Source organism: Talpa europaea (genome assembly GCF_964194135.1).
Source record: "Talpa europaea genome assembly, chromosome: 6".
Classification (NCBI taxonomy): domain Eukaryota; kingdom Metazoa; phylum Chordata; class Mammalia; order Eulipotyphla; family Talpidae; genus Talpa; species Talpa europaea.
The window spans coordinates 138,217,552-138,285,844 of NC_140072.1; the positions used below are offsets into that span (position 1 = coordinate 138,217,552).

The 68,293-nt window shown below is 66.8% G+C and overlaps 1 protein-coding gene across 1 annotated transcript; it reads left to right on the plus strand.

The window, feature by feature from the left end:
• Positions 1 to 27,881: 27,881 nt before the first annotated feature.
• SOX1 (SRY-box transcription factor 1) lies at positions 27,882 to 29,009 on the plus strand (the record flags this gene model as incomplete). The annotated part of the gene is made up of 1 exon (XM_084235501.1): positions 27,882 to 29,009. The coding sequence occupies one exon, from the start codon at positions 27,882 to 27,884 to the stop codon at positions 29,007 to 29,009; it is 1,128 nt and encodes a 375-aa protein (XP_084091627.1).
• Positions 29,010 to 68,293: the final 39,284 nt, after the last annotated feature.

The window sequence follows — 68,293 nt, forward strand, 5'->3', positions numbered from 1 at the left end:
GAAATCTCGACCTCCTAGCCCCAGCCCGGCACCAGCCAGGCCCACGAGCCTCAGAACCCAGGAAGGCCAGACGGTGGGGCTCCAGCGACACAGACGGGAGGCTTCTCGTTCGGTTGCCTCGCACCAAGATGGAAGAATCTTCTGTGTTGTGTGAATAGCTCATCTTATAATTCAATTAGAAAAGTAGTAGACTGTGAACTGCTCCGGTTTATAATGTCCTAGATTGAGATACTGTTTCTCAAGTGAAGACCAGAAAGTTGTTTCTATCAAACTGAACTTTTTTAATAACAAGCATAACTTTGATAACTTGACTCAAAATTTAATCATTCCCCACTCTGGAGGTGTCCTCAGCGTTCCATCAGCCAGTACCCTGGCCCTGCAGCAGGGCCAGCTCTGGAGGCCCATCGTGCCCTGAAGTTTCAACCCTGAAGAAAAGGAAAGAGAATAATAGGTTAGAAGGGAAAGAGGAGGAATGGCCACAAATGCCATAGAAATACAGAGGATCTTACGAGATTACCGTGAGCAGCTACACATCAATAAATTTGATAATCTTAAATAAATGAATAAACTCTTAGAGCCATAGCTTGTGAAGACTAATTCAGAAGAAGCAGAAAATGAGGAAACCAGTCACAGGTATAGAAATTAAAACTACAATCAAAAATCTCCCCAAGAAGAAAGATTCACAACCAGGTGGCTTTACTAGTGAATTCTACCAAACCTTCAAAAATGACTTAAGCCTATTTTACTCAAACTCTTTCAAAAAATTGAAGAGGGACTATTTCCTACTACATTCTGGGAGGCTAACGTTACTCTAGTACCAAACCCAGACAGGGACACCACACACAAGAGGAAAGCTACAGACCAGTATCTCTGATGAACGTAGATGCAAAAATTCTCAACAAAATACTAATAAACTGAATTCGACAATGCATTGCAAGGATCAAACATCTCAACCAAGGAGGATATTCCAGGAATGCAAGGATGGTTTAACGAACACAAATCAACTAATGAAATGCACTACACCAACAAGAGGAAGGACAAAAATCATATGATCACATCAAAGATGCATGGAAGCACTTGACAAGATACAACACCCAGCTACCATAAAAACTCTTAACAAAATGCATGGAGAAAGAAGGTCCTCCAAGACAATGTGATACACTACATGCCAAATACTACCACCCCACTAATACCACACTCGGTGGTGAAAACCTTTAAGATAAGTAACAGGATGAGAATATCCATTTTAACCACATCTATTTTAGTATTAGAGGTCTTAGCCAGAGCAATTAGAAAACATGAAAAGGAACACTGATTGGAAAAGAAGCAAGTTATCAAAATTTGTAGTCAATATGATAAGATATAGAGACCCAAAGATACCACACAAAATAAAACTATTAGAAATAATAAGGGAGTATAATAAAGGGTGGGCCACAAAATTAACACAGAAATCTGCTACATTCCTATACGCAAATAACAAATTAGAAAAAAAAAGTCAAGAAGATAGTTCCATTTATAGTTGCAACAATGGCATCACAAAGAATTAAATACCTAGGAATACATTTAGCAAAATGAGGTGAAAGAGCCATATAAGAACCATACAAAAACTGCAGAAGACAGTAATAAAAGATGTAAAACAGGACACAAAGAGATGGAAAGGTAGCACATGTTCCTGAATTAATACACACAAAATGACATTCCAACTAAAAGCAACATACAAATTCAATGCAATTTCTATCAAAATTCCAATGATACAAAAAATACTAAAATTTATATGGAACCACAAAAGACCCTGAATAGTGAAAGCAAATTTGAGAACATAAAAAAGAAAAATGGAGCCATTGTGATAACTGATTTTGAACTATAGTGCAAAGCAATAGCAATTAAAACAGTATGGTATTGGCATTAAAAATAGATACAGCAATCCATGGAATGAAAGCAAGAACCACCTTATTTTGACAAAAAAAAAAAATCCACACCCGTACGATGGGGAAAGGAACATCTCTTCAGCAAACGGCATTGAGGAAGATGGATGGCTGCATGCAGAAGAATGAAAGTGCTCACTCTCTAACTCCACACACAAGAGTGACTTTTTTTTTTTTAGATTTATTTATTTATTTATACAAGCACTGGGTACAGTCAGAAATGCGGGACGGTGAGAGAATTCCCCAGAGCCAGAGCGGGGAGCAGAGCAGGCGGAAGGACCGAAGGACACTGCTGAGGGGAGCAGCGGGCGGCAGGAGAGGTCTGCGCGCCATGTGGGACCCTCCTCCGGTGGCCGGGGAGCAGCCGGGGATCCAACCGGCGCCGCAGAGGCCGCGGGCAGCTTCGCAACCCAGCGCTCAACCGCTGCGCCACCAGGGAGGCCCCCACAAGAGTAACTTTAAAATGGACAGAAGACACAGATGCAAGGAAGACCTGAAGCCATAAGATACAGACAAGAAAACGGGCGCTACATCTCCTGGCATCAGCATCAGATGTGTCTTTGCAAACTGGACCCCAGCAGCAAGGGACGTGAGGCAGAAGTAAACTGGGAACACACCAAGTAAACAGCTTCTGCACGAGAAAGCGGTAACAGACTGGAGGAGAACCTGCCAAGTGGGAGGTGCTCCCTGGCTCAAACCCCTTCTGTCCTCAGGTCATCGTGCACCAGCCGCCGTGGGGGTGGCTCTCGGTCCTGGCCCCTCGCGCCAGGAGCCGTCTCGTCCTTGCTTCTCCCACGCGGAAGAGTCTGAGTCAAGCCGCAAGGCTGAGTCTCCCGATGGCTTGGAGCTCCCCTCCCCGTGGGCCTCCCGAGAGGGGAACCTGGAAGCTTGAGGCATGGGGCCATCGGCACGTCACCCCCACAGAGCCATCCAGCCCAGCAGCCGGCGTGGAGGGAGTTGGCACGGGAGGGATGGACGCTTCTGGGAGGACGGTGGGGCCAGCCCAGGTGGTGGGCAGGGAGAGCAGGGCGGTGCCCCAGGGCCCCTCTGCCCGCAACCTCAGTCAGCCTTAGAAGTGGGCGTTGGGCCCCCAATTTGCAAACGCCCAGACCTGCTACTGGTCCAGCTTTCAAGCCGCCATCTCTGTCTGTCCCGGGCCTTCTGCCTTGCCTTTGGGGCTCTGTGGCAAGCGGGCTCGGGCTGCCCCCTCACGCTGCCCCCCTCAGCTGCCGGCCTGTGAGCACGGGCTGAGCCCTGGCTGGTGCTGAAAGTGGCCGCCAGGTGCACAGACCCCATGTGCTGAGATGCCTGTTGCCGCCTCGCGTGGGCCGTGCGTGCTCTCAAGCCTCAGGCATGGATGGCCCCCCTCGGCCATCACACCCGCACATGTGCCCCCGCACCCGGCTCCCGCTGTCCTGGGCACAGGTCACGCGTTGCGCCTCTTTGGCCGTGCCCGAGACGGCAGGTCACAGCGCAATGCCCATGGGGACCAGCCGTCAGCGGCTTCTCGGCGTCACCACCACGGGCGGCTTGGCCCTGAGCCTCCACAATGGTCTGGCTTCCGCAGGGGTGACACCACACTGGGGGTGCAGGCGAGTCAGGCGGGCGAGTCAGGTGGGCAAGTCAGGAGCGGGTGAGATGTGCCAGCCAGCAGCTGAGCCACTGGGGTGCCCGAGCCCCAGGAACAGCCAGAGCGCAGGCCCCGTGGGGTCCTTGGCCAGGCCGGCGGCCTCCTGCTGGAGGATGCTGCTGGAAGAGCTGGAGGGTCGCCTTGCAGAGGCCCAAGCAGCCTGCCCGGAGCCAGCGGCCGCCAGCCGGCAGGTGAGCAGCGAGCCGACTCAGCGCTGGGGCCACCCGGGCTGCCACCGCTCAGGGTGCTGCGCCCCCGGCTGGGTGCCGTGCCCCTGGCTGCCTGGGAGCCGTGCTCACCGCTTCTAGAAGGGGGCTGGACCGGCCCCGGGGAGAGCAGGGAAGAGCACGTGTCTCTCAGTGAAACTGGGATTGTAGGTGATTTTAATAAAAGCCGATATTCATTTTTTTTAACAATAGGACTGTGACTGCATCCTACAGAGAGCAAAACCATTCCATAAAAATCCTAGGAAGTAAGACAAACGTCACAGTAGCAGAGTAGGTAGAACTGGTGAAACGTTCACCGGCACGAAACCCGCTGTCGGCCCGCAGGCCCGCTTCTGCGCGCGGAGCCCTGGAGGCGGCAGCGGCCGCGCTACAGCCGGGCCTGGGGCTCAGGGCGCGCCCGGCGCTGGTCGCGTGAACTCGGGCCCTGAAAGCTTTTGGCTTCACTTCAGGCAAAGACAAACAAGGCTGAGAATGGTCCGTGTCTGGAGACCTCCCCGCGGCCCCCAGCGCCCGCCTCCCCGCGCCCGCGTCCCCAAGGCTCCGCGTCTGCGCGTCCCTAATACGCTTTTTGGGAGCAGAGCGGGAGAGGCGGAGAAGCAGAGCGTGATGCACGGCTAATGCGTATTGATAGTTTAAGAATATTGATATTTCATAGCTGCTTTCTGCAGAAACTGCAGCGCAGGGTATTTGCAAGGTGTCTCCGTGCTGGGAAGGGCTGTCGATCGTTTTATCACCGTTTAATGAGCCGCTAAGGAGCCCGCGGCACCTGCGACACACTCCTTCACGACCACGCACGCCCGGGCTCCCATCCTGCCCCGAGCCTCCGCGGGCCCTCGCCGTGCCGCAACCAGACGCCGAGCCGGGTCCGCTCCGGGCCGGGCAGCTCCGATGAGCAGGTCCTTTCTCCCGGAGGCCGCTGGGGAGAGGGCCGCAGGCGCAGCCACAGGCACCGCTGGTCCACAGCTGCCCTCGCGCACGTGCGCACGCGGGGTCCTGCAGCTGGGGGCGCAGGCGGGCGGCCGAGCGTCCCCGGCTCCCAGCGTGGCCTCTGCCGTGACCATCTCGGGACAGGCGCCCCCTGCGTGCTCCAGGATGGGGCGATGCGGCCAGCGGTGGGCTCAGGAGCTGCAGGGGCAAGATGACAGCACCGCACAGCACAGGGACCCCCGGGCCGAGGCGCTTCGTCTCAGATCTAAAGGTTTAAGGGCCCCGGCGACCCTAGGAAGCTGTGCTAGTGACGGCCCTGTGGACTCGTGTGGTCAGGAGGATCCCGAGAGTGGCTCGAGCCTCAGCCCCTTCACGCAGAGCCGTGTGACCTTGGGGGGCTCCCTTGCTCTCTCGAGCTCACTCCCCCTCCGGTACAGGGGTGCGGGGTCACACCGCCGGCTCGTGAAGGCGAGCGGAGTGAAAGCCCATGCATAGGGTTGGCCCAGGCAGGCAGCTGTGCTCTGAGGAAGGGCAGGCCACACCGGTGCCCTGTCTTTGTCCAGTCAGGGAGTGTCCAGGGCAACCTGTCCACCACGGCTCCTGGGCAGGGCGCAGCGGGCCAGAACCCCAGGGCATGCACATAGGGACGAGACAGATGGCGGCGCCCCTCGCAGCTCGGGCAGCTCAGACTACAGCCCTGTGGCCTCTGGCCGCTGCAGAGCCCCGGGCCCACAGCCTGATTCTCCATACCCTGCGCCCTAAAGAAAAGTAAAAAGAACCCCAAAATTCTCAAGGAAGACTACAATTAAATCACATCAAACACAGCAGCCACCCGGGCGCAAGCGGTTCGTGCACTTGGACACGCCCCACACGCGTTAGTCCCGGTGTAAACAGCTGTACCCCGAAAACCTGCCTGGCAGCGTGCTGGCGCCACACCCCCCAGGGCCATCCCTGCTGCAGGCCCGGACCCAGCAGCGCCCACGGGAGGTGGCGGCATTGGCACGAGTTCTCGGGGCCCACTCAGGTAAGAAATACAGAGGGTTAAGGCGGGCACCACAGAGCAGGCTGCCCCGCCGGGCATAGAGCGCCGGGCACAGACCCTGGGGTCCTGCGCCAAGCGGAGGGGCTGCCGAGCCCCACCTGAGACCCGCTGGGCTTCCCTGGGCCCCTGCCCGCCGCGCTCCTCGCCGGCATCAAGAGAGCTAGTGACTCACAGGAAGGGCCCCGGGACACGGGACAGGCGGCCGCCCACCCCCGCTGGCCACTCGCTGCTGCTCGCCTGGCCTCACGCCCGCGCTCCTGCAGCCCCAAGAGTGGCCGCCTGCACCGCCCACAGTCAAAGTCCGCACCACGGTCCCGGCATCTCCCGCCCCTGTGGGCGCGTTGGCTGGGTGCCCGGACAGGGCTGGAGGCGGCCCGGGGTCACCAGAGGCCTGGGGGCCACCCGGATGCCCACGTGGTTGAGGAGGGGCCCCTCCCCGGGGACACTGAGCCTGGAGCCAGGGCAACCGCCGGTCAGCAGAACAGGCCGCAGGACGGGCCTTTGCGGCCGCGTCTCTCTCGGCATCTCAGCTCAGGCGGCACCCTGGGGCCACCCCGGGACAGTGTCTCTTGGCACCGGGAGAGCAGCCATCGCCCCGGCTTCCTTCCATGGCGTGAGGCCGCAGACGCCAGCGCCTCCGGGGGCCCCGTGGCGGCTCTCCTCCCCGCCGGGCGCAGGGGAAGCAGAACCAGCATCACGGGGGCGGCAGTGCCAGGGCAGACAAGCCAGCCCACCGGAGGTGCCCCAGAGCCCCTCTCCAGCGCAGGGTCCCCTCTCCAGCCGAGGGGCCCCCTCTCGGCAGTGGCTCATGGCATGGGTGGTTTCTAGCCAGATGACTGCGCAGTAACCCACGGCAGCGCCCGTAGGTAGCGGGCAGGGGAAACTGGAAATCCCGGCAGGCCAAGAGGACGGTGCACCAGCGCCCCGGCCAGGCCCGTGGGGGAGAGCCGCTGGCCCTGGCCCCGGCCGCCCCTGCCAAGACCGAAGCGGCGTCCCGCGCTGCTCATCCACGGATGCCAGTGGGGGGGGGGGCGGGCCCGGGCCTCAGGGAGCCCGCCCAGGTGGAGAGAGGACCCCTCCCGGGCACCCCCACCCTCCCTGTGGGGCACCAGGCCGGCTCAGCCCTGCTCAGCATGAGGCTCCGCGGGGGGGAGGAGCAGCAGGAGCACCTGCGGGCGATCTGCCAGGGTGATTTCCACTCCCCCAGCACCCCAGCTTCCTCGTGTATCGCTTGATGCCAGTGATGCATTAACGGCCTAAATGCGTGTGCGAATTGCGGTTCAAGTAGCTTAACAAAGCGTGGGGGGGGCTGCACAAGGGGGGGCGGCCTTCCCCCAGCACACACGAGCCACCCCGGGCCTGGGCGCCGCTGCGGCTGGTCGTGACAGCGAGGCCCCCCCAAGCCTGGTCCAGAAAGCCTGCCCCGGGCAGCCAGCACGGCCCCAGCAGCAGCAGCAGCTTTCCACGGTTTGCCTCAGCCCGGCCCCTCTCTCAGGGCTCCACGAGACGGTGCTGAAAGCACACGAGCCTGCGGCCGGCTCTGCCGAGGCCTGCGGTGCCCAGGCGGGCTCCTTGTCCACTCGGGCAGCCAGAGAAGGGGAGTCCTGGAGCCCTCAGCCGTTTTCCAGGCTCTGATGCTCTCTCTGCGCCACTAGCTGTGGGCCAAGCCCGCAGGCCGCAGGGCAGGCGGCTGGAGTCTGTGCCAGGCAACACCTGTCCTGCCCGCGGGCCTCCCTGCCAGGCCGCCCGCCCCCGCCCCAGGGCAGGCAACACTTTCTCTGACTGTGTTTATTTACATCTTGCCCAGCTTGGGGGCGCTGCCCTGGGGAGAGCTTGGGGGATTCTCTGCTGCGCTGTCCCTGGAGGAGGCAGTGGGGCTCCCCAGCCCAGAGACATCCGCGCTCTCAAAACCCTCTGCAGTCGTCTGGGCCAGAGACCTTCACGCGCCGTGACGTGCTGAGGGCTCCCCGAGCGATTTGGGGTGTCACGGTTTCTCGCCCACGCGCTGGGGGAGGAAGCGGCGCGGGACTCCGCGGTCAGCGGGCGGCGGGAGAGGCGGCTGGGAGGCTGCTCTCTTCATGTTTGTTGTGTGCCGGGGAGAGCGCTGGAGAGGGCAGCCCTGAGCGCGCCCCGCCCCGCCGACAGGATGTGCTTTCACCGCATATTTTATACAAATGAGCTCAACCATAAAATTTGACAGCTTGTAAATAATGGCTTAAGAAATCGGGGGAGAAGAGAAGTAAAGTCAATTTAGAGGCTGATGGTCCCTCGTCTGCCGCTGTCGCAGACCCTGCAGGGTCTCGGCCCCCCAGGCCAGGCTCTCAGGGTCTCGGCCCCCCAGGCCAGGCTCTCGGGGACAGCACCCCCCCAGCAGGGGCCCGGCCTCGGGGGGGGGGGGGGGGGGGGGGGGCAGCGCGGCTGGGTTGCGTGAACGAGCGTCCAGGATGAGATTCGGTCTAGACTTCCTCCGCCATGGAGACCGGTGTGCCCGCTGGCAGCTGCAGAGCCGCCAGGCACCGAGGAGCAACTCAGGCCCCAGAGTAACTCCCGCCCGCGGGAGCCGCGCCCATGCTCGTCAGCACGGTCAGATGAAACAATCCATCTTTTGGCAACGCCTAAACCTCAGGAAAGGATCAAAAACAGCCACGCAGGCCCCTGCTGCCGCCGCGTGGGGCTGAGGCGAGCGAGGTCGCCCCGCATGGCTCCGCCAGCCTGGAGGCGCCCCGGCCCTCGGAAAGGCCGAGCCTGCGCCCGTGAGTCTGGGGGGGGCCGGGGACGCCGCATTTTCCACGAGCTCCCGGCGGTGCTGGGTGGAGAATTTCGTCTCAGGAGGCAGCCCCTGCGCACCCCGGCAGTGGCGGGAAGCCGCCGGCAGCTCGCCCGCGACGCGTCCGGTCACATTCGGGTCATTGCCCAGCAGAGGACACCGCCGAGCGCACTCGGGGGACGCCCGCCTGCCCAGTGGTGCTCATCTGACAGCATCTGCTGCCGCTGCAGACGGCGGTCAGGCTGCGCGGGGCCCGGTGCCCAGGGCGTGCTGGCACACGGCACCTGCGGGTCTGAGGCACGTCCGGGAGGGCTGAGGGATGCTGAAGAGGAGGCCGGGTGAGGGGTCAGTTGTCAGAAGGGCGTGGGGGCGAGTGAACAGCCCATGGGGACAGTAACACAAAGGCGTGTTTTATATCAGGTGGCAGAGAAGACAGAGCAGGTGGAAACTCGATGCCTCGCGGGCCTGCCGTGTCTCCCCAAGGGGGGGCCTTGCTCCCCAGCACCGAGTCCAGAGTGAGACAGCTGCTTCCGAGGGCCAGACTGTACCTCGCTGTCCTTTTTAAGATTTATTTATTCGTGTATGCAAGAGCTGGGGCGCAGGCCAGAGGTGCGGGGGTGAGAGGACTCCCCAGAGACAGAGCGGGGAGCAGAACAGGCGGATCCACTGACATCCACTGCTGAGGGGAGCCGCGGGGAGACAGGGAGGTCTGCTGTGCCGTGTGGGTCACTCCCTGGGGCCGTCACAGGTGACACTTAATCCCTGCGCCCCTGGGGAGGCCCCTGTACTTCGTTTTTGATGGAGAACTCAACCTACAACCAAAGAGTCTTTCATTACAATTATGCAAAAGAAGTGCAAGGCCAACCCTGAGGGGGAGGGGGACGAAACGGGGGTGGGGAGGAAGGACCTCAAAACTTCAGCCTTCAAATGGGCGTTGGTGACATTTTTAGTCTCTAAAGGAGCACGTCCGTGTGGGGCGCTCTGTGTAGATCGGAGCCAAGTAGCCGGCTGCGCGAACGTCTGCCCGTGACCGTTATGAGGAGAAATGATTTCAGATGCCCGCGGGCAGCGCCAGGACAGAGCCTGCCCAGCCCTCGCGGCAAACAAGCCTGCTTGCGAAAGTGAATGCGAACCTCGCCGCGTGCTACCCGTGTTTGCTGAGACACGGCGCCGGCCATGAGCAGCGGAGAGGCCGCAAGGCGGGGAGGCTGCTGCCTTTGAAGGGGGTTCCTGGCCGAGCTGGCGTCCGGCCGGGAGGTAACGGTAACGGGCCCGCGAGAGGCCTGGTGACGGGGCTGGAGACGCCGGCGGCTCAGGGTCCTGGAAGCGCCCCAGCTCCGAGGCCTGTGCGGGGCGGTGCCCTCCCCGCCTCCGCTCGCCCGAGACAGACGCAGAGCCGGGCTGCGTGTGCCCGGTGCCCCGGCCTGCCCATGGGGCCCCCTCCGGCCCCCAGGCTGCAGACGTCACTTCTGGGACCTGCCACTTTCTCTTAATTGAGTTGTGGAGAGAGTGGACACTCCTGGCGTCTGTCCCCCGCGCCTGCTGCCCTCCCCAGGCGCCCCCAGGCCTGCCTGGTGGGAAAATGCCCTCTCCCACCCTCTTCCGAAGGACACTCTGCTCCGTGTGCAAAAGCCGCTGTTGGGGCTGGTTTTCCTCTGGTCGTGGTGGAGACGGCCTCCCTCCGCGGAGGGCCGGCCGGGCCCTGGACATGCGTCTTTTTTCTGCATCCAGTTTCTAGATTTTCCCCTAATCTTGACGTCCCTGAGCGACTTAACTCGGCGCGCTGAGTGTGGCCGCAGCCATGCCCTGCGTGGAGGTAACTGGGCTGCTGGAATCTGTCACTCGTGTTTTCACAAGTGAGTGAGGATCTGCCCTGAGAAACGCTCGCGCCTCAACACCATGTCACGCCCTCCCTGGCGGTCCCCAGGTACAGCCGTCGGGCGGGCCCGGCCTTCTCTGCGCCTCTGCTCGCTGTTTCCAGGCCGGGTCGTTTCCGCTGAGGCCTTCACATGAACCCACTTTCCTTTCGTCCTGACTTGCACAAAAAGCCGGATTGTTTTATATTTGAAAATGATGATAACAACGGGTCATCATTTCCTCTAAGAAAACGCGAGGGGTTATTTGGGGGCTAGATCACCTTAACTCTTAGTTTAGTATTTAGGGTCCAGTTATTCCTGAATATCTAGCTGCTCTATAATTGCTGAACCCTAAATTAGTTTCAGTTTTTCCAAAAAATCTAGACTCGCTTTTTTTTTAAAGATACTTCTGATGAATTTGTTCCTCGAGTTGCTCTAATTTTCAGATCCAAAACTTGCACTTGGTTCTTTTTTATAGATTCCAATTCTTTGCTGAGATTCCCCTCTGTTCACTTATCAAGGCTGTGTTTTCCTTGAATTCTTTGAACATGTTTGTAAAGCGCCTCTAAAGCCTCTGCTAAGCGCAGCCCGGAGCCGCCTGGGCCTGGCGTTTCCCGACTGTTGCTTCCCAGCATGTCTAGTGACGTCATTTTTGTTTTTGCAGCCACATCCAGGGGTTCAGTGCAGAGTTGACTCTAATTAAGGGGGTGCTGTGGCCACTGAACTGTTAGTGAAGCCTGCTGGAGATGGTGGGGTTTCCAAGGGAGTGGTGGCAGCGACTGGCTGGGATCTAAATTGGGTCACACAAGACAAGCCATGAGGTAAGAGCCGCTGGGACGAGGAGGGGCCCTGTGCACGCCGGGGGGCTCTGCTGTCACCAGCCGGGACCGCGGCCTTTGAGGCACGGTGGGCACAGATCTAGACGGAGGACGCCGGCCACGAGTCCTGGAGTCTGCCGCTGTCCTCTTCAGTACTGGCTCGAGGCCAGGGAGTGGGCGGTCACCGTGGGTGGTCTCGGGCCTTGTGCACCACTGTGGACAGCAAGTGTCTCCCAAGCCCCCACTCGGCCCAATCTGCACGTCTTTCTCTGGGTCTTTCCAGGACTTGGATTTGGTGTTTTTAGGGCAGGCCTCCCCTAGAATGTCACTGGTGTCCCAGCTGCACCTGGGGTCCACGCCCTCTGGCCCGCCCTCCGCCCCCCGGCGTCTCGCAATGGGCCTTGGCTACTCAGGCCCCGTATGGGGGCAGCGTAGTCCTCAACACGCACCCCTGGGGCCCCAGGGACTTCCAGGCCCGCTGACGCTGACCCCAGCCCAGAGACCCACTGCGTCAGCCCCCAGGACTCTCTCCACTCAGAGGTGCAAGCAATCCTCCGGGCCCAGCCCTCTGCCCCAGGCAGGCTGGGGTGTCCGCTCGCCTGATGGCTGCCTTCTGTTGAAGACCAGGGTCCTGCCAGCCCCGCTGCCTCCCATATCTCATCGGACCTTCAGCTGACTGGCGGCCGGAGGCCCACACAGTGGGGTTTCTGCGCTGCAGACCGGTCCGTCCTGGCTTCTGCGGAGCTCGGACCACGTCCTGGGCCCTTCCCTCCGTAAAGCACCTGGCATGCAGGGAAATGGACTTAAACAGCCAGTCACTTTATTTGGCTTAAGCAAGAAGCCAGTTTCTCTGCATGTCCATACTCATTTTAATAAAGATCTGTAGACTTGTGGGGGATGTCATATGTCGAGGCACAACAGGGCAGCCTGACGTCGGCGGGCGTGTGGCCCTGGGAGTGACGGGGCGGCCAGACAGAAGTCCAGGAAGGTGCCTCAGCGGAGAGAGGCGCCCGAGGCCACGCGGGTGGAGGCGGAGCCGGGGACCTGCTATCCCGGGACAGGCCCCGCTGGGAAGGCCCCGCTGGGACCCAGAACAACACCTCAGACCTCAGGGCATGCGGAGAGGAGCAGGTGTGGAAACCGCTCTGCATGGGTGCAGGGCCAGCCAGGGGGCCAGGAATCAGTGCACCCCAAGGCCCGACTTGTTTACAGAGACGGCAGGCTCCCTGTCCACAGAGGATGGCGTCCGGCCTGAGGACTCTTCCGTTCTGTAGGCCGGCAGCTTGTGCTCTGTCAGTGATTGTTGGGGATTGCAGAGGGAGCCGCCGAGCGAGCAGCCGGGCAGCCGTCCGGCCAGGCTGTGGGGCAGGTGCTGGGACGAAGACGGGGAGGTGCTCACGGTCAGCGCGGCAGGCCAGAAGGGAAACTGCTCTGGGACAGCTACTGGGGATATTTCCAGAACCCTCTTTGGGCTCTGAGCCCCCAGCCCTGTGCCATCGAGGTGGCCCTGTGTTCTCAGCCCGAGCGCTTGGCCCCTGGAGAAGACACTGCAGGTGCGGAGCCCCAAGCAGCTCGGCCCATCGCGACTTGCTCGTCAGTTCCATCCCCGCGAACTGGGCAGTTTTTGCCCAACATAGAGAAGTGTCCGGTCAGTTCTGGCCGCAGTCATCTGGTGACTGAATGTTTTCACTTTGGCAAAAAGGCTGCGTGTCCCCCCGTCCCCGCCCCCTGCGGAAAGAGCCACGTCCAGTAAGAGCCTTGCGACCCCACTGCGGCCAGAGCGGCGTCTGCGCGTGCGCTGCTGCCCGGAAAGCCGGGAGGCTGTTTCGGCGCACGTGTGCGTGACGGTGTGCGTGTGCATGAGCGTATGTGCGTGCGACGGTGTGTTGCATGAGTGTGCAACGGTGTGTGTGCACATGGGACAGTGTGCGTTTCTAATGGTGCTGCTGTGTGGGCGGTGTGTGGTCGCACGAGCGTGACCCCGCAGTGTGCGCCTGCGGGTGTGCGCGTGGGCGTGCTGCCTGGGTGTGCGCCGGGGCAGCTGCACGCCCGCGCCTGCGCCTGCCTCCAGGCCGCCTCCGCGTCGCCTTGCGAAGTCCCGGGCCGCGCGGGGAGCGGGGTCTGTCACCACCATATATTGTGTACAGTTTGTATATGAAAAAGGAAGAATGATTAAAAGTCGATGAGAGACTGTTTATAAATCTTGATTGCTTCATAATTTTAACTTTGAGCAACATTTTTATCATAATTACAGGCTTTCTTAAAGCATTTATGCAGATTGTTGTTGCTCAAAGGGGGTTTATTCCATTTTGGTGTAAACTGCACTGTTTTCTTTATGAAATCCCTCGAGCTCCTCACACCCAGAACTCGGGCCCCAGCCCGGCAGCTCCCAGAGGCTTCTCCGGACGCCCGCCCCTGGGGCTGGTGCGTGGCTGGCCCCTCGCGGCCCAGGCTGGCCCCGGGGCCCCAACACGCTCCCGGTCACTCGGCCCTGGAAGCACAGAGCCCGGCCGGGGAGGCCCGCGACCGCTCCTGCTTTCCAGCTGAGGCCGCGGGGGCGGCGCTTGCTGCCTGGAGCCAGCAGCGAGTCCCTGAGCCTTGGAGACCTGCCCGGGGCCCTGGCGTCAGGTGGATTCGAAACCCAGGAAAACGCCATCAGCCCTTCCGGGGAACCTGCACGGCACCGCGGCCGGGGGGCCGGGGCACAGGACATTGCCCGGCGAGAAGGGGAGGCTGAGGGCAGCCCCAGCACAGCCCAGGCCCCACGGGCGCCCCAGTGGAGCCCCCACAAAGCAGGCAGCGGATTCAGTAAATCCTGGGAAGGAAGGAAGTCAGTTCTGCAATAAGATACTGCCCCAAGCAGGGTGCGCCCCAGCCTGTGTTGTGTGAAACGGGGTGCACCCCACGCGCCCATGGAGGCCTGACCCGGACCAGGCGCCCTGCACAGACGCGGTGAGGACGGGCCGTCTCCAAAGCCAGTCGGACTTCCGGATGGCTCGAGGCTCGCGCCAGACGGCTCCGGGGCGGGCGCCAGGGCCCCAGGAGGCAGTGGGTGCCAGCGGTCGCAGGGTGCCGGGCGCCCCGGGGAGGCCAGCTGCTTGGCCGTGCTGGTCTTCAGCTGCCCCAGGAGGGGCGCCCCAAGTGCCCCACACCCCACGCGCCCCCCGCACTACAGGAGGCTGGGCGCCAGCTGGAGGACGCACAGCGTCAAGCAGCAGAACTAGGCCCGCTCCAGCCGGGGCCGCTTGGTGCTGCCCGACCACCTACCACCAGCAGCCACACCCCGCGCCAGGCCCACCTACCCCGTAGCAGCCGGGCAAAGCCGCAAACACTAGCAACTTCACCAAGCAGTTCGGATTTCCAACATGCAGGACACTTGGTGCCCATGCAGGCCGTGTGCACACACGTGCGGGTCCACGCACCCCACCGCGGCTACAGAGCCCCACCCTCAGGGCCCCAGGGAGGCCCAGCAGGGCCACCTGCCCCTGCAGCCATCCACCTGGTCCCGCGATGGCCTTGCCTGAGCCCCTGGGCCCTTCAGGACCAGCCCCCGGGGAGCGTGGCGTCCACATCTCCGGCCTGCACGCACTACCGGCCAGGCAGGCTGAGCGCTCGAGGGAGCGGGCCAGGGGCACTTGTGTCCGTCCACCCTGAGCACAGAAATTCAACCAGTCGGCAAAACCCCTTCCTTTATGGTTCACCCACTGGCTCAGTGCAGATCCTTGGATAAAATGACAGGAAAGTGTCCCCGCGTCGCTGTGAGGGTCACTCAGTGGGAAGGACGGGCCAGGGCCTCCAAGGGGGCTGGGGGGCTGGGAAGTGTGGGACCGTCAGGGACGCCCCCAGCCACGGTCTCCTCCAGGCTCCGGCTGAGTCTTCTCCATCCTTCCAGCCTCTGCCCCTCGCCCAGTTCCGGGCCGCAGCCCTCCTGACAGGCGCAGACCCCACAAAGCCCCTGACGCCGGCCCTACAAGGCCGTCAGCTCCCGGGCCCTTGGCTCCGGCAGATGCTGCCTGGCGTCCAGCTCCACCCGGTGTCCGGCCGGGCCCCAGGCCCCAGCGCCAGCTGGAGGGACAGGGCTCGGGAGGCCGACATGGACCATGGGCTCACGGTGACCCGTCCCCAGCCCCCTCGGGTGTGGATGGGCCGAGAGTCCTTACCACTCTCCCGTTAGCCAGAGGGCAGTGCACGTGGCCACGTGAACGCGGCTTCTCCAGCTCGTCCCCAGGGGGTCCCTCGACGACCTTGTTGAAGCCTGGGCACTCAACTAGGTGCCACATGGGGTCCCAGACCCTTCCAGAGAGGCTGAGACTTTGTAGAAGGACTCAACTGTACCTGGGGTGGGGCTGGCCCTGGGGTGGCCTGAAAGGCCATACTTCTGTCAAGTGACGGCCGGTGCCAGGCAAGGCGGACGCAGGGTTGCACGAGTGGCCTCCCCCCAGGAGGCGAGAGGCCGAGTTTCCCTTTCCTGGCGGCTCGGGGCTGTGGCAGCATGTGTGGGAATCGGCTCGGCTGTCGCTCCAGCAAAACAGAACGAAACGCGGGACACAGCAAGCTTTTGGCTTATTTATTCTAAAAGCGCCAAGTGTTTGTATTGAAGCACAATCTGGATTTTTTTAAAAGATGTATTTATTTATGCACACAAGAGCTGGGGTGCGGGCCAGAGGTGGGGGGTGAGAGGACTCCCCAGAGACAGAGCGGGGAGCAGAACAGGCAGATCCACTGAGATCCACTGCTGAGGGGAGCAGCGGGTGAGACAGGAGAGTCTGCTGCCCCATGCGGGAATCTCCCTGGCCTGGACGAACTCATGCTGCAGAGGCTGCGGCCGCGTCACAGGCTGCGTCTTAAAATGACATTTTGATTCAATCCCGGGAGGCCGGGCGAGGCTGTTGGCACCGGGGAGCACAGTGTGGCTGTTCCTGGGCGAGCCAAGCCGCAGGCAGGCCGGTGGGGGGGGGGAGCTGCGAGCTCCCCTCCCTGGAGCCCGGAGCAGCTTTCTTGAGCTCACACGGGCGCGTTCCTGCTCACACTCTCTGTGGTAGCGTCAGCGCTCCCCCCGCTGACCTTCAGCTTCCAGAGGAAGTTCTGAAGGTGAAGCTGCAGCGGGGAGGGAGGAGGCAGGGCCCGGAGGGCTGTGCAGACCTGGCTGACGGCTGGGAGGGCGGCAGGGGGAGGGGCCTGCACCCTGGCAAGGGGCGTTTCGCAGCCCGTTTCGCAGCCGGAAGTGGGCACTTGGGGGACTTTTCAAGAACAGAAAGGGCTTTGAGGGAGGGAAGCGCTGCTGCGGCCCAGGGAGCCTTGCTGCGAGCAAACAAACATCCAGGCCGGCCTCAGGAAGGGGCGCCCCTTCGCCCCCTCCCCAGGAGAGGGGTCCCGGCCCGGAACTAAGAAGAGCTGTTTGGCACCTCATGCTCCCACCTGGCTGCAGGGAGGACTGGGGGTCCCCAGGCCTCCACACCCACAAAAAGCCCATCTCCCCACGCACACCCCCCACACGCCCGGCACCGCCTCCCCTCCCTGTCTGCTGACCTGGGCCCTGCCCGGGGCTCGCCTGGCCCGTCAAGGGCCTCTGCGGTGGCCAGTCTCACTCCCGGCCTCCGGACAGAGGCTGGCGGCCAGGGCGGCTCGCAGAGCAGAGCCTGGGCGCGGGGGTGCCAGAGGGGGCACAGGCAGGGCAGGCTGGGCTCCAGCTCCGCCAGAACCGGCACCGCCACCGCCTGGGGAGGGAGGAGAGGCCTCGGAGGTGGGTTCGCCGGCAGGGACAGCAGCCTCCGCGCCACCTCCCTGGCTCTGCCCCCCTCTGCGCCGGGCAGCGCCCGCTCTGGCTTCCGAGGTGGCTCCCCGCTCCCGGCCCAGCCTGGGGCTCGCTCCCGGGGCGCCCCACGACCCTGGGGTGGGCGGCCCACGGGCGGGTTCAACTCCGCTCCGCAGCCCCCACCGCGGGGAGATGCGGGTTTGACATCTGTTTGCCAGAGTGTTTCCACTTAGCCTAACACCCACTATTAAGTGACAGAATTGTGGCAGCCTGTCAGAGGCAGCTGACTGGCAGCTGCTCAGTTACGAGCCATTCAGATATTTGCAGGTTTGGAAGCTTTGTGCAGTGTTGTACCCAACCTTTCAGTGATTTAACATGTAAAATATAAGTCAAAGTTTTAAATCTGGATTCCAAAATGTTTCCATTTTCCATACAAAAGGAGCCGCTTTCAGGGAGGCTGCTGGAATCGGTCCAATGCCGGGGAGTCTCGCTCCCGCCACCGGATTCCTGCGGAAACCCGGTTTTTAAAAAATGTCAGGACCAAACTCTCTCCCTGTTTTACTGACAACTCGGATGACAGAACCAAATTACCTGAAACTCCAAGGGAGTTCGGCTCCTCAAAAGTAGATTTGAAAAGCCAGCAGGACCCCGGGAGGGACCGGCCTGGCCTCGGGGACGGCGGGCAGCGCAGGGCAGTGCGGGCGAGGCCGGGCAGGTGCGGGCGAGGCCGGGCAGCCGCACCCCGCCGCCCTGACCGCTCGGCCGATTAAGAAATGATTCGCCAATGACTGACGCGGGGCTTCCCCCGGGAAGCTCCTCTGGGCAGAGCCGGGACTTGGCTCCACAACGGGATCGGCCCAGGCAGGGTCTCCCCAACTCCCGGCTGCAGCAGGAAATCAGATCAGCTCCTGCGGGACGGAGCGGCCGCGGGGGGCCCTCCCGGGGCTGCCCGCCCTCCTTTGCCTGCGCCCGGCGCTGGTGACTCCTCCGTCCCGGGTCCGGGCCTCTGAGCGCCGCGGGGTTCTCGACGGCAGCCCACGGCCCCGACGGCTCCGGGGCCACAGGGCGGTTTTCGGGGAGCCCGCTGGGAGGGCGGCCTGTGGCCGCGGGAGCCGGCGCGGGGAGGGCGGCGGGGCCGGCCTGGGGGCTCCGGTGCGGCGCCAGCCGGGCCGCCCTCCCCGGGGCTGCGGGGCCGGGGGCGGGCGGGGGCGAAGAGCAGGGGCGGGCGAGCCGCGGCGGCGACGGGGCGCGCGGGGCCGCGCCGGGGTCCCCTGGGGCGGGAACAAAGCTCGGGCGCGCCCCTGCGGGCGGGACCCAGGGGCCGGCGAGGGTCGGGGCGCGCGGAGCCGCCCGGGGTGCCGAGCCCCGCCGTCCCGGGAGCGGGCGGGGCGCGGCGGCGCCGGGAGGGGCGCGGGCCCGGGCCCGGACCGAGAACGGAACCGAACCTCGGGGCAGACCCGCCGGGGGTGGGGCGGGGGCGCGGCGGGGGCGCGGCGCGGGGAGGCCGCAGACGCGGCTCCACCTCCCCTCGCCGCGGCGGCGCAGCTGCTCCGAACCAACTGCTCGATTCTATTCACCGCGCGCGGAACAAAAAAGTGGCTATTTATTAGAATACTTGTTTGGCATTGTTCGGCGCCGCACAAAAGGCGTTTCATTATGTGGAGGGATCCCCCTTTTTCCAGAGAGAAACAATAACTTGAAATTGTCTTTAAAGTCTTTTCTATCAATAATAAATTTCATTTCTCGTCTCTCTCGCCGCGGCGTGTGTCGGGAGGGTGCGCGCGAGGCGAGGCGGAGCGGCGCGCGTGCGGCGAGTGTGCAGCGGCTGCGTGAGTGCGCGTGTGGTGCGCGTGTGCTGCGCGTGTGGGTGCGAGCGCGTGGCGCGGCGCCGTGTCTGCGGGGCCGGGCCGGGGCCGAGGGCGGCGGAGCGGGCCGGGCCGGGCCGGGCCGGGGAGGTGCGCGGCGCCCGCTGGAGCCGGAGGACGCGCTGGCCGGTGAGTGTGGACGCGCGCGGGGCCGGGCGGGAGGCCGGGGCGGCCGTCGGGGCCGCTCGGAGGGGCGTCTCCGCCCTGGTCCTCGGCGGGGACGGGCGGGCGCTTGGGGGGCGCGCAGGGCCGCGCGGGGGGCGCTCGTCGCCGCTCACCTGCGTGTCCGCGCCTCCCTGGTCCTGGCGTTGGGACGGGCCGCCGCGCAGCAGGCGGGGGGCTCTCGGGGTGCCCCTCTTCGGGGAGGAGGAGGAGTCGCTTGGGAGAGCGCGGCGGCCCCTCTCCGGGCCCTCCCGGCCGCCCTGCCCGGGCCGCGCGCAGCCGCGGAGAAGGCGCCGCAGCTGGAAATCACGCCGAGAAATTAACACGTCGCGCGCCACGCGGCGAGCCCGCTCGGGGAGGACTCGGTTCCCTCCGACCGGCCGGCGGCGGCCCTGGCGCCCCCAAACCAAACAAACTGAGCAGCTCGCCCCACGCGCGGCGCCTCCGCCCCGGGGACCAGGCCCGGACCCCCGAGCGCCGCGGCCGGAGCCTCCGGCCGGCCGGCGAGGTAGGGGCCCCCCAGGTGGGGCCCGGGAGACCCCAAGACCCGCCCGCTGGGGCCCTCCCTCGAGGAGGCGGCCCGCGCCGCGCCAGTCCCGGTCCTGCGTCCTCCCTGCTCCTGCGAAATCGCAGCCGCGCGGCGGCACCGCGCCCCGCCGCGCCCCGGCGCCCGCAGCCCGGGCCGCCCCGCAGCCCCCGCCCCGCAGCCCCCGCCCCGCGCCCCCGCCCCGCGCCCCCGCCCCGCGCCCGCGCCCGCGCCCGCCGCCGCCCGGGACGCGCCCCGGGAAGTGGACTCCGGCCGGCGGGGCCGCGCGCGGGAACAGGTGTTCGGCCCGGGGGCGGCGCGGGTCGGTCAGCCCCGGGGAGGCCGCGTCGGCGCCTGGCGGTCCCCGGCGCGCGTCTGCGAAGGGCGGGGCCGCGAGGGCCGCGGACACCCGGCGAGGCTGCCCGGGCGCCGGCGGCTTCTCCCGCGCGCTGCCGAGGGGGCTCCTGTCTCCCCAGGGCCGGGCGCCGCCGACTCGCGCCCTCCCCCGGCTCGGCCGGGGCGCCCGCGGCAGAAGGGGGTGCGCGCCGGCCGGCTCCGGCCCCTGGCGCCCGAGGGGGGCTGCCGTGGGCGCCGACAGCCGCGCCCGCGCCGCCCCGCCCCGCGCCCGCTTCCCGGCGGCGGCCCCGCTTGCAGCGACGCGGAGCGAGCGCGGCGGCCCGAGCCCGGCGCGGAGCACGGACGCCCACCAGGGCGCGCGGGGGGACGCGGGGGCGCCGGCGGGCGCGGGGGCCGCAGCCGGGACGGGCCGGGACAGGGGCGTCCCCGCGCGAGCCGCCCGGCCCGGCCCTGCCCGCGAGCCGGGGCCACCCGCGCGGGACGGCGCTGGGCCGAGGGGCGCCGCGGAGCCTACCTGAGCGCGCGCCGGGGGCGCCGGCCGGCGAGCTGCCTCCGCTCCGGGCGACGCCGCGCGCCGAGCGCTGGTTTCCGCCGCCGCGGGGAGGAGACGCGGGTCCCCGCGCCGGCCCCTCCCCGGAGCCTCCGGGGCTCCTTTGTCCTTCGGGTCACTCACTCCCCAGGGCCGGAGGCGCCAGCCCGGAGCAGCCCGTCGGTACCGGAGCTTTGGCACCGCGCGGGTGCGGCCTTTCTGGCTGGTGGGGAGGGGGAGCTGCAGGCGCCCCGCTTCCTCCTCGCTGCCCCAAGTTAAGGTTGGGGCCCAGAGGCCCCGTGAGCGGCACTCTCTGGGGTGCCCGCCCCACCCCGCCTCGGTTTCTTGCTGCTGCTCCCAGGAGGCCGCCTTCCGGGCGGGGGTGCCTGGAGACTCTTCGGGATGGATTTTCAGTCCTTCCTCAGCCCTCCTGTCACCCCAAACACCTAGGACTGACTGACAGGAGCCTCTCCCCGCTCTCCAGGGTGCCCCGACCTCGCCCAACCTGACGTCCCCTGGGCCCGCTGGAGGGCAGATAAAGGGCACCCAGGGGCGGCTGGGCGGGCGGGCCGGGGGTGCCGCTGGCTGGGCTGGACCGGACCAGCCCCGGCCTGAGCATCTCCCTGCGCTGCCCTGTCCGCGCTTTCCTGAGGTGGGGGGCGCGCGCTGAGCACACTTGAAATTGTGTCAAAGTGATGTTTTAATCTCACTGAAAAGTATCAAAGGACGAGCTGGAGCTGCGAGGGGAGGCTGGGGCTGCCGCAGGTGGGCAGAGGCTGGCGGGGAGGTCGGAACCGGAACCGGTGCGCGGGGGGCCTGGCCCAGCCCGCCTGGTTTTCCCACGCGGGGTCCTCCTGGCTGTGTCCTGGGAGCGGCGCCTTTCGTCCAAGGCCAGCGCCAGCGGGCCCGGCAAGGCTGCTGCCCGCCCCAGCTCGCCCCAGCTCCCCGGGCGCCCCCGCCCACCCCAGGCAGCGCCGGGAGCCCCGGGGCTGGGGCTGGTCCTCCCAGCGAGGGTCTCCACCGCCCGCACCCCCACCCCGGGGCCGGCCGCCGGCTCAGAGGCCTCGGCCCCTCCCAGGCCTTGATGGGGAAGCTGCCTCAGCCCCGGGTCCGGCCGCCGCCCGACGTCCCGCCGTTTTAACTTGAAGTCACGAGCTCCCCCCACCCGGGAGGGTCCCGTCTCCCCCGAGTCTCCACACAGTCGTGGGCGACAGGGAGCCCCCGCCGCCGGGCCGCGCCTCAGGACCAGCTCCACGTGCTAGAAAATCACAAGTTTCCTACAACGTAAAAAGGTGTATTCAAGTTGTTAATTATGGGGGTTTGTGCAAATGAAACTTTAGCAGTGACCCATTTAATTTTGTGGTAATTACTGACAAAACAAGACAAGGATGAAGCGCAAGACGGGGTGTTTATCTTGAGGGAGAACATGGCGCTGACGTAGTTCAGCCCGGAGCGGGGACTCGGGGGAGCCGCAGAAGCACCCGCACCCGCGCTGAAGCCGAAGCCACCGGGGCTCGAGCCCCAGGAGGCTCCGCGCAGGCGACTTTCTAAAGAACCACTAGGATTTGGGAGGCGCTGCGGCCCCCCAGATCCAGGGCTCAGAGGCTTCTCCTCCCGCTGCGTCTGGTCTCACAGTCTCCACCCGACCCAGGAGTTTGATTTTTGCGGGTCTCAGAAATCTGGGAGGCAGGAGGCGGCAGCGGGGCCCTGCGGCTGCCCCTGCTCCCGCGGGCAGCAGGGGCCCAGGGGCTGACCTTCGCCGCAGGCCCGGGCGGCGCAGAGAGCGGGCGCCCCCGGCGTTCCCGGGCGCGGTGGGCCCGGGAGGCCTCAAGCCCCCGCCCCGTCCCAGGCAGTGGGCGGGAGGGACCTGGGTTCCTTCCCACTTTCCTGCGCCTTGGCGGGACTTTCCCTGGCCGCCCAGGAGGGGAGGGGTCAGTGGTTCCATCGCCCATCTTTGCCGCCGCCCAGGGCTGGGCAGCCGCGTAGCCAAGTGCAGCCCCGCCAGGCCTCGGGGCACTAGCAGGGGACCCCACTCAGCCGCGCTTCCCCACCACCCCCTAAAGAATCCGAGTGGACAGGGGATGCTGGCACCCGGGCCCCTGCGCCAGGGAGGGCGGAGGGCTGGGGGGGAGCCCCGTGACCCCCGCTGGCCCCGGGCAGGCCGGGTGAGGGGTGGAGGCCGCGTCCTTAAGGCCACCCGGCAGAGCTGCGCCCTGGGGCGGCGCTCGGCCCTGCCCCCGGCGATCGGCCTGGGCGGGCCGGCACCCTCGGGAGGGCCGCGCCCCTCGGCCGCAGGTGGGCCCGGAGCGCCTCCCGAAGCGCGGCGAGGACCCGGCCCGGCCGGCCGGCCAGCCCCGGAGGCCCCGCGCCCGCCGCCCGCCGCCGCCTCCAGCGCGCGCCGCCCCGCCGCCAGGGCGCCGGCCCTCGGGCCAGGGCTCACCTCCTCGCGCTCATTCACAAACCTGGTGGCCGCAGATGCAGCCTGAATACTGACGCGTCTCCCCCAAGCGCTGCGCGTTAACCCAATTACAGAATTCATCAAGAACTGGGTTGAATTATCTCTTTCCATACAGTATCAGCATTAGCCTAATTAAAAGCTATAATGTCTGATATAATGATTAAATCGTTAGCTCTGCTGTAGGGAAGCAGTATTTTGTTTTCCCTTCAATTAGAAGCTGATTGAGGTTTTCAGAGCGGGTCAGCTGTGAAATCTGAATTATATGTGTGAGAGCTGCTCACGGGGTGAGCCCCTACTCGAAAGCTCCCAGAGATGCTCCAAATGCCTTCGCCCGAGAGCTGGCGGCGCCGGCGGCGGGGCTGGCTCTGCGGGGCGGCCTCGCGCTCGGTCCCCGAGGCCGCCGCGCGCTTCCCGGCCCGCGACCTGGCCCTCGGCCCGCGGGCGCCCCGGAGCGCCCGCCCCGCACACGCGGCCGGCGAGGCGCGGCCCGGGCTGGAGAGCGCCGGGCCCTGGCGGCGCGGAGGCCCGCGGAGCCCTCGCTGGCGAGCGCGGGCCCCTCCCCAGCCGGGCGGCCCCTCCCTCGCCGCAGACGGGAAACTTCGGGGCTACTTTGGCGGCTCCTGGCGTCCTTGGAGGGCCGCGGGCCCGCCGGAGCCGCCGAGGGCAGAGGGTGGGCCGGGAGGGCGGGCACGGGGGAGCCCCGCGCCCCGAGAGCCGCCGGGCTGCGAACCCCGCCGCGCAAGCACCCGAGCGCGCACCCCGAGCCCGGCCCGCGGCGTGTGGCCGCGCGGGCGCCCGCGGAAGGCCTCGGACCCGCGTCCGCGAGGCCCGCCCGGGCAGTGGCCGCCAGACGGCGATCGCGGCCCGCGCGGCGGCCGGGCCGGGCCGGGGCCCGGGATGGGAGCGGAAAACCGGTCTCCCCGCCGCCGCCGCCCGGCCCTGTCTCCGGGCGGGGCTCGCCGCCCCTCTCCCGCGCGCTGCTCGCCGGCGGCCGCTTCCTCGCTGGGAGGCCGGCCGAGGAACCGGCGGGCCCCCCGTGATTTGCCTCCTTTGGACTCTGGTGCTAGCTTTTGGGGTGACACCGGGCCCGGGAAGGCTTCGCCCCGCGCGGCCCACCAGGCCTCCACGTGGCCGCGCCCTCCCCGGGCCTCGGGGGCAGCCGGCGGAGCCCGAGCCGGGCGGCTGCACCGAGGCCAGAAGCCTCGGAGTTCAGTCCTCGCGCCCTGCGCCGGCTCAGACTGCCCCGGAGCGCCTCACCTGCCCACCTCTCACCTGCCCACCTCTCACCTGCCCACCTCTCATCTGCCCACCTCTCACCTGCCCGGGGAGCGAAGCTGGCGCTGGCCCAGAAGGCCCCTCTGGAAGCCCGCGGCTGGCGTTCGCCTCAAACCTCGGCCCGCACTCTGTTGCCGGCCACCTCTGTGCTCCGCGGGTGTCTCGGGGCACAGCCAGGGGGAGGGCGAGCCGCAGCGAACCCCACGGGGCAGCGGAAGGTAACCGAGTCAGAGCAAAGTCCAGAACTCAGTTTACTCAGAGGTGCAGGACTCTCGTGCAGTTGCGTGAACACATCACACACATTCTCCACGTGTGTGCCCTGCACAGACACGCGCAGTCTGTATGAGCACATGGAGGTGCACGTGCCACTCCCATCAGCACAGTCGCATGCAGGTGCATGTTGTGTGCACACACGTGCGTGTGCACACGTGCAGTTGCTGTGTAAATGCACAAGGGTATGTACATGTGCCCATAGATTGTGCCTCTGTGTGTATGCACATCGGCGCATTCATGTGCAGCCTGGGTGCACGTGCACGTATGCCCTGCACATATGCGTGTGTATGTGCTTACACGTGTGCTGTGTGTGCACCCATGTACACATGTTCTGGATACACTGTGTGCGTGTGCGTTGTGTGCACATGCGTATGGTTTGTGTGTGCACATTTACACATGCATCCAGTACCTGCTTCTTGGTGCACACGCATGTGTGCCTATCTTAGGGGAGTATAACCATGCCCGTGCGCATAGGCACACCTGTGTGTATCTAAGTTCTTCTAAAGGCAGCTTGGGTCTGAATTTTTTTTTTGAGGATCGTGCCCATGGGTTAAATGAAAGAACAGAAAACATCTTTACTCATCCACAATTCTACGTTGGTGTTTGGCATTTTGGGTAGAGAGAGACAATGAAGTTTCTGAGGTGCCAAGAGAGGGCATCTGGCCAGCCAGACAGTGAAGGCACCGCCCCTCGGCGGGCTCTGCCGTGACTGGGAAACCTTTGGGTCCATCTCCACATCCTCTGGAGCCCAGCGCGGAGAAGGTCCTCTTTCTGCGCAGGAAGGAGATTCCCTGGCACCCTGGTGCGGGGCGGGGGGCGGAGACAGAGAATGGGGGAGAGGGGGTGTTTTCTCCAAAGGGCTTGGAACTGTTTTCTCTCCTTTTAAAAAGTCCCTGGGGAGAGGGGTCAGAAGGAACAAAACACGGACGCCCCCAGGAGCCACTGCCCACAGGAGTGCCATGCACCCGTCTTCGTGCCAGGATGGAGGGCACGGAGAGCTCTGGCAGCGCTGCCCTGCCCTGCCTAACTGGCACCGGCTGCAAGTGTCAATCATCCATCGCTTGGCAACAAGTTACACCTGCAGCCCTGCTGGAAGGCTCACGCACGTGGGCACTGGGGTGGCGCCCACTTGGGCCTGGGGAACACGCGTCACTCGGTGGGGCTGCTGGAGAGCGCGCGGCCCGCAGAGCGCACGCGGGCCGGGGCTCTCACCGCCGCGTGGACGCTCGGAGCACCAGGGCGGCGTATTTGGAAACAATTCTCAGGACCACGGTGGAAAGAAGCTGGAGCGTTTCAGAGTCAGCTACCCAAGTTCCCGAGGCATAAAGCCGTCCTGCGAGGCGCGCCGAGCGCCGGGTGTTTATGAAATAAATTGCTCCATTGATATGGAGAATAATGTGCCAGGCACGACTCAAACAAAGCGTTTTCAGGGGGTCTTAGGCTATTTAGTTTAAAATCTAAATTGAAAAGCAGAGGAAAGAAATCTTTCAATCGCTAAGTGGATAATATAGTTTATAATTTGTAAACCATTTCCTTTATTTCCGTCTTGCTGACTTCCCCGAACGCGCCGGTCCCGCCGCCTCCCGAATGGTCCCCGGGAAGCCGGTCTCCGGCGTCCGAAACAATATTCTTGTTCTTTTTTTGTGCGCGCACAATGTCGCTGATGTTTGCGGGCGGCGCGGAGACAAATCAGAAGGTTTAACAAACTCGACGGGTGAAATAAGAAGGTGGCTGAAAATCGAGTTTATAACCGAGACGGTTTGCAAAAATAAATATGAAATGACGCTTCCTTTCTCACACAATGGCACAGTGTTCGACGAGCCCCCTGTCAGCTCTGGACGGCCCGACGTGCACGCGGTTAAGCGCGGGGACCCGCTGGCGGCGGCGCTCGCGGCCTCGCGGGGACGTGGTTCCGGCCGGTTCTTTAACCGAGAGCGGGAGCGACGGTGTCGCCGGGCCGCGCGCTTTCACCCGAGCGGGGCGGCCGGCCCGGCCCGGCCCAGCCTGGCCCGGCCCGCAGGGGCCCGAGCGCCGCCGCTCGCCGCCGCGCCGCGGCCGCCGGCTCCGCCCGCCAGAAGCCCCGCGCCTCGGCGGGGCCGGGCGGGGCCGGGGGGCCCGGAGCGGGCGGGGCGCGCCGGGGCCGGCCGCGGGGGCGCGAGCGGGAGGGGCGCGGGGCGCGGGGCGAGCGGCCCCGGGGACTCGCCCGGGGAGCGCGGCCGGGTCGTTGCTCTGCGGTTTCCACAAACTTTCCCAACTGTTGTCGGGCAACGGGACGCGCGGCTGTTGGCGAGCGCGCCACGGCCCCGGCAGGGGGGCGCCCACGGGGGAGGCGGCCGTCACCCCCGGCTCGGGAGGGCGCCCCGGCCCGCCCCGCCCCCCGCCCCCGCCCCGTCCCGTCCCCGTCCCCTGCCCCCGTCCCCGTCAGGCGCTCGAGGCCGGCGCGCGGGCGTCGGGTGCGGAGGGGCGAGGCCGGGCCGGGCCCGGAGGCGGCGCTGGGCGGCCCAGGACGCGAGCGGGCGCGCGGGGAGGGCCCGGGCGGCGGCGCTCGGGGGGCCCCGCGCCCCAGGGCCCCGCCTCCCCGGCCCCCAGCGCGCCCGGGCCCCCGCGACCCCTCCCGGCGGGCGGAGGGCGGAGGGGCCGGGTCTGCAGCGCGCCCCCGCCCGCCCCGCCCGCCCCTGCCCGGCCCGCCCGGCCCTGCCCGGCCGCCCGGTCCCGCCGGCGCGCGGGGGGCGGGGGGGGGGGCGGCCGGGCCCGGCGCGGCGCGCGCCCAGGAAGCAGCGTGGCTGCGCCCCCGCCCCCCTCTTCCTGCCCCGCGCCGCCCCCGCCGCCCGCCCCCCGCGCGTCAGCCGCCGGCGCGCCATGCAAATCACCGGCGCCGGCGGCTCCCATTGGCCGCGCCGCGCTCATTTAATGGCAGCCCGGGCCCGGCGTATGGCTGCTGGGCCCCGCGCGCCGCCGGCCCCGCGTGCGCTCCGCTCCAGCGCCGGCCGCAGCCCCGGGCAGCCCGTCCGGGCTCGGCGGCCCCGTCCAGGCCCGCGCGCCCTCCGCGGCCCGGCCCCCGCCCCCGCGCGCGGCCCCCGGCGCCGCCCCCCCGCGCGCCCGCCCGCCGGGGCCGCCCGAGCCGGAGCCGGAGCCGCCGCCCGCGCCGGAGCCCGAGGAAGGCGGCCGCGGCGAGCCCCGGGCCGGGCCCGCGCGCCCCCCACGGTGGAGCCGCCGCGCGGCCGCGACCGCACCTGCTCGCCCCGCCCGGCCGAGCGCGCCCCGGCGGCGGCCACGGCGAAGACGGAGACCCCGGGCGGCGCCCGCGCGGGCGAGCGGCGGCCGCGCCGGGAGGACCTGGGCGCCCCGGAGCCCGCGCCGGACGGCCGCTGAGCGCGCGCCGCTGCCCCGCCGGGCCGCGCCCCGCCCGCGCCCCGCGCCCCGCGCCCCGCCCGCGCCCCGCCGTCTGCGCTCCCGGCCGCGCCGCGCCGCGCCGGCCCCGCCGCCCCGATGTACGGCATGATGATGGAGACCGACCTGCACTCGCCCGGCGGCGCCGCGGCCCCCGCGAGCCTCTCGGGCCCGGCCGGCGCGGGCGGCGGGGGCGCCAAGGCCAGCCAGGACCGCGTCAAGCGGCCCATGAACGCCTTCATGGTGTGGTCCCGCGGGCAGCGGCGCAAGATGGCCCAGGAGAACCCCAAGATGCACAACTCGGAGATCAGCAAGCGCCTGGGCGCCGAGTGGAAGGTCATGTCCGAGGCCGAGAAGCGGCCGTTCATCGACGAGGCCAAGCGGCTGCGCGCGCTGCACATGAAGGAGCACCCGGACTACAAGTACCGGCCGCGCCGCAAGACCAAGACGCTGCTCAAGAAGGACAAGTACTCGCTGGCCGGCGGGCTGCTGGCGGCGGGCGCGGGCGGCGGCGGCGCGGCCGTGGCCATGGGCGTGGGCGTGGGCGTGGGCGCGGCGGCCGTGGGCCAGCGCCTGGAGAGCCCGGGCGGCGCGGCGGGCGGCGGCTACGCGCACGTCAACGGCTGGGCCAACGGCGCCTACCCCGGCTCGGTGGCGGCGGCCGCCGCGGCCGCGGCCATGATGCAGGAGGCGCAGCTGGCCTACGGGCAGCACCCGGGCGCGGGCGGCGCGCACCCGCACGCGCACCCGGCGCACCCGCACCCGCACCACCCGCACGCGCACCCGCACAACCCGCAGCCCATGCCCCGCTACGACATGGGCGCGCTGCAGTACAGCCCCCTCTCCAACTCGCAGGGCTACATGGGCGCGTCGCCCTCGGGCTACGGCGGCCTCCCCTACGGCGCCGCGGCGGCTGCGGCCGCGGCCGCGGGCGGCGCGCACCAGAACTCGGCCGTGGCGGCGGCCGCGGCGGCCGCGGCCGCGTCGTCGGGCGCCCTGGGCGCGCTCGGCTCGCTGGTCAAGTCGGAGCCGAGCGGCAGCCCGCCGGCCCCCGCGCACTCGCGCGCGCCGTGCCCCGGGGACCTGCGCGAGATGATCAGCATGTACTTGCCGGCCGGCGAGGGCGCGGACCCGGCCGCGGCGCAGAGCCGCCTGCACTCGCTGCCGCAGCACTACCAGGGCGCGGGCGCCGGCGTCAACGGCACGGTGCCCCTCACGCACATCTAGGGGCGCGCCCCGCGCCCCGCGCCCCGCGCCCCGGCCCGCGACGGACGCCGGGGACACGCGCCCGCCGGAGGCGCCCTGTACAGTATTTATCGCCCGCGCCGGACACGGACCAGGCCCCGAGCCCCGGCCCGGCCCGCCGGACCCCGCCGGACCCCGCCGGACCCCGCCGGACCCCGCCGGCGTGCGCGCCGCCGCCCCGAAGCCAGGCGACCCGGACGCGCCGCGTGGGGCCGGCCGCCGCGTCGGGCTGCTGCGCTGATTCGCACCGAGACCCGCGCGCGGCCCGGCGTTCGTGAAACTTTCCTGCCCGAGCGGCCCGGCCGGTTCTGTGTGATTCCCTGTTACTGCGCGGCGAGATCTTTACGCTCGCGGCGGCGCGGCCGTGTGCGGAGTCTCCTGGAGGCCCTGGGAGTGCAGAGGCCGCTCCAAAAACGCCCCGGCGCTCCGAGTCCTGCATCGAGAGACAAAGACGAGCCGCCCCGCCCCGCGCGGGCCGCCCGCGGGCTGGTCGGGGCGCGGGGGGCGGGCGGGCCGAGGCGCCGGCGCCGGGCGGCCGGGCGGGGTCGGGGCCGGCGGGGCGGGCGGGCGCGGGAGCCGGGACCTCGCGAGGGCGCGTCGGCGCGCAGCGAGAACAATGACCCCGCGCCGCTCCCGGCCGGCCGTTCCCGCGCGGGCTCCGCGTAGCGGGGACGCCCCAGGGGGCCCCGCCCCCGCCCGCCGGAGGGCGACCCCGCGGGCCGGCCCCCCGCAGCTGACGCGGCCGCGCGGGTTTGCAGAATTTGCCCCAGGACACCGGCTCCGCGAGGGGCCTGGCGGCGGGCGGCGCGCTCCGGGGAGGGGCGCCCCGGGTCCCCACCCCGGGCCTGGGACCGACGCGCCCCGCGACCAGACGGAGGTGGTTTCACGCTTTAAATTTTTCAAGTCTATTTTTTCTAGGTGTTTATTGGTACATCACGGTTCTTTTCTGGAATTCAGAGTTTTCTGTAAAACCCCGTCTCCAGGTGGCCCGACGGCTCTAAATCCCGCATCCGGAGTCACCCCGCGCCCGGCGCCCCGACGCGGCCACCGCGGCGAGGAGAGGCCGGGGGAGCGGACCCGGCGCCCCGGACAAGCAGCTCCGAGTGACGCCCGCCTGGCCTGGACGCGCCGTCCTGGAGTTTTTGATAATTTTGCTTACAGCACCCGCCCCAAGTGACTGAGAAATTTCAAGAATGGTGTCCGCTGCTTTCTCGCAGGAAAATAAAGTCCCCTCTCTTTTTCCTTTTCTTTCTTTTCCTTTCTGTGGCTGCGCCCGCCGTGCCAGGCGCGCGGCTCCTGGGGCAGTAGCTGGGCCGCTGCGCGGAGGCGGGGCGCGCTGGCCGGTGCGGCCTCCCCGCCCTGCTGCGCTGCGCCGCCGCACCCTGGGCTTGAGGCCCAGACAGTTCGTCCCGGGCCGCCCCCAGCCCTGCACCTGCTCTCCCGGGGCGAGGCGTGTGCCCGGGCGGTGCCCGTGGGCATCTGACGCGCACCTGTCGGCTGCGGCCCCGCCGCGCGGCGCTTCTCACTGTGAAAGTTCGCGGCGGGGCGGGTCGAGCGGGCCGCGGCCCCTTCACCTGGAAGGTGGACTTGGCTCCCCCAGCGCCCGAGCACCAGCTGCGGCCCCGGTGCCACGGGCTGGGCCGGGAGCAGACAGCAGGGGCGAGGGCCGGAGTCCCCGGGGCGGCCGCCAGCCTCGTCCATCGGGCGCAGGAGGCAGCGGGCGCAGGAGGCAGCGGGCGCAGGAGGCAGCGGGCGCAGGAGGCAGCGGGCAAACTCTGCCCAGGCCGGGGCCAGTCTCGGTGGAGGCTCCATCCCAGGGGCTCCGGGGCCCAAGCCCTGGAGAGGACACGGCCCGGCCAGCCGCCTCACCAGGCGTGACCTCGGCCTCCCGGTTCTCAACAAGTGGGGGCGCCTGCTGGGCCCTTCGCTCCCCAAGTCACCAGCGCCGCTGCAGGCCCCCTGCGCGCCTCCTCCTCTGGAAAGGCCCCCGTTTGTCCCCCAGGGGCGCGCGCGGGGGTGAAGGGCCGGGCGAGGCCGGGCCGGGGCCGCGGGGCCAGAAGGCGCAGCCACGCGCCTGGAGCTCCACCGGGCCGGGCTGCGGTGCCGTGTCCAGAAACGCCCGGTTCGCTCGGGAAACCCGCAGCGGCCTGGGCTGCAGCGCCCCCCGCCCCCCCCACCCCCCCCTTCCGCAGCCTGACCCGGGCAGAGGCTCCAGCAGCGTCGGCAGCAGAATTTAATAATAGGTTTGATTCCTTGGAAACTTCAAGTGAAAAGCAGCCTTGGCCTTGGCGGCTCCGTCTCCAGCGCGACGATTTGGCGGGATTGAAAGGCCGGGCCGGGGGCGGGGGCGCGGGCGGGGCGGGGGGGGGGGGGCCGGCCCCCCACTCTCGCAGTGGCGGCGAGTGGAGGCCGGGCCGGGTGGGGGCGCGGGGGCCCCTTCCCCGCCCGGCCCGGCCGCCCCCAAGGCGAGGCCCGCGGGGGGCAGGGCGCCCCCCCCTCCCGCCCCGCCCGCGCCTCCCCGCCCGCCCGCCCGCCCGCGCTCCAGCTGCGCCCCGAGGCCGCGCCCCGCCCCGGCCCCAGCGCTGGGGGCGCACCAGGCCCTGGTCCCCGGGCCCGCGGCTCCTCTGCGGCCGGCCCCTCCGACCCCCCGCCTGCGCGCCGTTCGGGGCGCCCCCGCGCCGCCCCCCGCGCCCCCCTCCGCGCCCCCGCGCCCCCCCCGCGCCCCCAAGCCCCTCCCCGCCTGGCCCGCGGCCTCCGCTCCCCGCGGCTCCTGGACCTCCGCCGCGCCCGCCCGGTCTCCCGCGCTGGGCCCCTTTGTCTCCACGCCCGGCGCCCCGACTCGGGCCAGGCGCCCCCGCGCGTGGGGGCCGGTGCTGGGGACCCCCGTCGGCGTCCCCCGGGCTCGGACCCCCCAGTCCTGCGGGCCGGTGTCCGCGGGGATTAAGCGGACGCGGGAGGGAGCGTCTTGTGTCCGGAGAGAGCGGGATTAGGGGCGAGGCCCTGGAGGGCAGCCCTTTCACGGTGCGGGGTGGGGCGGGCGGCCCTGGGCCCGCAAGGGGGGGGCGGGGACCTGCACCCCAGCAGGCGGGCGGGTGGGGGGGGCGCAGGCGCTCAGCCCCTGGCCAGCGTGTGGGGGGCCGTGGGAAGAGGCGAGGCCTGTGCCCCCACCGGGCGTGCCAGGCCGCGTTGGAGACAGGCCCGCACCCCATGGCTGTTGGGGGGCGCGGCCAGGGGCGGGGCGGGGTGGGGGGCTTGGACAAGGAACCAGGACCCTCCAGCCTCACCGGCTCTGTCCAGGCGTTCCTGCCCCCCCTCCTGGAGGCCGGGGGCCCTAGGTTCTTGCACACCCTGGGGTGCAGGAGCACGAGCACGCTGTGCAGTGGGGGCCATGCACCCTGCTAGGGCTGGGGGCACTGGACCTGGCTGTGCCAGGGGAGGAGGGTGAGGCCTGATGGGGTAGCCCCCAGGCTTGAGCTCAGGGGAACCGGAGAAGTGGGGACACGAGTTTGGGGTGAAGAGAAGAACGCAGGCGTCTGTGCCCTCCTTGGCATGTGGGGTTTGTGCTGAAATAGGGCCGGGAGAAGTGGGGAACCCGAGCGAGTGGGGTCTTCAGACACAGGCAGGGGCGGAGCGGGGGCCAGAGAGGGCGGCTGCCGTCCCCCTTTGACCGGAGGCCGGGGAGAACACCAGGAGCGCAGAGGGGCGAGGGGACCCTCTGAAGCCGCCCGGCCGCCGCCAGCAGGACACGCTCTCTGGAGGGCAGGCGCTCGAGGTCGGGGGGAACCACAGCTCACCGTGGCCAAGTCACTCAATGTGGCCCGTGGGGAGCCGCGTCTCTGGGGGACCCTGGACCCCCGAGAGGCGTGCAACCCCCAGGCCCGGTGTCACTGCCCACGGCCGCCTCCCACAGCCGCGTGGGGCCTGGCGCTGCCGCAGGGAGCAGCAGGCCGTCGTCACATGCAAAGCCTCGGAATAGCAGCCAGTCACATCAGCGGGAAATCAGCTTTTGTTAGATTTTGCAGTTTCAGGAATTAGGCATTCTCTGCAGAGCGCAGCTTTGAGAAACTGCACTGTCAGGCGTGTTCCCAACGGGGGGTGCTGTGAGCATGTGCGGGGGCGTGGGGAGGGGGCTATGGGAGCGTGGGGTGGGGGATCCTGTGAGTGTGGGGCGGGGGATCCTGTGAGCCTGAGATGGGGGATCCTGTGAGCGTGAGGTCGGGGATCCTGTGAGCACGTACCGGGGCGTGCGATGGGGCCTGACAATGGGGAATCTGGCCAGAGCTGCCACCCAGACAGGGTTCTTGCTCTGTCTGACCCCCTGGAAATGCCGGGAGAGACGGCACTGGAGGCTGAGGCTCTCCACGGGGCGTGCTCACCCCTGCGGGGCCTGATGAGTGTGGAGACAGGGGCGCTCACCTCCCCTGTCTGAGCACAGGGCAGGGCCCCAGGGCGCGGTTTGGCTTGGGGAGGAGGAGAATCTCGTGGGTTTAGGGCTCTGCGCCGGCGCTGGGCAGTGGAGGAGCCGGGCGCCCGCCCTCGCATGCGCCCCCATGCAGCCCGGCTGAGCCCCCCTCTCGCGGACGAGCCGGAGTGACGCCTGTGCTGGAGGCCGCCTCCGCTTCCCCCTCACGGGCCCGGCTGCGGGACAGGAGGTGCCGTGGACACGCTGGCTTCCTACTGGTGGCCACTGGGCGCGCCAGGGCCTGGGAGCGGGCGCGAGGCTTGGAGTCAGGCAAAGTGACTGGTGGCCCGTGGCCTGCCAGCTCCCCCCGCCCCAGCTGCCTCTGTCCTGTGCAGAGACACTAGCAGCAGCCTGTGAGGCCACCTCAGGGTGACCCTCAAGGATGGAATGCAGCCTGGCCGACTGGGCAGGAGTGGACAGTGGGGCCAGGATTCTGTGCTGCGGGCGCCTGCCCCGGCGGCTGAGTCAGCGCCCGTGAGCGTGTCTGTTGCCAGGTGTGGATGCAGAGACCCCCGTCGGGGCTGCGGGCCGGGCTGCCTGGGCCGTCAGCAGCACCCTCGTACCCCTGCGGGCTGGGCAGTTCACAGGGGCACGGAGAGCTCATGGCCAGCCCCGCTCGGCCAGTGTCTGGAGGCTGCGCTGGGCCCAGCAGGGCCACAGGCCTCAGCTCTGGACACGCTCCAGAGCGTTCTGAGGCGGCGCTGGCCCTGAAGACACAGCGCTTCCGAGGCCGAGGGCGGCCCGGCCTGTCCCTGTCCCCGGCGTGAGCAGCAAGCCGTCGTGGGCGAGGTGCTGTACCCTTCAGTCCAGGTGGCTTTGGAAAAGTCAATGACTAGAAGAATAAAAACAAACTGGATCGTTAGAAATTTGTAACTGGGGGGACCGAGTGGGGCCCCGGGCTTCTCGCCCCGTCGGGTGGAGCCCGTCTCCGGGGCCGGGCCCCGGGCGCGTGTGGAGACTGTTGATTGCGCACACAGATCAGTACGAGCCCTGTGGGTTTGGTGTGAGCCCAAGCACACCCGTCACTCGCAGCAGAGCTATTTCAGCAGCTCTTGGAGAGTTGGAGAAGGACGCGCAGGGCAGCAGTGAGGAGCTGCGGGCCGCTGGCCACTCCCGGGCGGTGGGCGTCTCCCGGCGTCTGCGCAGTGGGAGGCCCTTTCAGAAGCCCTCAGCACATCACCGCCTCAGCCCCCGAGGAAAGGGCGGTGCAGAGGGAGCCTCTGCCCCAGGAGCGAGCTGCCAGCAACGTCGGCCGGCCCGGACAGCGCCCTCGTGTCCTGGACGTCGCCTGGGGGCAGACTCAGAGCCGGGGTGCCGGGAGAGACCGGCCTCAGAGGCGGGCGGGGGGACAGTCAGAGAGGAGAGGCCGAGAAGTCTGCGCCAAGAGCCAGACCTGCAGAGTCCAGCTGCGGCGTGGCCGGTGCGGGCGCCCCGAGCGTCTGGGAGCAGCCGTGACCGCTGGCGCGCGTCTCCAGCCCCAGTAGACGAGACTCTCCCCCGCCCCGTGCTACGGGAGAGCCGCTTCCGGCGCGTCCTTCATCTTCCTCCTCTGTTACTCAGGCGGACGCGACCGCGGCCACGGCTGCTGTTATGCCACGAACTGTCCTCGGCCGCTGCCCCACGCCCGAGCAGACCCTTGGCGCCGACCCGCTGGCTGCACAGGCAGAGGGGCCGGAGCTCAGGGAGAGACAGAGGAGCGCTGGCCGGCCACCCGGGCCCGCCGCCCACTGCAGCCGGAGGCCTCCCGAGCGCCTGCAGGAGCCTGGCCCCCCGGCACTCGCGGCCAAACACAGTCGCTCCCGGACGCAGCTCGGGCCCCGCGCCCCGGCCCCGCCGCTGATGACCCCCGCCCTCCCTCCCCCCGAGTTGCGTGGATTTAAATCTGGTTAGGTTAATCCGAGCACGGTACTCAGGTGAAAGCTGTCTTCTCATTTTAAAAAACGAATAAACCGTCAGTTTTACTCTTCCAAACTGAGAGCGCTGCTCGAGCTGCACCCTCGGTTTCGGAATACGGACCGTGACGCGTGGACGGCAAACTACATGGACTTCTCGGAATAATCTGACCAACACTTTATCATCTGAAATAAATTTACGTCACTGTAGTAACTGCAGAAAAATACGACTGCAAAGCCCTGGCTCTCCTTTGATCCTGCGTCTGTGCTCCACGGTGGCATAAACAAAAAGATGATTTAAAATCAGCCTGTGAGCTGCAGGCCCGCGGGGTGTAGGCGGCGTGTTTTCCCGCCTCGGAGACGGTGACGAGTCTATGAAACCAGGTCTGAGCAGAGAGGACATTCGGTAACGTTTGCGGTGCCTTGAAGGTGGGGTCTTTGCTTTAGGATTTTTAAACTTAACGACCTCACAGGGAGCCCCCCGCCTCCCGCAGCAGCGGCCACCCAGCGGGCAGCAGTGGGCGGCCCTCCCGGCTCCTGGAAGGGGCAGCTGGCCGCAGGGGCTGCGGCCAGACACCCCACGTCAGCACGCCGCAGCCCTGGGGGACACAACCACGCTGGCCCGAGACGCCCTTTGCGTCGATGGGCGTTTCAAGCGCGGCCGTGGCCAGCGGGGCTACGTTGTGGGCTGTGCGCAGTGGCCACGCAGGCCAGCGTCCAGGGCAGGGAGCACTGGGCAGGCTCAAGGTCTGCGTGTGCGGCCCGTGGCGCCCCTGGGCTGTCCGGCCGACTGTGTGGCAGGTGCCCCGGCCTGTGTCCCCAGCCCGCCGTCCCCCGCCCGCGTCCCCGGCCCACCCGTGTCCAGCGCCACCTGTGCCAGGAGTGGCGTCACCTGTCACGTAGTATGTCGAGGGAAGGTTGTCCCCTCCGGGCCTGGGGTGAAGCCGCAGCTGTTCTGCAGAGACGGTCCAGGCACGTGGAAACAGATGGCAGGGCAGGGACAGGCCCGCGTCCTCCTGGGTTGGAACCCGGGGCTGCCTGGCCCGCGGGGCTCGCGTGGGGCCCACCTCTACTACCTTTGCTCCCCTGACGGTCAGCGGCCCGGGGAGGGCTTGCAGCAGAGAGCTCTTAGGGCCACGGCCCTGGGGTGGGACGGGGCTGACCGGGCGGCTCCGGCTGGCTCGGGCGCCCCCTGTTGCTGCGCGGAGCCGACAGAGCGGCCGCTTGCCCCTGAACCGCGCGGCGTTGGCGGTCCCTTCCGGCCGTTTGCGAGGTGGGGCCCTCTGGGGGGGGACAGCCGCGCCCTGGCCGCCCGGGCCCTCCCTGCAGTGTCCCAGCCAGGCGCCCCGCACATCAGGGCCCGAGGGGCTCAGCTGGGGGTTCTCGAACTCCGAGGGCAGCACCGTCCTCACGTCTCAGCCCCGCCCGTGGCCCGAGGCCCGTGGTGGCCTGCCCTGAGCAGCGGCCCTGGGGTGGGCGCGAGCGGCGGGCGGGCAGGGCGGTGCGAGAGCCTGCGGTCTTCGGGGAGCAGAGTGAAAACACTGTTGTTTCAGTTCATGCTTTTTACTCTGAGAATGACTCCTAACTTTTTACAGCATAAATACTTATGTTTTTAGCTGCTTGGAGTTAGCTGCTTGCCAAGCAGAATCCGCTGGCTCTTTCTGTCGCCCGGAGGCTGCGGGAAATCGCCCAGGGCCGAGGGAGTCGTCAGTGCGTCTGCGAGTCCGGCTGATAATGTGTGATTTCTGGATTGATTTTAAGTCTTATTTTTGCTTCTGTCGAAAGAATCACATCATTCAACTTGAGCTGGGACTTTATTTTTTTGTTTGTTTTGTTTGTAAGAAACACTCCTTTATTTTTTTTTTTTGCAGTAATTTTTTTTTTATATTCCCCACGCAACTACACCTCTTATTTTGACCCCAACCCCCTCCCTTCCCCGCCCCCCCCCCCCCAGTGTGTCTCTGGTTCATAGTTGTTTGTTGATTTTGATTTTTTTTTCTTACAGTTATTCTTTTTCCTGGTCCCTTGTTTAAGTTTTCTAGGTTCCTGCCATGAGGGAGATGAGGGAGACCCTCGGTACTTTTCTTTTTCTTTCTGGCTTATTTCGCTGAGCGGGATCCCTTCCACGAGCTGGGACTTTAAATACAATTTTCCTTCTTCGGCGCGCAGTTACGACAGCAACACGCATTTAGTTCACATAATAAAGTATTGGTCAAATTATTCCAAGAATTCCCTTTCGTTCTCCTACTAGTGTCTTCTGATGAAGAAACCTTTGGATTTTTGGTTCAGTCTGAGTCACTGATTTCACCTTCTGTTGCGCTCATGCGCGCCGCGCTGGTTTGAAGGAAGCTTTGCCAAACGTGAGGTCACGGAGAGCTTCGGCCTGGAGGCTTTTCTGGGTGCGCCCTGCCTGAGTAGCTGCCACCGGCTCCATGGAATTCAAAGTCTAACAATAAACCAAGGAAAATCAGAATTTCCAACAGGTCTCCGAGCGCACTACCCCGGGGCGCGTGCCCAGCCACAGGGCAGGGCCTGGCGGGCCGGAGCCTCCCAGCGGGCCGGGCTCCGCCCCTGGCACCGGCCTCATGCAGGTCCAGCGCGTGCGAGCTGCGTGTGAGGCAGGGCTGGCGGCTGTCGCTCCGTCCTCCTGCGGCCGCCGGCTGCACGCGTGTCCTGCTCCGCCCCGCCCCCCCTGCTCACGCGGACACACAGTCTCGCGCTGCGTCCCCACGCGTCGGGGGAACAGGTGGGGTAAATGCTCCCCCTCGCGTCACGTTTTTCAGAGTTCTCCTGGCCCTCCTGTGCCCTCTGCCTTCCACGGCAATTCTGGAATAAGATGGTCAGTTTCTACAAAAGAGGCTTTTGCAAGTTTAATGGGAATTTTATGGCATCTGTAGGTACATTTGGAGAAATTTTCAATTCACCGGGCGCGTTCTGTGTCTCCACGTACTGAAATCCTTGGTTTCTCTCGCTTGGCCGTGTTTAGTGGTTTCAGGGTGCAGATCTTTTGTCCTGTGTACCCCAAACTGTTTCGCATGCGGCCACGCTCCCGCAGTCAACCCGTCCCGAGCATTTCCGCCCTGACAGCTCATCGCTGACACAGCACTACCACTGATTCTTGGGTTTTCATGAGGGGCTTGCCGCCTGGCTAAGACCCTGGCTAAGGAGTTCTGGGAAGGCGTTTCAGTGGCCTCTGGACGATTTTCCACAAAGACCCCCCACCAGCCAGCGGAGCGGGATTCTCTGTGTTCGTCTGCGCCAGGAGCTCGCCCTCTGGTCTCCCCGCAGGGCCGGCCTCCAGCAAGACTGAGCAGTCCAGGCGCTGACGTCCTCTGGAGCCGGGGGATCCCGCCTTTCACCTTGACCACGACGGAGTCACGGGCATGTGGCCATTTTTGTCTCACGGCCCACTCTGTGAGGCCTCGGGAGTCTCCCCTGCCCCTGCCCCGTCCTGGAGTCCCCGGCCATGTCCACTGACCATGGCAATGGTCTCTCCTTCCCACCTCCCCTTTGGTGCTGCTTCCTGGGACAGATTTTCTCGTTTTCTTTTCCTTTCTCTACTGATTTATTTTTAGCAATCATATTTTTACGTGCCAGGACTCATTTTGTCCCCTGCATCTATACATGTGATCTATATGTGTTGCCACTGATCTGTGACTCGTGTTTAGTTGGAGACCATCGGCCCCAGGCGCGTCTGCCTGATGCCCACTCACTGCTGCTCCGTGCGGCCTCCTCTGAGCCCAGAACTGCTCTCCTCCGGCCTGAACGCCCACGCCTGCTCAGCCCTGCTGCTCAGCCCTGCCCGTGCCATTGAGAGCAGGGCCCTGCAGCCCTCCCACGCGCCCACCATCCTGGTCCTGCGCCCGCCCACCTGCTGAAAGGGGCGTGGAGAGCTGAGCTGAGCCGTTGCTTACTGGTCCTGTCTGAGTCGGGGACCCCCCGCGCCCTCCCGGGAAGCCAGGCCTGGCCAGCATGCCCAGTCTCGCTGTGAGCCCGGGGCCCCTGCTCAGCCAGAGACGCGGGGGCCTCTCTACAGGCCCTGGACCCCGGCCAGCTCTGCCTGCTCCAGTCCCACCCCACCACTCAGCAGCCTGCCCTGCCCTGTGGGGTGCCCCTCCTTGCGCAGGGGTTTGGGAGGTGCCCCTGGTAGAAAGCAGAGGGCGTGGCCCCCTTGTCTGTTCTGCCCCCCGGGGTTCCCACCCACGCCGCCTGTTGGCCAGCACCCGAGGGCTGCCGTTCTAGCTATTTCGCCCAATTTCATGGCTTTTTTTTTTTTAAGATTTATTTATTTATTTATACAAGCACTGGGTACAGTCAGAGGCGCGGAAGGGTGAGAGGATTCACCAGAGCCAGAGGGGAGAGCGGAACAGGCAGACTGACCAAGCACACTGCTGAGGGGGCAGCGGGGAGACAGGAGGGGTCTGCTGCGCCCTGCGGGCAGCTCCCTGGCCGGGTCTGCTGCGCCTGGGGGGTCTGCTGTGCCCTTAAATTCACAGTGGAGTCTTGTGCCTGTGGAAAACTGGTCACATGTGTCCACCCCTGGACCAGCAGCAGCCTGCCCTTGCGGCTTTTGGGAATTGTCAGAGCAATAGTTAGCGTAAACCATTATTTAATGGAGGACAAAACTAACTCCACTTGAAAGCTGAGTATTTACGCTTACATTCTTTTTTGTTTGTTTTTTTTTTATTTTTATTTATATAAGCGCTGGGTACAGTCAGAAGCCGGGAGGGTGAGAGAATTCACCAGAGCCAGAGCGGGGAGCAGAGCAGGCAGAAGGACCGAAGTACACTGCTGAGGGGAGCAGCGGGCGGCAGGAGAGGTCTGCGCGCCATGTGGGACCCTCCTCCGGTGGCCGGGGAGCAGCCGGGGATCGAACCGGCGCCGCAGAGGCCGCGGGCAGCTTCGCAGCCCAGCGCTCAGCCGCTGCGCCATGGGGGAGGCCCCCAATTTCATGGCTTCTTAACAGCCAAAGGTTGAGTCTGATGTCGGTTTTTCTATATTGGCCAGAGTAGAAGAATACATGGAAACTGACAGCACTTCTAGAATTGAGATCGCTCACGAATGGTGGATGCTCCACTCACCAAACCAGTTTGCCCAGGGGCCCAAGTGCAGACCAGTTACATTTCCCTGGACAGAGAGGATTTCCAGGGTTCACAGGTCAGTCATCTGTGATGTAACCCCCGAGTGACTTCGGGACACGTGACATGTCACCTGCTACGTGACATTAGGAGTCAGATCTCAACGGACATGGACACTGGTGTGGGCGTGTGGGCAGATCCGTGGACTGTGCCCAGGCTCCCCAAGCTGGCACCCAGCTGACCTGGGCCTCGTGGTCACTCACGGGAACAGACTGGCCTTCTCCCTTCAAGGAGGACACGGCTGTCACCTGCCCGGGCTGCCTGGCACAGGGTCACGTCAGCCCATTGGTCCAGTAGTGCCGTCTGGGGAGGCTGGGCTTGGGGCCATCGCCGTGACAAAAGCAAGTGCCCCACAAACCAGCGCCAGCATGCCGAGGGCCAGGGGTGCCTGGGCAGGCTCGTGGGCCAGAGAGAGGCCCGGGGTCCCAAGGACGTGGTGAAGCGCCACCGCCCTCCGTCCACAGGCTCCACCTGCCCAAGCAGCTCGAGCAGCCGCCCTGGGACGGGCTGTGAGCAGACTCTGGCATCCTAACAGCTGCGGGGCTCCTGTGCATGAGGACACGTGGTGGTCACTCCCCTGGGAGCTGCCCGGTGACCTGAGGGAGCAGTTCTGGGAGCCACTCTCGTCAGCAAGGCCCGGCCTCCAGCTGCAGGAGCCACCCAGCGCCCAGGGGCCCCCTGCTTGTGGCAGTGCTGCGCCCCTGCACACAGCTCCGGGGCAGTCTCCTCCCACCTTGTCCCCAGAGGACCCTGTCCCCAGCGGCCCAGAATCCTGCCCGCGCTTGGCCTCCTGACACTGCCGCAGCCTGAGCCCGGCCAGGGTGCTGGGCAGCGCGGGATCACCCAGCCACATGGCGGCTTTTTAGAATTTTGGTATTTCCATCTCGATGTGAGCAGGTCACCTGGGAGGTTTCCATGGGATTCTAATCACCTGTCTGATTCCTTGGGGAGAACTCGAAACACGTAAAAGACTGACTTTCATTTTTTTTTAAAGATTTATTTATGCATATAAGAGCTGGGGTGCAGGCCAGAGGTTTGGAGGTGAGAGGACGCCCCAGGGACAGAGTGGGGAGCAGAACAGGCGGATCTACTGAAACCCACTGCTGAGGGGGCACCGGGGAGACAGGAGAGGTCTGCCGCGCCCTGTGGGTAGCTCCCTGGCCTATGGGGATCGAACTCGTGCTGCAGAGGCTGCGGACAGCTTCGTAGTGCTGTGCTTAACCCCTTGTGCCACCAGGGAGGCCCCAAGGCTGACTGAGAACGCCGCAACTCCACACGCCGTTTCCCGAGCCCTCCTCAGCCCCGCAAGACCGTGCAGCGAGCGGCAGACCCCATGAGCCCCGCAGGGCGTGCCCGCGAGCTCTGGGGGTGGCCAGGCCCCGCCCTCGCCCCTTCACACCAGCGGCCCCTTCTCTGCCATCCAAGCCCGCGCTCGACCCTGTGGCGTCAGGATCTTCTCTTTGTTTTTTTCAAACTCAGAATTCAAGGAGGCCGGCGTGTGGCCTCTCCTGCCTCTGGCGCCTCCTTTCTGAGCACGGGTGGGCGGCTGCCCGGCGCCCTGTCTTCCCTCCCCCGCAGGCTCCCTTGCCTGGCCTTGCCAGGGGTGTCCTGCCAGCCGAGAATGGGCCCCAGAGGCTCCCGGCAGCGGGCCCTGGCTGGCGAGGCACGCACAGCGCTCTGTTTTCACCCGACGGCTCCTTGAGCCCTGTGGCCTCCCACACCTCCTAGGTGCTGGCCGCTGGCGCCCGAGGCCGGCCCGTGCACCTGCTGTTCTCCACGCCCCTGCAGGCGGGGCTGGAGGGCCAGCGCCCCCACGGGAGGCCATGCCGCGTGGCCACGGCCCAGCTCAGGGCTCAAGCCCCAGGACAGGCGGCTCCTCTCTTCTCCCCGGTGCTCCCCTGGGTGAGTTCTTCAGTAGTTGTCAGTGGCTCCCATAACCAGCAACTGGGGAGCACAGCCTCATGCCAGCGCTGTTAGAAGTCACCAGCTGAGTGACCCCAAGTGTGGGGTGTCAGCAGGGCTGAGGCTGGCCTCCCTTGGCCCATCCTCCAGTGCGCCCCTGCCGGGCTCCCCGCAGCCCTGGGCTCCCGCACGCTGGGCGGGCCCCGCCTGAAGGCTTGTTCTGAGGACCAAAGAGGGAAACGTTCTCTGAAGACCCAGACATGTCCAGGCCTCAACAGAGTGCGTCGGGCCTGCCTCTTGGCTCCCCAAAGCAGGGGCTTGGTAATTAGGTCATCGGGGTCCGTGCTGTGGGGCCCTCACCCCGCCCTTGCTGCCCGGCCCCCGTGGCGCGCCGTGCTCTCGTCGCCCCTCCCGGCGCGGCCCCCCCCACTGTCCCGGACCCCAGAAATCAGCTGCGTGGCCAGCCCCCTGCGGCCCCACCCCGGCAAGAGCAAAACAGCATCATTTCTGCCAGCCCCAGTCTGGCAGCAGCTCCTGGGTCCGGGAGAACGATTTTTAAGAGCGGGTCTGTGTGCACAACATCCCCGCGGCGGGCGGTGGTGGAGTCAGCGACTAATAAAAATGTCATTTCCAGTGATTTTTATAAATTACAGTAAATATGCCAGTAATCACCCACATTAGCGGCTGAAAGGCAGGCGGCCCCTGGGGCAGAGGCCGGCCCTCCCCGGAGAGGTGGGCCCACAGGTAGGAATTGACACGGAGGAAAACAGTGGTTAACACAGGCTAGAATTTGGAGAGGGGAAAGTGTTAAAATAAATGTGTGTCAAGCCGACAAATTTGGACTTCTCCACGAGGATCTGTCATGTCAGGCAGGAAATAGCTATAAATTACTCGTAATAGTAAAATCTTGTCATTTATAACCTTTAAAGCGCCGGCGCATTTAACGCATCAGCGCACAGATCGCAGCCCGGGACCCCGGGGCGCTCGCCGCTCCCCGTGCCGGGTGCACAGCCCCGCCGCACCCCCTCCGGCCGGGCCGCGCCCCAAAGGAGGGGAACACGGGGCTGCGGCCTCCACAGAGCGATTCCCCGCGGACCCGTCCCCCGGCCTGCCCGGGCTGCTGGCCCGAGGGGGTGGCCCCGGAGCCTCTGTGTCTTGACCGCCCGGCCCCGGCCGCCACAGCGGGGCTCGGGCGGCCCCAGAGAGCTCGGCACAGGCTCCGGCGGCGCAGGATCCAGGCGGAGACGCGTCCGGGGCGCCCAGCTGCTCCGTGGTGTGGCCGGCGGGGAGGACGCAGCCTGCGAGGGCGACCCGGGGACCAGGCGTTTGTGACGGGCCTGGACAGTCAGCGCCGCAGACTCGGGTCGGGGGCTCTGGAGAGGGGAGCAGGGCCAGCCGCCCAGTCCCGCTCCCGCAGGGCTTCCTGGCACGGGGGGCGTCACAGCCTGAGGGAGGACGGGGGTTCCAAAGGGGCGGGGGTCCCGCTTCCCCTCGCCCTCTTCCCGCGTCTCTGCCCCCCACCCCCGTGGTTCTCTGACACGGGCTGGCCAGTGCCCACCTGGTCAGGGCCCGCGGTCAGGGCCAACCCCTGCCCGGCAGAGCTGTGCCCGCGCGTGGCCCCAGCTCCCCGCGGTCTCCACGCACAGGCCTCACGGGTGGAAACGGTCTCTGAGGCGAGCACAAGCCTCTGCGTTCACCTGGAAAGGAACCAAACTTAGCTTCAAGTGGAGCCGGTTGGTCTCTGCTCACCGGTCACCTGCACGAGGGCTCCGAGGGTGGCGGCGTTAGGGGACGGGTGAGGCCGCCGCGGGGCAGGGCGGGCGCCGTGGGCCCAAGGCCCGAGGGGCGGCGGTCGGGGCGCCCCCTCGCGTAAAGGCCACGCAGAGCCGCAGGACGTGCGCCTGGACGCCGGCGCCGCCAACACGGTGCGTGCGCAGTGACCGCTGCCTCCCTGGTGCGCGCCGCTCAGGGGAGGGGGTGCGGGCTCCCTGCAGCCTGGGGGTTCCCTACACCGCGGCAGCCTTCACCTTCCCACCAGCCGCAGCGCGTCGCGGGCAGGGCCGTGTCTTTCTCTCTCTGCTGCCGGCCAGTGGGCGGGGCCGTCCCTGCTCGGCGCCCTGCAGATGTGCCCTGCAGATGTGCCCTGCAGATGTGCCCTGCAGATGTGCGCCCGCGCCCGGGGCCGGCCGGGGCTGCTTCCACACGTCTGCTCACTTGACCAAAGTTGATTCCTGTAGAGTAATAGGTGACTTTGGAAACACTTGGGCGCGATGTTACAGGTGCGTGACTGGACGGGCGCAGCTGCCCCCCACCCCGGGCTGGCCTTGGCCCTCTGGGGTCCACAGGTGTGAGCTCCGGCGGGACCTGGTGATGGCTGGTGCTTTCCTCTCGCAGACACACCTCACGCTCGGTGACACGGAGGCTGCGGGGCCCAGCAGGGCACTGCTGCCCACTGGGCCAGGTGTGCTCTGACAGCCTCATGGGCCCAGCCCCAGGGCTCCCCGCCAGGCCCCAGGGCTCCCCACCTGGCCCCAGGGCTCCCCGCCCAGCCGTGCCAGCTCACAGTGACCCTGGGGCCAGGCACGAGGTGCTCCCGGGCATGTCCATCACCACCTGAGGCTCTGGACGGCGCTCGGAGGAGGGAGCAGAGGCCACGCACGCTGACTCCCAGCCATGGAGGCGCCGAGGACAAAGCCAGAGCGAGCTGCATCTGGCGGGCCCAGCGGCCCGGCGGGTGGGACGGTGCCTCCCACAGCACCCAGACCCCTCTAGCTCTCCTTCTCCCAGACAGCCCGCCCATCCTTGCCCACAGCCCGCTCTGCCCCGGGGCCGACTGCACAGGGCGGGCAGCGGCGGCGTGGACGGCGAGATGAGAAAGGACGTGCCCTGAGCTCAGATAGCGCCTCATGGGCACACACGCACGCGCCTCGTTCTGCCGGCACCATCCCCGGCCACCCCCGCGGCCATCACGCCAGAGTCCCTCGTCAGCTGACGCCACATGCAAGGGCTCGCCCCAGCGGCGCGCAGGAAGAGCAGGCACGGCCACGTGCAGAGCCACGTCCGGAGCCCGCCCTGACGACTCGCTGCCGTGGCGAGGCGGGCACAGAGGGGAGCCCTCGGAGCAGCAGCCGCCCGGGAGCCTTTATCTGGCCCCGGGCAACGCCTTCCACGAGGGCCATCAGCCCGGCTCCGCGTCACGTGCAGGCCTTGATCTCCTGCACTCGGGGTCCCACACGCGGGTAATTAGCATCACTTTATCACGCGCCTGCATACTCCCTGCGCCCCCCAGACTCGCGGCTGCCATTGGCTGCTGTCCTGCCACGGCAGATTATGGAGACAGATTGCAGGCAACGCATGTGCTGAGCGAGATTAGGGAGGAATAGAAAGAGCAACTTGGCCAATAAATTCCTCGCGAGAGCCTTATCATGCAATTACACGTTGACTTGTTTCACACTCTCCAGCCTCTTAATCCAGCGCCCCCACCAAGAATAAACCTCACTCGGCTCTGAATGACTCCTACCCTCCCGACTCGCTGCAGGAGCGGCTGGGCGGAGAGCGCTGCCGAAAACAACGCGTGAACTTTACGATAAAAAACTGAACTTCAAATGTCAGGGCAGCTGGGGTGGGCCCGGCAGGCCGGGCATCGGGCACGCGGCCGTGGACGGGCAGGCTTCTGAGGGCGAGGCCCGTGCCCCTCGGGGCTCAGAGCTGCCTGGGCGCACGCCTGGGCCCCAAGCCCGACTCTGAGGCGTCCAGAAGCAGAGGGGCTTGCGAGTTCCTCCCCCTGCTCCGAGCGCTGCCCCAGGCGCCCGGCCTTGACCTCCGAGTCCCACCTCTCCCTGCGCGGCAAGGGCCCTCCAGACACCAGCAGCAGCTTCTGCGCAGCGTCGGGGCTGAGCAGAGCCTGGAAGGGCAGCCAGGGGAGGCCTCCTGCCCTGCGGCCTGCGCGTCTCCCCAGGGTGCTGTCAGAGTGAGGTGTTTGTCGAGGCCCATTACGCTTCCACGGGGTCCATCTATAGCCCCGGCGTCTGCACCGCGGAGGCTGGCGGGAGAAAGCCTGCAGGGCCGGGGCGGTGTTCACCGGAAGGGATGGAAATCCAGGTCAAATCTTAAAAACCATCTTTGCTCTTGAGAAGAGGCAAGGCTCGCAGCGCGTGTGGGAGAAGCGGCCAGCTTGGCATCTCAGCCTGGGAGGCCGCTTCCTGGTCGTGCGGCGGCTGCCCCGCCCTCTGCAGCCGCGCCCACTTCCTCACCGTTTCGCACGATCGGGGGAGGACCAGGCCTCTCGGGCCCTGCTGGGCTCCGAGTGCCCCGGCAACGGCAACGCTGGAAACACCCGCTCAGCAGAGGCGGCTGGGGTATCTCCCGTGCCCGGCGCTGCCCGAGAGGCTGGGCTGCCCAGGGTGAGCCGGCGGTCACCGGGCCGGCGTCCACTCTGACCAGTGCGGGTCTGCCTTCTGTGAGCGAGCCGGCCTGCTGGTCGTCCTTTCCTCCTCTGGAGAGAGCCAGCGGCAGCCGGGCCTCCATTTCCCTTGGCAGGGACAGAGGGGGCTGCCAGGAGGCCCTGTGGGCAGGGCCTGGACTCTCGGGGGCACCTGTCGCCCCGAATGCAGCCCTGAGCACAAACCGAGGGTGGCTGCTGGCTCCTCAGGTCATAAAGACATCTGTCCAGAAAAATGCCAGCACCCTTGGGTGCCAGTGAAGATTTGCCTTCCCTGCACCCTCCTCCGCCAGCCACTGAGCCCAAGGTGCCTGCTGGGGCGGCGTCCTGCTGGCTGGCCGTGTCCTCTCGCCTCCTGGGGGCTCTGGCTCGGGCTTCATCTCCTCCTCGCCCGGCAAGACCCACAGCCAGACCTCAGAGGAGGGCCAGGCTCTCCGGATGGGGCTCGGCGCTCGGTGCCTTCCCGGGGCCAGGACGCGGCAGTGGGGTGGGGGGCCCTACGTGCAGACTCCGATGGGGACTTATTAATAGCTGCCCCCACGTCGTGTTTCCTGAACTGGTGAGCTGGGGGTGCAGAGCGAGGGCGCCGTTTGCCATTAATCTGGGAACAAACAGCGAGCCTCGGGGGCTGGTATTTTCGCTTTTCTCTTCTGCTGTCTCCGTGTGGGGAGCGCGGCCGGGCAGAGCGATTGTGAGGGGCTCTGCTGGAATTTGGCAGCGCGGAGGCTTGGAGAGCAGCCCCATGCTGGCTCCTATTCAGCGGCCCCGTTTTCCTCGAGCTCTGGAAGTTTCACTCAGCCGTGCACTCAATGGCTTCACAAAGCTGATTACAAGCTTCAGCGCATTCCTGAAGGAGCCAAAAGCAACGCAGGTGCAAACGAGCCGAGGGAGCCCCTTGTCCTGGTGACAGAATGGGACAAGCTGGGAAAGGCTTGGACCACACAAACCCCGGCTCACCAGGCAGCGGAGAGCCTGCCCTGGGAACCGGGGGTCATTATCCGCCCTATTCAGCCGGCCGGGGACCCCGGGGGCGTGGGAGGCCAGTGGTGGGAGCACGCACGCCTGCCCCGAGGGGACCGCGCGGCCCCGGGCGGCCCCGCCAGGCTGGGAGCTGCGCTTGGGGAGAATCCTGCCCCACGGCCCCGGCCCACCACCAGGAACGCGGGGAAAGCGCGCGGGGCCGCAGGCCGTGGACAGGGCACAGGCCCCCTCCGTCCCCCCCTGCTGCCCCTGCGACCTCACGGCACGGGGCCCGGTGCGGGAGGGACACTGGGGTGGGTGGTGGGCAGTCTGGCCATGCGGCGGGGAGCGGGCGTCCCCTCGGCAGAGTGAGCAACTAGGGAGCAGGAAAGGCCAAGGCGGCGGGGGAGGGGGGGGTTGGGGAGCGGCGTGAGAGACGGGGCTGGGGAGCAGGGCCCCCAATCCCCCAGGCCCCAGCCCACGGGAGCAGCCCTGAGGGCCGCAAGGGTCGGGCGGCTGCCCTCCGGCTACCTGCCTGCCCTTGGCCTGGCCCTGGCCGCCCAGCTGCGCCCAGGGGTCCCCCTGAGCTGGGCGCCTGCGGGCCGGGCGCGGCCGAGGCTCTTTTGTCTGATAACTAATTTGAGTTAATGCGATCTTTATGTAAAGCTAACAGCGGATAATTGTCTATTTTCTCGCCAACAATCTCCATCACAATCACTTATCTGGAAACCTGCGGCTGGATTAATCGTTCCAACCCGAGATGCGATGCAAAGCTCGGTGACCGGGCACTCGGCGGCCTGGGCGGGGTGCTCTGCGTGGTGCCGGGGCGCAGGGGTGGGTGGTGCGGGCACGGGGGGGAGGAGGAGGAAGCGGGGGGGGGCGGGGAGGGCGCCCCGCTGGGCTGTGGGGTGACCCAACCGCACAGGCCCAGGCCCCTTCGGGCAGCGGCCCCAGGTCTCGGTGGGAGAAGAGCTGCCGGTGCCAGAGTCTAGTCTTTGGGGAGAAGGGAGCCCCCTTCCTTTTTCCCTGCAAAGAAGGCTCTGCCACCCTCCCCCAGGTTCCGTGGCCCCACCCACCCCTTCTTCCTGGTCTGCGGGGGTCAGCCCACCCCCCCACCCCCGCCCCTTCTTCCCGGAGCTGAGCTGCGGGTTATCCGCAGTGTTCACAGTGTTCACTCCGCGGGGCTGAGCTCCGGGGGCGCGCCTGGGCGTGAGGCCCGCCCGCCCCGGCCCGCGGGGTAACGTGACGCGGCCCCGGGGGAAAGGCGCTGGTGTGACAGAGAATTTGTCTTTCTGAGCTGACGTCAAAACATCAGTGTCGGGGGAATCAGCCGCGGGCGGGGCCGCCATCCTGCGCGGAGGGAGGGCTGCGGCCGCGCGGGGGGCTTCTCTCACGGGCTGCGGCCTTGGGTTCCCGAGGGGGCTCTGACCCAGGGTCGGGGTGTGAGAGCTTCGCTTTCCCCCTAGAGGGCACGTGAACGGACCGCAGTGGGGTGGGGCGCGAGGGCCGTGGGGTGCTCTCCTCGCCAGGCTAGCGCAGGCGCTCGGCCCTCCCGATGCCAGCCTGGAGCTGGCGCCCCGCTGACCCCCTGTCTCTCAGCACCGCCCCCCTCTTCTCCGAGACCACCGCGGCCTGGAGGCTCGTGCTGCCCGGTCGCCTGGCGGGTGGGCGCCCAGCCAGGGCCGGGAGGCCGCAGCGTGTTGGCCCCCGACCCCCTTGCAGCTTGGCGGGGAGGCTTGGGCGCTGCTGCTGCAGCCGGAGGCGGGACAGAAACGGGCAGAGGGGGCTTCCCAGACTGGGGGGCCCGGGGTGCTGTGCCTCTCCTGTGGGGCCTTACCCCTCCCTCCGTCTCGCTGACCGGCTGTCTCTGCTTCTTTGCAGGAGTCCAGGTCGCTGCTCTCCCGCCTCGTCCACGGCTCGGAGCTGTCCCAGGAGCAACCCACAGCGAGAGCCGGTCAGTTCCAGCTGAAAATTAAACCCCCAGGTTGAAGGCAGTGGAAGGCTCCTGCATGGGCAGGCACCGCAGGCCTCCCCGCACGCCCAGCCCCCTGTACCAGGCCTCTCCGGCACCCCCAGACCTCCCCGGCACCCCTGGACCTCCCAGCACCCCAAGGCCTCCCAGCACCCCAAGGCCTCCCAGCACCCCAAGGCCTCCCAGCACCCCAAGGCCTCCCAGCACGCCCAGGCCTCCCCAGCATCCCCAGGCCTCCCGGCACGCCCCAGGCCTCCCCAGATCACCCCAGGCCTCCCCGCACGCCCCAGGCCTCCCCAGCATCCCCAGGCCTCCCGGCACGCTAGAGGACCTGGTGCGCCCCCCACCCCCAGTCTCCCCTGGAGTCTTCCTGTCCCAAAGTGAGGGCGTGGGGCTTAGAAGGGGAGGCACCAAATCATGGTTTGTGGACGACACCGAGGAAGCGAGGGAGAAAGGAGAGCAGGCCCCGCGGTGCTCCGCTGTGCTGGGCCGGGGAGGTGCGGGGAGGGTGAGGAGGCCCCGGGGGGCCTGAACCAGCTTCCCTGGGAAATGACAAGACTGGGGCCTCGAGGCTGCCAAGGGCCAGCAGACCCAGGGCGGATCCTGTGCGAAGCCCCTGCAGCCAGCCGGCCACGCCTCGGGCGCCCCAGAGCCTGCGGTGGCCTCTCTGCCACAGCCCTGAGCCGGGCCAGCGTCCCGGGCAGTGGCCAGGCCAGCCTGGCCAGCGAGCAGAGGCCGCGTGCAGCGGAGGGGGGCCCTGGGGAGTCGGGGCCGTGGGCTTGCGTCGCTGCCGGCTCTCCAGGCCGCGGACGCCCCCGTCGCGGTGGGTGTCGGGAAGGTGTGCCGGGCGCGGTGACCAGGCTGGGCCTCTTCTGGGCAGGGCCCTCCGCCAGCCTGCGGCAGGGCCGCTCCGCCCTGGCACAGACGCCCGCAGTCAGCCCCGCACAGCCCCGGCGCGGGAGGCCGGGTCCTGCTGGGCGGCGGCTGCTCCGGGACCCGGGAGGTGCGAGGCCCCGCGGGGCCGCAGCCGTTTCTAATATTGGTTAAAAGGTGGCGCGTCTGACGGGCGCAAAACGACTTTCCTGCTCGAGGTCCTTTCACTTGCGCTTTCCTCCGGGAAAGCGGCGGCCAGGACAGCCGAGGGCCGGTGCTCCGCGGGGGCGCGCAGGGGCCTGGTGGGGGCGGAGGGGGCTCGTGGGGGTTTGGGGGGCCGTGGGGGTGTGGCAGGCCCGTGGGGGTGGGGGGAGCCAGCGGGGGTGCGGGGGGCAGAGGGGCCAACGGGGACGGGGGCGTGTGGGGGGTGCAGGGAACCAGTGGGGACGGGGGGCCAGTGGGGATGGGGGGCCGTTGGGCTTGGGACGCTCCCACGCCAGACCTGGAAGCCGCTGTTCTTGGGGTGCCGTGGCGGGGTGTGGGCCTTACACGCCGCCTTTTATCCCTTGATTCAGTTTCTCTCTGTCTCAACTCTGGTCCCGGCTGACGACCACCTCTGACCCCAGTCAGCATCTTGAACGAGCCCGGCAGCCTGAGGGGCGGCTGGGAAGGGGGTGATGGGGCCAGATGCCAGTGGCTGCGGGGTAATGCCCCCCAGAGACCCGCAGCCCTTCCAGGTTGCTCCAAGTTCCGGGTCAGCTTTGGGGAGTCTTGGCTGCATCCCCCGAGGCGTTACCCCGACCCGCAGGCTGGTGGGGCTGAGGCGAGCGCCGTCCCTCCAGGCGCAGGGCAGTCTCGGCGCTGTCAGGCTGTGGCCGGCCACTGCGGCCTGAGTCCATCCCCGGCCAGGGAGCTGCCCGCAGGGCGCAGCGGACCCCTCCTGTCCCCCCGCTGCTCCCCTCAGCAGTGGGTTTCAGTGGATCCGCCTGTCCTGCTCCCCACTCTGTCTCTGGGGCGTCCTCTCACTCCTGCACCTCTGGCCTGAGCCCCGGCTCTTGTATGCAGAAAAAAAAAGCCCCACGCCCCAGGCTGGCCGCGGGTGCTGTGGTGTCGGGTGGGCTGAGCTGGAGGGCACACGTCTGTGCCGGGGGCAGCCGGCGGGGGCGGCGGGAAGCGCGGCCATGACCAGAGGGTGGCAGGACGCAGGCGGAGGGGAGCACGGGCCCCACAGCCAGGGTCTGCCCACTGTCACCTGGAGGCCTGGAGGCCGGGGCCTGCACTCAGTGGAGAAGGTCCAGCCACCCGCGCTGACCTGTGGCTTCCAGCCCAGCCCCGACGTCGCTCGGCCCTCTGCACCCCATGTGGCCAGCCCGGCGGCACCAGGACTCTGATGGGTGCCCTGTCAGGAGGCACGACCTGCCCACGCAGGAGCCGCACCAGGGCCTGTGGTGCCTCCGGGGGACTAACCTGCTCTCCGGAGGGATGGCCGCCGTGCGGTCAGAGGCTGGCACAGAACCCGTGTTAGCAGGTGCTTCAGGGGAGCCTGAGAATGAGCCCGCAAAGGAGGCTCCGTCCAGCTGCAACATGAGGGCTGCGGGGTCCCGGCCTGGCCTCCACGGGACAGGGGGCATCAGAGGGGGCGCCAGAGCCAGCAGGGGCCAGGCCCCGCCCAGAGCCACCCCTGTGCCTCACCTGTGCCGTGGCCCCAGGACCAGCTGGGCAGTGACCACTGTTCCAGGTACAGGCCAGGTGGGCACGGGCCAGGGAGGACAGACAGACAGAGGCAGGCACCACCGCCGCCCGGGCGGCCAGGTGGGGACGCCATCTTGGCTCTTGCCCAAACGAGGGGCGCAGAGGAGGCTCTGGGGAGAGGCCGCGCCTGCGCTCCGAGACCGTGTGCGTTTGGAAGTGGGACCTTCATCTGTTCCCAGAAGTCTGGTGCTGCAGACGATCCCTTAGGGATGCTCCAGAAATTCCCAAACACGAAGACTGATTATAGTCATGTTTAGATTTCATGAAAACAGTTGTTTACAAGAAAACGGCCGCAGAACGGCTCCGGGGCACCCTCTGCCTAGCAAGGTGCTGGCGACGCGGTGGAATTACTGTGGGTTCTGGTTGCTCGAATGAAGAGGCACCAAACTCATCCTGCTGCTATTTCGGGAAAGAGCAGGAAGAAGCGACTCCCGCGAGGAGAGACGGCTCCTCCCGCGCAGGCCGCGGCGCCAGCTCTGCCCTGCCGCGTGCGCGTGTGTAAATCGGTCTCTTCGGGGCCCGCTGGACCTCAGAAGGCGGAGGACACCAGCCCCAGGTGGGCGCCAGGGGGGCCTGCCCGGGCACCAAGGGGAGCCCTGCACAGCCCCCAGCCGTCCAGGTGCCCGCCCTGGGAACCCTGCGCCGCCCGGGCCCGGCTGCGGGGGGCGCCGGCGTCGTCACGGGCTCAGGGGCGTCCCGGCTCTCCGCCCTCGCCTGGTGCTGCCCTCCGCACCGCTCTGCTGTCCTCAGGGCAGGTCCCCCGCGGAGGCGTGGCCAGCACCGGGGCCTGGGCGGCCGGGGGGAGGGGCACGGGAGCCCCTGTGCAGCTGCCACTCAGGCGGCCAAACCAGGGAGCAGCGTCGCCCCAAGGCCGTGGAGCAAGGGAGCAGAACAGCGGCCGTTGGGGAAGCGGAGAAGGGGGGGCTTTGCGCGCAGGGAGCAGCGACTGTGCAAGGAGAAAGAGCCGGGTGGGTCACCCACAGGGGTCACCCCGCTCGCAAGAACAGGGAGGGAGCCCGGGACGCAGCGAGCCCCGACAGGCCGGCTCTTTCTGGTTTTCACGGAAGCAGACTTGGTGTTTGCGTTTCGTGGGAAGGATGAACCCGCCCCGATGCGCTCTTTCGCCTGGGCCCTCAAGAACTCACCCCAGAAAACTCCCGCGTGTGGCGCCAGCTCCGGAGATCCGTGGATGCGAGGGCCGCGCCAGGCCTCCGCCAGAGTCGCGGCCACCGCGCAGCGGGCATGTCCGGGCGTCGGGGGACCCCTGCTGCTGACTGGCTGCCGCCGGGAGGGCTCAGGGACTCGCTCCGTGGATGGATATTTGGGGTCTTCCCCGACGGTGACCACGGAGAGCAGGGGCCGCGGCCTGGTGAAGGTGGGGGCCGGCGGCCCGGCCCGGAGGGTGCTCAGGCAGGGGCCCCGCGCCCAGGGGTCGCAGGCGCCGTCGGGGCTCTCTCTGAGGCCTCCGCACTGTGGGGAGTCCAGCGCCTCCACGTCCTCCTCGTAGCCTTTTAACAGGCCCCCGAGTGCCTCGCCCGGCGTGTCACCGGCTCGCCCGCGCCCCGCTCCCTCCTGCGGGAGCCACGGCTGCGGGGTCCTGGGGCCGTGGCGTGTCCATCCAGCGCGGGTCTCTCCCCCGCTCGCTCGCGTGATCTCCAGACGCTGCTCCTGGCCTGCGCCTGGGGTTCTGATCTCGCCAGTGGTTTGGGCAAAAGGAATTCTTTGATTTGGGTGAAGGCCCGTCCGCTCGCCCGCCCGCCCCTGCGCGTCGGCGTGTGCTGTAGGGGAACTTTCTGCTGAACGATTTTCTCTTTTCTTCTCGGGTTTTTGCGGTTTTGTGTCTACGTTTAAGGGGACGATCGATGGTGCGTCGGGAGGCGGATGTGATTGTCTCCCCCAGGCCCGGGGTTCCGCCCTTTGTTGGAAAGGCCACCCCCCACGGCCGCCCACGGTCCCCGCTGGTCGATGGCCGCGGCCACAGGCTCCCTCTGGGCTGTATTCTCCTCTGCTGACCCCAGCGTCCACCCTGAGCCGCCGGAGGCTGGCCTGAGGCGGCCGCCTCAGAGTAAAGCCTGAAAGGGAGGGTTTTAATTTTGTTCTTCATTCAAAATTCTTTTGGGGAGGGCCTCCCTGGGGGCGCAGGGGTTAGTCTCGGCTCTGTGAAGCCATCCCCGGCCAGGGAGCTGCCCACACGGCACCCAGGCCCCTCCTGCCTCCCCGCTGCTCCCTCAGCGGTGTGTCTCAGTGGACCCGCCTGTTCCGCTCCCCGCTCTGTCTCTGGGGAGTCCTCTTGCCCCCCACCTCTGGCCTGCCCCCCAGCTCTGTGTGCATAAATAAATGAAATAAATCTTAAAAAAAAACTGTTTTGGTGGTTCTAGCAACTGTTTTCCATGGTTTTTTTTTTCACTAGGACACCTGTGGGAGGGGCTGGTGGGGTGCCCTGCCAGGCACCCCCAGAGCAGAACAGCTGGTGCTGGGCTGACCGGAGCTGCGCAGCCGAGGCCTGACACGTGGCTGCAGGTCATGGCTGGGCGCCCGGGCCTCACTCAGGGCTGTGCTCGCCCCCTGCTCGCCAGCGCCCTGGGCACGCAGGCCTCAGCCGCCGCCGCCTGGCTGGTCACGCGCGCAGCCCGTGTGGTGGCGGCCTCGCGGCTCCACCCGCAGCTCCCCCTCCGCGCCCTGCGCGCCCTCCTCGCCACACCCCTCCCCGCCCGGCCGCTGCTGCCGGCCCCTGCTTGGTGGCTCGACGCCCTTTGCTTTTACGTGAAGCGCGTGGGCCGGTGGGCTGCGAACCTGAACTGTGCCCTTTGGGAACTGAAATGGGGTCTGCCGGCCGCGGGGGCCCACCCAGGCCTCTCTGGGAGGGGCGGGCGTGCAGGCAGGAGGGGCACCCCTGGGCACTCACCAGCGCCCCGCCGGGGCCCGGACCAGCTCTCAGCTCGGGAGCCCACCAGGGCGGGGCTGCGGCTCTCACTGAGGTCGGCAGCTTCACCGAATCTATTCAATCCCGGCCGGCCGGCGAGGGTCCCCCATGGCGCGCAGACCCCTCCTGCCGCCTGCGGCTCCCCTCAGCAGTGTCCTTCGGTCCTTCTGCCTGCTCTGCTCCCCGCTCTGGCTCTGGTGAATCCTCTCACCCTCCCGCGCTTCTGACTGTGCCCAGTGCGTGTATAAATAAATAAATCTTAAAAAAAAAAAATAGGTCACCCCGATTGGTGATAAAAACGCCCTCAGGGCCTTCGCTCCTGTGCCCTCTCGCCGGAGGGACAGCTCAGCCAGGTTCCTGGCACTGGCGCCTGGAGAACCGACCTGCGACCTCTTGCCCGCCCAAGAGAGCGGGGCGACGGGGGACGGGACCTCCCTGTGCAGGGGTGCGGAGCTCCCCGCTCCCGACGCGGCCCCCAATCTGACCATTCCCCCCCAAACATGAGGATGACGGTCTGTGGGCAGGAAGCAGACACGGGGGTGAGACTTGTCTGAGAGTCGCCCTAACGAGTGGGGTTTCAGCCCCACCATTGCGGGGGGACTGAGCCTACAAGCCCAGGAGGGGCTCCCTACCGCCCGATAAGCCACGCTTACGTCCCCCACTGGCATCTCAAGACCTCCTTCCCCCTCGTCCAGACTGCGCCCCGGCCAGCGCCCACCCTCTGCGGCCCCATGCCGCACCCCTGCTGCACACAGCGCAAGCATCGGGAACCCCTTCCGTGGCCCCTGCAGGGCTAGAAGGAGATCAAGCCCAGACCCACCGCGGGTCCTGCGCCCGCCCCCACCAGTCCGGCCCCCTTGGGCTCAGCACCCCCGGCTTCTGCAGCCGAGCCTGGTGCTCCTCCTGGCCCCTCCAGCCAGTGGGGACAGCCCCACCTGGTGTCACCTCTGGGGACCGCCCCTGGGCCTGCGGGTGCCCGGATGCTTGTCCACTAAAAAGCCAGACGGGAGGAGCCAGGAGCGGCGTCAGCGCTGCCCCCTGCCCTCGAGCCGTGGGTAGAGAGGTGGCAGGACAGAGCTCCAGGCAGTGGCCACTCGACTGCCACCTACAGGGAGGTGACTGGGCGGGGGAGCGAGGACACAGCCGCGAGCCTGCAGCCTGAGCGTGTGGGCGAGCTGCACCTCGGCCTGCCCTGGCCCCCGGCCTGCCCCGGCGCCTCGCAGCAGTGGCCCTGGCAGTGAGGCCTAGACGGGGGCGGCTCTGAAACCGAGGACTAGGACCAGGTCGGGCTCAGGCCCCCAGGGCGAGAGAGGAGAGCCGCCCCTGCCCTGGGTGAGCGTCTCTGCCGCTGCCGCCCGGCTGAGCCCCAGTGAGGAGATGCAGTGCCCCTGCTGAGCCGCAGGAGGGGCTCCCCCCCAGGCTGAGCACGCAGGAGGGGCTCCCGCGGGGGAGGCCCCGAGACCCAGCATATCGCTGGGAGGGGCCTGTCCACAGCCACGCAGGGGGAGCCCTGGGCCCCGTGGACTCGCCAGGCCCACCCGCCCCTGCCTGGCCCCTCTCGGCCAGAGAGCAGCCCGCAGCCCTGGCCCCAGCCCATGAGCCCTGGCCCTGCCGGCCAGCTCCGAAGAAGGCGGATCTCTCTCTCCAAGGGTCACCGTCTGGTCTGTGTGTCCCGGAGGAGCCCCAAGGCCCCAGGACCGTTCTGCTCCTCCCGCCTCCCGGGCTGCTCTCTGAGCCGCGAAGTGTGTCATGCGGGGAGGAGCCCCGGGTGGTCAGCCACAGGCCAGCCTGGGCCGTCTGCCCTGCCCGGCCTGCCTGCCGCCGTGGGGTGGAGGCACGGGCCCAGCTCATCTTCGAGGACGATCTCAGCCCTCCCAGCGCGCTTCTGCTTGTCCCCCCATATCTGCAGTGCAGTGGGGGCGTCCAGAGCGAGGCCGGCTCCTCCGGCTTTCCAGGCCTGGACCAGAGAGGGGGGAGCGGGGAAGCGAGGTAGAGGCCACTCAGGCATGGTCTCCTCCAGCTTCCTGCGGCTACCACGCTCCCTGCCGCACAAGGACCCTGCCCAGCACCCCCTGCGTCCTGCGTCCACAGCCGGGGTGCACCGCCCGGCCCACTCGGGGCACCTGTCACGCGGGGCCTGATTGAGTCGCCGCCGGCTCAGCGGGCTCAGCGGGCACAGGCCCAACAGTTTACGTGTCCATCGGGGAAGCGCCGCGCGGGCAGGTAGCGGACAACGGAGGTCGCCTGTGCCCGGCCTGCCCGCCTCACAGGACAGCGCGGGCTCCAGGCCCCCGGCCCCGGCCCAGGGCGCGGCATGAGGCCTGGGCAGGGGCTGCCGTGTCAGCGCGCAGAACAGGGGGCCCTGCGGGCGCACCCACCCATACGGCCCCTCACAGCTCCGCCGGGGCCCTGCACAGGCGTCCACATGCGCGCAGGAGGGCCCGGGGCGCCCTGCAGCAGCCCCGGAGGGTGCACTTGCCGTTGTTTTAACACCAAGAGGGGGGTGGAGGATCGCGCCCCTCGAGAAGGACGTTTCTGGCTCTTAGAAGTGACCTGAGGAGTGTGAAAGCCTGGAGAGGCATGGAAGCCCCTCGAGAGGAGAGAGTAAATGAAAACGACCACTTGGTCATTAATCACCGCAGTGGTGGGGGGCAGCGCCGCCGCCATTATACACGGCGCGGATGTGAGGACGAAAGTAATTGCCTCCTTTGTGCGCTGAAAAGTTAAATGTTGCGCTGCTGTTGCCATGGACACCTGGCCGTGGACGCGCGGCCCCCGCGGCGGCGCTCGCTGGCCGAGAGGCCGTCCTGCTCGTGGCGTCCGTCAGGGCCGCTCGTCCCGGCCCTTCCTGGGGAAATACAACCCGGGGCCCGAGGCGCCGCCTCCGCAGGAGAGCCCGGAGGACGGGGGGCGGCCCTGGCGCCCCACCGCTCGGCCCGCCGGCCCGGCCGCGCCCTCGTCCTCCAGGCCGCTCCTGTGCCATCTCCTGTGCCATCTCGGGCCACCTGCCCAGGGCCGTGAGGTGCGGGGGCGCGCGGCTTCCGTGGACGGCGGGGGGACCCCGCCAAAGCGAGGCAGCGCCTCCCCGTGGCTCCACTACACCTTTGGGGCGGCCCGCGGCGGGGCGGGTCTCGGTGGGCCTGCCCTCCTCCCCAGGGAGCCGACGCTTCCACTTCAGACAGTCCCGCCCCCCAGTGACTGCTTCGCCGGGATGACAGTGTCCCAGAGAAGGACCCAGCACCGGGGTTTTCAGAACTTGAGGCCAGCGAGCCCAGCCGCACATTCAGCAACGCATGCCCAGCTCCCAGGATTCTGGGCAACCTCGGGGCCGGACCCCCCTGAAGGGGCCTGGCCAGGCTGCCACGGCCACCCACAGGCAGGAGGTGCCAGAGGCCGACCCCAGAGAGAAGCGAGTGGCTGAGGGACGCGCTGTCCGTTGCGTCTGATAATAAAGCAACATTGGGTGCGTGTGCTGATTGTTTTTATTTTGCCCTCTTGGTAACCGTCTTCACGACTTTGTTCACAGTGTCCTGCGAGACAGATGGGAGCCGCGGGGAGAGCAGCAGCCGGCCAGCTCGGGCCGGCCCAGACCGCCTCCCGGAGGGACACGGCCAGGGCTGCTGCTCCGGCCTCTTTGTTGAGCCATCTCCAGGCTTCAGCTCTTTTGTCCTTTCTGTTTGGTAAACTCCGAGAGCGCCATGGAGACGCGCCCGGGCCCTTCACGCAGCCCCCGGACGCCTTCTGGGACCCCGTCCTGGTGGCGCAGCCAGGAGGCCGCCCAGAGGCCGGCGGGCGGCGCGGCCCGAGCTGCCTCTTTCTGAGCAGCTCCCTCCGTCGCGGGGCGCAGCTGTCAGGACCCCGGTTCTTCTCACAGCAACATGTCAGGAGTGAAACCAGGCGCCAGAGAAGTCAGTGAGAGCCCGCCAGCCCCTGGGGGATGGTCACCGCTCCCCGCACGCGTCTCAGGCCGGTCCCCGCCCCTGCCCGCGCCCCCCACTGCGCTCCCTCCCTGCCTGCCCTTCCGGGCTTGGCTCCAGGCCGGCCCGAGGCCAACCTTCCCGCGGGACTCGCCCCGGTGGGGCTGCTCTGCCCCAGGCGCGCCCACCCTGCTGCCCCAGCTCCTGCTGCAGGGCTGCCGGGCGGAGGGCGCGGCGGGAGGACGCGCGGGCCAGGAGCCCAGCCCCGCCAGCCGCCGGGACTGCGCCACTGCGCCGCCTCTCGTGACAGCTCGGGGCCCTTTGTTTTTTGCTGTTTCGTTGCAGCGATATTTGCCAAGGACCGGGCGCCGCTGGTTCACTTAGGACAGACAACGGAGGCCGCGCGGAGCGGCCCGTGGTCTGCTCGCGAACTGGCCAGGGCGGCCTCGCCCCAGAGGGACGGCAGGTCCTCGGGCCCAGCGGCGGAGGGGCCCCGGCCGCGACGGGCTCCTCGGAGGGTCCGTGGGGTCAGCAGCTGCCGGGAGATGAGGCGGAGGCCCAAGGCGGGCCGCGGCCCGCTGCCGAGTCCTCCCAGGGCGACGCGGCCCGGAGCCGCGGGCGCATCCGGGGGGCCCTGCGCCCCCAGTCTCCCGCCGCCCGCAGCACGGCCCATGGGCAGCCTGTTTGCCAAACTCCTAGCGATTTCTGTAATTATATATGGAATGTATTTTAACCAGATACACAAAGAAAAATGTTACAATACCACTTAGGGTCTAGATTTAACTTAAACCACTACTTAGTCTATCTCTCTTAATAGGATACTAAAAGGGAATTTTATGACAACATTATCAGTAGCATTTTGCTGATAATTAGAATAACAATAATAATACCGAGATATTTTTTCCAGTAATAATGGTGTTATTAATGAGATTTTTATGAAAGACAGACTTCTTTGGTATAATTATGAAAATTGATCTTTTGCATTTTACTTATTCACTGAAATCAGATAAGTGGCTTAACTACATGTATTATTTCTAATAAATATTCAAAAGAATGCATTTAAACAAGGCTCCTCATTCTATTCTTGCTCATATTCCTTGCATTTAAATAAAAGTGTAATTGCTCTGCTTTTTAAACCGCTAGTTTGGATCAGCTGTCTAACCTGTATAGTGTAGCTGTTTGCTGTTTGCATTTTTAATAGCTTTATTACCATTTGGTGAAGCCTTAATTTCTGACTTCCTTCAAGAGTCCTGCCTTTAAGTCAGCACTCCAATTCAACCAGCAATAATCTGTCAAGATGAGATAAAGACCCACACCAGATGAGACGCAGTATTTTCGTGGGGCTTTCTGTCATTGTTAAGGCGAGATCCGAGGATGTCAAAATGTAACCTCCGAAAGTTTTCTAAACTTTACAGCATAATTCCACAGCTCATGTTTTCCATCAGCGGCTCCAGGATGCATCATCTCGGCCTCCAGGAAAGCGGGTGCAGTCGACACCCACTTACCTGCGGAAAGCCGGTGTGGCGAATGCTCCATGCGCCCGCGTGTCCCGGGCTCTGTGGCCGCGCCCGTGGCCTTGCTCCGTGTCCCGCGCTCCGTGTCTGTGCTCTGTGTCCGTGCTCCATGTCCGGCGCTCCGTGTCCTGCGTTCCGTGTCCTGCGCTCCGTGTCCCGCGCTCCGTGTCCCGCCCCCCACCGCCACGCGCCCCGCCGCAGTAGCGCCCGCAGACCCAGGGCTGGAGCCCGGCAGGTGAGCAGCCCTCGCGGTGACCGCTGACATGGCGCTTCGCTTCCACCCAAAGGTCTCACGGCTGGTGCATCTCTTCCTTCCCGCCCAGCGTGACCGGCTTGTCCTGCGATTCCGGGCGCAGCCGCGCACGCCAAGCTCAGCTCTGAGCTTGGGGGCGACCTGCCGGGCTGGGCCTTTTCAGGTGGTTCCGCCTCTCCTGGGGGCCAGACTGGGGTCTCCCCACCGTAGCAGCGCCGCCCACCAGGTCTGGGGGTCCTGTCCCACCTGCCCTTCCCTCCACTGACCGTCCGCTGGTCGCCAGCCTAGGAGGCAGAAGGCAACACTGACGGGTGCACTGACCAGGAGCAGGGGAGCGCGGGCATGGGCCCTGCTGCTCCTTCTCAAGCCCCGACCCCTTGCAGCCCCACGGGCTGCGGGTCTGTCCGCGTAGGAGTGCCCAGGTCTGAGCATAGGTTTCCTGGTTCCCCCCACAACGTCTGGCATGAGGACACACAGGGCTCCTGTCCAGGCGGTCGGCGGCTGGGGTGCCAGGGTGCTGTTTGCCGGGTGGGCCGGTGCTGGGACCTGGGTCCACTCTTCCCGCAAACACTGTGTCCGCCTTGCTGGGCTGGGCTGGCACCTCCGTCTCTGCCAAGACAGCCATGGACCAGCCACCTAGACAGCACCCCGCTCTGTCCCGGGAGCAGGTCCTGCCTTGTGCCCCAAGGAGCAGGTGCCAGGAGCCTGGGTCCCTCAGCCTGGAGATACACTTCTGGCCTGATGTCAGTGTGTGGTCAGCCGGTATCAGCGGGTGGTCAGTGAGCTGTTGCGGGCATGGCCACCAGCTGGGGGGCCTGGGGCTGGAGGGTGCCTCCACAGCCCTGTGCTAGGGGCAGAGGCTTCCCTCAGCGGTCAGCATCCCCACGTGGGTGGCCTGGGCTCTGCAAGCAGGAAGGTTCCAGATTGCTCCGCGTCCACTCGAGGCAGGGTGGACCCCACTTCTTGGGCAGACGAGTTCCACTCTGTCAAGGAGGAGGGAGAGAGTGGTGCAGCCTGTGGGTCAGGCTGGCCGCCCCGCTGTCCTCCCTGGGGCACCCCCGAGTGGGAGCACCCACCCCTGCTGCCACTGGGCTGCTCGGGCGGGTGTCGGCAACCCCCAGACTGCAGGGCCCCCGCAAACAGGACATGCCTGCAGCAGCTCCGGCTTCCCCGCAGCGACCCCAGCGCTCCTCGCGGCAGAGGCGGCAGCTCCCCAGCAGGGCTGCGTGTGGCAAGGCGAGGGCTGTTCCTGGCTCCTGGCTGGGGCCGAAACCCCCTCCTGCCCCTGTGAAGACAGGTGAGTGTTTGGTGCAGGAGAGGCCGGAGCCGGGGGCCGTGGCCCGGAAGGCGCGCTCAGACCCACAGAAAGCCGCAGGCAGGTCAGTGCGCGGCCACACCCTCCGTGTGGCTCTGACCGCACGGCCACCCAAGAGGCACCTGCGGCCCCAGCCCACTCCAGGCCAGCGGTCAGCGGCGCTCAGGCCTGGGGCCGCTGGTGCTGGGACAAACCCGGTGCTGGGGCCATGCGGGCCCTTGACAGGCGTCCAGAGGCCTGTCTGCAGCCCGTCTCCTCTTACCGTCGCCTCGTGACGCACCCTGGGACAAGGCGCCCCGGGTCCTCGTCCCCTGCCACCACCCTGACCGCGAGCACCGACGTCCCGCAAGCCCCTGCCTCGCCCAGTCTGTCTCCAGGGGCTCAATGGGGTGAGCCCCGAGGGCTCCCCTGGCACCCTGCCCGGAGCTCACGTGCCACAGAGCCACTGGCCAGTCAGCCTGGTCAGCGCAGGCGGAGGCTGAGGCCGTGCGGCCGAGAGGTCGGGGTCCTGCTGACCAGACAGGGCGAGGGCACCACCCTCGGAGAGCGCCCGCCCTGCGCGTTCAGAGTCAGGAAATGGCGCCTAGCGCTGCGGGTGTTGTCCCCCCCCCGCCCCCCCCCCTGGGCTCCAGGTCACCAAGGGCTGCAGGACCCTTAGTTGCCTGCTGCGGGAAAGCACCGCGCCCGGGCCCTGACTCACTCGCTGGCCACTGCGCCGGGACGCCGGGTGGGGGCTCGCTGGCCGCTCTGGCCCCACACTGGCCCCATTCGTTCCAACTGGAAAACCAAATGCCCACAACATCACACAGGGAACAGCCGGGCAGGAGGCAATGACCACCTTCTCCTCCCGGGGTGCACTGGCTCCCCGCTCCCTCCCCTCCCGCCCCAGCCCATTCTCCCGCCCCTGCCTCCCCCCCTCCACCTGGGTCCGCCTCCTATTCTCTGGAGGGGGGGTGCCCCCACGCTGTGCCCTCCTTACCTTGTCAGGTGTTGCCGTGACGCTCCTGCCTCATCCTCAGGGCCTCACATCGGGTGACCCACACAGGCCATCTGGGGGCGGGGCCCTTGGAGCCCCAAAAAGGGGTCCCTACAGGAAAGGATGCAGAGCCCCCCCCATGGAGGGACCAGCTCCTTGGCCTGTGCTTCCAGCCCCCAGAGCTGCAGGGTGGTGGGCGTCCAGCCCGTGTGGCCAAGGGCACGCGGGACAGTCAGGCCAGACCGAGGGGGTCGCACGGCTTTAAGACAGGGGCCAGCAAATGCGGCAGCCGCCTGCAGAGAGGGGCCTGGCCCACCCAGGACCTGGGCCTCCTCCGAGGGGGCACCTCGGAGCGGGGCCTAGGCTGCCACCTCCGGCTGCCCCCACAGAGCGGTGGGAGCGAGCTTGTTGATCACACCACGGCCCCCAAGCTCCCGGCGCTCGCCCAGCGGGAGCAGAGACCACACAGGCGGGGCCCAGCCACCAGGCTGTTCTAGAAGCCGCGTGCAAGGTCGTGCGTCAAGGTGAGGAGGAGCGGGCTGGAGGGGCTCCTCCCGGCTCAGCTGACCACACTGGCCGTCCACCCTGTGGAGGCCCTGCAGCACCCGGGCTCCAGTTGTGCTTCAGCGCCACGTGGCAGCGGCTGCTCCTGGCTGCACAAGCCCGCCCCGCGCTCCCCTGGTCTGGTCTTCGGCTTGGGCTGCGGCACGTGCCCCCCAGAATAGGGCAGGGGGCACCGTGGGGCAGCCTCTCATTGGCCTCCCAGAGCCGAGAGAGCAGGCCCTGTGTGTCTCCTCAGGACTCCCTTTGGATCAAGGGCCGAGGAACCAGCCCTTCGGAGCACAGGCCCCCACCCTCGGGGTACACCCCCATCAGGAATAGGGTCAGGGCTGAGGCCCCCCAGAGTGGAGTGGACCCTGCTGCTGGGGGCGGAGGGAGACACAGGTTGCCTAAGTCCGGGGTGGCCAGGGCGCCCAGGCCCTGGCAGAGCCAGGCCAGGAGGGGAATGATGGGAGAGGCCCGAGGGGGACGTGGCCTGTGCGGGTCCTGCCGACCACCTCGCCGGAGGCAGACCTGCGCCACAGGCCAGGGGTCCGCGGTTGAGGTCCTGAGGCGGCAACTCTTTATTCAGTCGCGGAGAAACGGGTGAGGGCGAGCGCCCAAGCAGGCGCACCCGCGTTGTCCACTCAGCGGGGTCCGGCGTCCTGGCGTCTCCATTTTGCCGCCTGCCTGCGGGCCGGACACCCGGACCTGGCCTGGCTCCCCGACGCTGCCACCCCCACGTGGGCTCCTGCCGCCCCTTCCGCCTCTCCTGGAGGCAGCCGGGCCAGAGGGGATGCTCGCTGCCCCCCCAGATGCCACAGGGCAGAGGTGGGTGCCTTGAACGCCCAGGCAGGGGAGCGTGAGGACGGGCCTTGTCCACCGTCCCAGCTGTGCGGAGGAGGCGCTTCTCCCCGGCAGGGAGCGGGACAGACGCGCTGGGCCCAGCGCCCTGGGACAGCCGGAGAAGAAGCCAGGCCTCGCGGCGGCACCCTCGGGTGCAGGCCGGGCGCTGTGTGGGTTAAGGCAGCCGTGATTGCTCTGGAGAGGTTGGTGGCTGCTTGTCTGAAGAAAATTCCGTCTGCAAAAAATCCACCCTCCGCGTCAGCAGGGACGCGCGAGCAGACGACGGGGCAGGACGGGCCAGGACGGGGCCAGCCTCGGCGCAAAGGCAGGGCTGGCAGGACCCGGGACGGCGGACCGCGATGCCTCCGCCATTTGTGCCCAGGCTTCTGCTGAGCAGCCGCCGCCCAGGGACAGGGCCAAGGCGCCGGGGCTCACGCCACAGTGGCTTTCTGAGCCCCCAGAGGGACCCGCAGATCCTGCCGGCCTCTGGCCGTGGCCGGGCTGAGTGCTGCCGGCTGGAGAAGGCAGGGCGCCCGCTCGGGGACCCCAGAGCAGGGTGGGGCGGCGCTCGGTGGAGCTTTCACCGCCAAAGGTATAGTTACCAGATCAGATGCTGCAGAGCCGAAAGAGATACCCGCAGGCTCCCCAAACAGATAAATTACGGGGTGACTATTAATATTGCAGAGGAGCCGTCACTTAACAAAAGGCCCTCGGGCAAGGGCTCCCTGAGGCGTCCCCGGGTGAGGCTAATCGCTGCTTGGTGATCACGAATGGTCATTAACGCTTCAGTGGAGAGCTGGGCGGGAGGGGAGAGCTAAAAAGGCAAGGCCGCAGTCCATCGAGAATCAGTGAAGACGGAAATCCAACAGAGTCGAAGCGGAGGTCAGCCAGCCGGAGAGTGGGGTTCAGTTTACGTAAAGTCGCGCCTGGCCGGGGGCCGGGGTGACGCCTGTCGAGGGCGGGGCCGTGTCTGGGGACAGGCTCTGTCTCCCACTGCGGTGTGCAGGCCTGAAGGCGGGGGTCGAGGGGGCCGCAGAGCACCCCCACTGGAGCAGGCAGCCTGCGGGCCGGAGGGCAGCTGCCTGGGGCACCCACGACAGGAGGCGCCTCCGGGGAGCCCTGAAGCCCCAGGCACCCTCGACCTGGGCTCCTGAGTCCACGGTGAGGGTGCAGCGGGGCTGACGCTGGAAGCCCCCCCTGCCTGCCGGCGCTGCGTGCGCTCGAGGTCCGGGTCCCCAAGTGGGGAAGCCAAGTGGCTTGTTCGCCTGTTTATTTCTGTTTTTATTTGCTTGCTTGTTTGTTTATTTACTTACTTATTTAAACTCAGTGCCCACATCTCACGGCATATTCAGGCCTAACACATGTTGCTTTTGTTACAAAATGCTGTGGAGACGTTAGTTCAAAATTCTTCTCGGCTGATGCTAGAATCCTGTCTGTCTGCTCGTGCCTTTATTTCCAGCTTTTCCTTATCAGTTTGTTGGAAGAAGCTGGGGTTTCCCTGAAATAAAACACACAAGCCAAAGGGGCTGTTATCAGCCCTTCACCAAACAATCTTTCTCGCGCTCATTTAGTGTAATCACGGCGCGCTCCCGTCCTGCCTCCTCCAGGAACGCCATGGCTTCGCCTCTGTCTTCTCTACCGTCCCTCATTTTGAATAGTTTGAGCCACTGTAGTTGATGTTTCCAGTCCCTTCAGGGAGCCTGGCATTGCGGATCTTTTCCACTCGGCCGGTGGCTGCCCGCCGCTCCGCGTTCTCACAAGCCACTTGCATTTTCCACCTGTGGGGTGAGTACCAGAAGTCGACGGCCCTCGTCCTACGTGGCACACAAAGCCAATAAAATGAAGCAGTCAGAACCTTCGCGCCAGCCCCTGCTGTGACGCCCAGTCTTTGCGGAGGTCACGCAGCTTCTTTCGTTTAAGGAAGTTTCCAGACCTCCCCTTGACGCGTGTCTTCTCTCTTAAGACAACATCACCCGCCCTTTATGACAAGCTTCCCTTCTTTATTCCTATGATCTGGAATGAATTGTAAAGGTTGCACAGCTCGCCGCTGCCCTGTGTTTACGTAGCTTCCTCTTTGAAGCTGGCACTCAGGTCTGTTCCAGGCTGTCATTCTCTAGCGATCTGGAAACTGTTTCATCGTAAACACAGAGAAGAGAAAACTGCACCATATTCTCCAGCCACCTGGCAAAACACGGCGGCGCTCTCCGCGGCGGGTGCTCTGGCCCGTCGGGTCTCTGCTTCTAACCGGGGCCTTTATAAACCCTCTCCCACTTGCCTGCCCGGGTGTGCACACGTGTGTGCGTGTGACACGTGTCAGCATGCACATGTGGGCGTGCCTGTACTGTGTGGGTGCCCTGTGGGCCGGGCGAGAGCCCGGGGGTGGCACGTGGCTTGGCACGGGGCCCATGGAGCCGCCCGAGCGCTGAGCTCCCTCGGAAGCGGTTGCCCGTTGGGTCTGCTCACTGCCGGGCAGTGCTCATCCGCCTTCATCCTGTCCCGAGGCCTCCGCGAGGCCTTCTGACCTGTGCCCGGAGACAGCTTCGTGAGGACGGCAAGTCCTGCCCAGGGCCCAGCGGAGCGCCTGGCTGGTCCAGCTCCCAGCGGGTCCTGGCCCTCAGAGGCTCCCTGGCAGCGGGGCCGCCCGGCAGAATGCGCTGCTGCTCCAGGGGTTCCGGGCCTCGCTCCCAGCGCACCTTCTGGGAGACGGGGACTGCAGAATGGGGCTTCTTGGGGGCCCTGGGTCTGCTCAGCCTGGGGGCCTTTTAGAGTCTGAACCTGGGACACGGGCTGAATTGGGGCCGGGCCTGGGGCTTCCTGTGCCCGCTCCCTGGACGCGGGGTTGTTAGCAGGTCGTTCGGAAATGCACTCTGCCCCTCTCTGCCTCTTCCCCGAGCGCGCTGCGGTCCGGGGCGAGGATCAGGCCACCCCACGGCGCCCTCCGCCCTTGGCCCCCTCGCCGCCTCGGGTCTGGGCTCCCCGAGAGGCCAGAGGGGCTCTCAAGGGCCGTCTCCCGGGCGTCCTCACACTGAAGGGCAATGTCAGGTCTAACAAAAAAGCGTCTGGAGCAAGGAGGCCCCTGCGCCACCAGGGCACCAGCGAACGGAGATGTGAAACTGATTTTCCTGAAACGCGCATGAAAGAAACAAAGTCATGGGTGGCCTCTGCCAGCGCCCTGTGGGCTCTCCGGAAGGGAAGGGAAGGTGCTGGACCCGGGCCTCTCCCCTGGCGGCCCCAGAGGGGGTGGGCGGGGCTTCTGGACAGGGCGGTGGTGGGCCGCGAGAGATGGGCGCCATGGAACGGGGCGCCAAAGCCGTCCCGTGGGGTTCCCCGGGTCACAGCAGCGTGCGGGGATGTCCCTCCCTCCGCACCGGCGGCGGTCTCCGGGCGAGCTGTGGGCGGGGGCCGAGCTCACGGCCTGACGGGGAGGCCGAGGCGAACCTCCAGGCCGGTGCCCGCCTGCCAGGCCGGCCTCCTGCGCTCCCAGAGCGGGCAGGCCCCATCCCCCCTCGGCCCTGGCTGGGCTGCGCCTCGGCCCCCCAGGCCCCAGGCCCGGCCTGTCTTCTCCGTGGAGGGGCGTCCCTAGAGCAGGC